The following is a 62,912-nucleotide window of genomic DNA, read 5'->3' on the forward strand; positions in this document are numbered from 1 at the left end:
GAAGGGCATCACAGTCACTCCCACCAAGAAGTCAGCACAGGCCAGGGAGGCGATCAAAAGGTTGGTTGGAGAGTGCAGCTGCTTGAAATGAAGAATCGAAATCATCACAAAGAGGTTTCCAAATATAGTCAGCCAAGATCCAAAGCCAAACACTGCGTACAGAATCAGGTGGGGTCCAGTCGAGCAGGAAATTTTGACACAGGATCCATTCAGGTTCTCGAAGCAGAGCTGCGCAGCTGCAGGAGGGGGCAAATCACTGCCCATGATTCTGCGTTTTGACACCTGGAAAAGCTATTATTTTCTGTGGCCAAATACGTCATCCCAGTTTTCAAAAGACTTTAAAAAGTGGGTATTTATTATATGTCAGTAATTGCCAGTACATTCTATCTTTATTTCTTTGTAAGTACAAATCCTCATTTTCATATTTAGAAACTGAGTCATACCTTTATCTCATAAACTCTACTTCCCACTAAATAAGTAGTCAGTTTTTATCATTACATAAAATTCTGTTTGTTTAAACGTTTAAGAAAAAATCTTTCTTTTCATTAGCTGGTACATACCTAAGAAGCATCAGTCTTCCAAGAGCAGTTGTATGATGCATGTAAGAATGCCAAATTTTATTAGCTTTCTTTTCCTAGTTTTTCAGAGTTAGAATTAAACCTCAAACACTCTGTCCCCTCAGGAAAGTAGCTAAATAATTTCAAATACCCAAAGCCCTTAAGCTTAAATTCCCATAGTGCAATGTGGAGAAGAAAAGAAACTTTAAACAATGATTGTGTTTATGCTAAAAAGCTTGCGCCCTTCTAATATCCTGATGACATTTGACATTTTTGTGAAATAGAAATGGAAATAGAAATAGTCCTTTACTTTAAAATCTTTGTCTATAATTTGAAAGCCATATTGTTTATTTTTACTTATTTTTACTAAAAGAATTTTACAGAAAAGATTTTTCTGATAAATGATTTCTGGTCATTTTTCAAATCAGTTTTTTATATAACATAATTTATATTTGAAAATTTCACACTTTTTTATGTAAAAATCAGGATTATCTTTTTATTTATTAATTTATTTATTCTTTTATTTATTTATCTGTTTATTTACTCATGGTGACCTTGTTTAACAAAATCCAGTAAGTTTCAGGTGTACAATTTAGCAATAAGGCATATGTATATATATACATTGCATTGTGTGTTCACTGCCCATATTTAGATTTTTTTTATTCAGGTTACAGACATGATAATGTATTCGCACTCATAACCACCTGCACAATCAAGGTATGCAATATTTCAAACACCTCAGGAATTTTATTTGAGCTCTTTTGCTGCCAGCCTCTTCCCATATTTCCTTTCTTCTGCCCTGGGCAATCAGTGATATCCATTCTATCTCTACATAGTAATTCCCTTGATCTAAAATCTCATCTAAATAGCATCGCACACTACACACTCTTCTGTGACAAGCTGCTTCCTCTCAGCTCAGTGTCTGAGGCATTTATTAAGTATATTAGCAGTTCATTCCTTATTATTGCTGAAGTGTATTCCATTGTATTAATATACCACAATTATTTTATTCATGTACCTGTCGATAGACTTTTGGACTTGTGTTCAGTTTGGGGCTGTTATTGAAAGTGTTGGTATAAGCATTGTATACAATTCTTTGCATACACATACGTATCTACCTATTTGTTTGTTTGTTTGTTTGTTTGTTTGTTTGTTTGTTTTTGGCAAATACCTAGGAGTAGAATTCCTGGATCATATGGGAAGTGTATGTTTAACTATACAAGAAACTACAAACTGTCTTCTAAAGTAATTGCACCATTTTGTACTCCCACCAGCAATCTATAAATGTTCCAATTACTTCAAGTTCTATTCAACACTTGGCATTGCTATTTCTTTTTATTTTAACCATCTTAGATAGTGTGTAGTAGTATTTCATTTTTAATTTAGGAATGATGATGTTGAGAATCTGTTTATGTTATCATTGGTCTTTAATGTATCCACTTTGGTGAACTGTCCATGAACATTTTGCCCATTTTTAATGAATTTTAAAGTTTTCTTATTATTGAGTTGACTCTCCCCTAGAAAGATGTGTTATGAATATTGGACTCTTTCTTTTTTTGAGCATAGTTTTTGAAGAGTAGAAAGTTTAAATTTTGGTGAAGACCAACATATAAATTTGTTGTGTCACAACTATTTTTTTCTTTGCTTCTTCTAGAGTTTTTATAATTTTAGTTCTTATAGGTCCATGATTCTTTTCATATTAATTTTAAATATGTTGTGATGGAGAGATTGAAATTTTTTATTATTGGCAGAAGTAGTATTTGGAAATTCAGTAATTCCAGCAGCATTTCTTTAATAGACTATTCTTCCTCTAGTAAATGATGTTTGTTCTTCTGCCAAAAATCATTCAACCATATATGTGTGTCTCTATTTCTGGACACTATTCTAATTTATTAATATCTATATCTATAGTTAGGTCAATGCCTTATTGTCTAAACTGAAACTCCAAAGTAAGTATTAAAGCCAGGTTGTATAAGTCTTCAATTTTATAGTCCTCGAAACTGTTTTAGACATTCTATATCTTTATTTTCACATGACTTTTAGAAGCACCTTCTCAATTTCTAAAAAAAAACCTCTGTGATTTTTTATTGGTATGAAATCAAATCCATAAAATAGTTATGGGGAGAGGTACTGAAATATCTGATGGAACTGTAAGTTTGCTCATTTCACCTTTTGGTTTTGTCATTTATGATTTATGAATTTAGATGCTCTGCAATAAGCTGCATACATATTTAAGAATGCTATATTTTCTTGGTAACAGAAGGATTGGACACCTTAATAATATCCAGTCAATTAAGCCATATACATATTATAGCTCTTTGTGATTAAGAAGCCAAAGAAGAAAAATTAGACTATCTGCATTATTTTAGCAAAAAAAAAAAAAAAAAAGAGCAAATATGAATAACAGAGAAATAATATACAAAGGAAATAAATAAGAAATAAATATTAGGATAATAGAATTAAACTCAAATATATATATATATATATATATATAAGACATAAGATGTAAATAGATTGAACTTTCAAATTAACAGAATTTTTTACAATCTTATTTGTCTTTATCTATTTACTTGCATTTTATCTGTCTCTTTCAACAATGTGTGTAAGCTCCATGAGGTCAGGCACTTCCTTAAGTATCACCATGAATAAATAAACCAAGCGGTTTTTAGTGCTTTATTTCTCTCGTTTTTTGTTTTGTTTTGTTTTGTTTTGTTTTGCTGTTATTTTGTTTCAGTCAATTGAGAGGACAAATAAAATAGAAATCCATACCCCAGCATTGGGAGAATGCATGAAAATGCATTTTTAAAATAATAAAATAGTAAGTTGGCCTTGTCTAAAGAATTTGTTGAATATGGCATTAAATCATCTAACATTTGATGATTAGCAAGCCTTTTCATTCTTTGGACTCAATAACTGGGGTCTAATTCTCTATAATTGTTATCTCAGCTACTGGCTATTCCTGAGTTTGGTGTTATCCAGGAAAATGGACTTATATATTCAACCATTGAAATTCTGATGTCTCTAGTATAGGTTATTAGGTGTGCCATGCTTTCAGGTTAAACCACATTGTTTCAACCTAGAAATAAAAAATATGTAACTGGAAGCCAAGGAAATTCAGTCATTATTAAGTCAAGGGCATGTGGAAATGCATGGCCTCACTAATACAGTCTGTAATGTTGTTGATAGTAAAACCATAAGATCTTGGATTAAATATAAGAGAAGGGAATCATAGCTGTTGGTGGTAGGCAGAACAATGCCCCCTCACCCAGAATGCCTGTGTCCTAATCCCCAGAACCTATGAATATGTTACCTTACATGGCAAAGGGGACTTTGCTGATATGATCTTGAGATGAGATTATCCTGACTGTCTACATGTGCTCAATGTAATCACAAGAGTCCTTATGAGGGAAAAATGGAAGGAGGAGAGTCAATGTGGTGGAAACAGAAGCCAGAGTGATGCCACTTTCTCCTGAATATCAAAAAAAATGAATATCAGATGCACAGATTACCATGATTCCACAACAAAATAAAAGTTGTGGTTATCAAGGGGGAGGTAGATAAAGGGAAAGGGGGTCAAACATATGGTAACAGAAGGATATTTAACTTTGGGTGGTAAACATACAATGCAATATACAGATGATGTATTGTCAAATTGTACACTCAAAACCTATGTAATTTTTTTAAAGGAAAAAAGAAAGCTTATTTTCTCTACATCTGTTTGCTACAGATCACAGTTCAAACTTTTCTGTCTATGGCCATGCCACCCTGAACAAGCCCGATCCCATCTGATCTTGGAACCTAAGCAGGGTCGGGTCTGGTTAATATTTGGATGGGAGACCACCTAAGACAAGTAGGTGCTGTAGGTGTAAAAAATTTTAAAAATAAGGGATTGTAAACTGACGAGGTTCTTGCAATCTGTGAGGTCAACCAAGAGTTGCCTGGTCAAAAAAAAGAAAGAAAAAAATCTTTTCTAAGCTCTGTAATTTTATTAACCAATGTCACCCTGACAAATTTAAATAAATAGATAGATGATAGATAGATAGATAGATAGATAGATAGATAGATAGATAGATAGATAGATAGATAATAGATAGATAGATAGATATAGATAGATAAACAAACGGATGAATAAAGTGAAATAAAATCACAGTACAACCAGCATACTTCCAAACAGCATACTTCGAGTGAAAAGACTAAAAAATATATAAAATGTATTTTAAAAGACTTAAAAATATATAAAATATGTGAAACTAGTTCTCTCTAGAATGTGGAAATTAGTTTTTTTCCTCTTCTATGCTTCTTGGTATTTTCAAAATTTTCTGTAATAGATGATACTGTTTTTATAATTGAAAAAACTTATCTAAAAAACTTATAAAAATGTAAGAAGACACATTGTCTGTATTATCTCAAGTACATTAAATTACCCAGCTGTGTAAGCATTAACAAGGAGCAGCAACACACAGGTAGACAAGTCCTTCAAATTGTTCTCCTGGGGAAAGAAGCAGACTTGTGTCATAGAGGCTCATCTACACTTGTGGAGGGCAGAGGGGGCTCAAATCTCAGCTCTGCCCCTTGTTAACTCGGTGACTTAGAACAATACTCTTAACCTATCTGAACCCCATCTCTTTGCAAAAATTTTTTTGAGTATGTATTCAAGTTCAGTAAAGAGAGATATTTTTAAATAATAGTACATGTTAATGTTTATTCTGATCCTTCTTTTTAAAATGCATTTCCCTACCTTATCTACCCTTTCAGAAACTTTCCATCTTTAAAGCCTATTTCATATGCCACTTCCTCTTTTAAGTCTTTATGATCACACCAATTTATGGAACACTGCTTTAGTCACATACTACGACATTTATTTATGTGATTATCTCACCTCATCTCACAACACTGTGGGACAGGTGGAATTATTTCAGATGAGAAAACTAAGACTTATGAGAGGTAAATAACTTTCTCAAGATGACAGGAAAAAGAGGCAGTTAAATCTGAATTTGGTCACTCGTCTGACTCCGTAGCCCTTAATTTGAAATATTGATCCCTCTAGGAATAAGAGACTGCTCTCTCTCCTGAGTATCATAGCTCTTTGTTGTAACTTTACTAGGAACTGATTTTTGTTATGCCTTGCTTGTTCTTATTTATAGTTATTTCCATGCCTTGAAACTAAGAGATTTTTTAGTACAATTATAACATTTCAGGAATTTGGGATCCAAGAGGGTTTAGCTTCATACTCTGCACATAGTAGATTCTCAATAAACGGTTGAGAGGCTGAATAAAATATCACATTTGAAATATTTGAAGTTATACTACACTCCTCTGAACCTCAGCTTTGAGAAAGGTAGCTCAGGGCTACACACTTTGGACCTTCAGCAACAGATGTGAATCCCTCAAGACAATTCTGGAATTCTGTTCAGGGCCCTCATTCACAGTGGGAGTCTCCACTCTCCTAAGTTGGAAGAATTTAAAGTTATAAAGGAAAATATTTGTTTTTTAAGAAAGCTTGCCTTCTGACTTCAAATTTTTCCAGGATGACTGATGTTACACCTCATAATACACTTAGCTGAGGTCAACGTGTAGAAATAGGATGGGATCACTTTCAAAGCTGGAAGATACTTTGAGTGGGACAAAATGAGGGCAGCATGAGATGAACACTGGAATTATGTGTATATTGGTCAATTTTCTAGCATAACACATATATTTTCAATGGTTTACAACAACAAACACTTGCTTTTTGTTCATGTTACATAAGGGTCTCAGGATGACAGAAACTCTGCTCCCCACTGCATGCAAGTCACAGGTCTGCTCTTCCTGTCTTCTCATCCTGGGACCCAGGCTGAAGGAGCAGCACCTATTGAGACAATCTCAGGGCAGGGGCATAAATTCAAGAGCAGGACTGAACCATACAATTACATTTAAAGCTTCTGTTTGAACATGTATTGCATTGATCAAAGTATATCACATGACCAAGCCCAATATCAGTATGCCTGGAATGTTTGTTCCTTCCAAGAGAGTAGGAAGCCAGAGAGGCCACACTGGGAAAGGAGCATAAAATAGAAGTGACAATTGTAGAAGATAAAATCTCAGTGATATCATGTGACAGGTGCCAAGAGCCAGGACCAAGCATGGCGAATCGCTTCTCTTTAATTATCAAAGCCTTCCTCTATAGTTCCAACTCTTCAGCTATTAGAATTCCAGAGAAAAGCTATGTAAACTGTAAAACTCTGAGTGTGAGACAGAGCCTGATTCTCTCACACACTTTGTGGATCATCTCTTGATTCTTGATCCCCTCAGCAGAATGTACTTTATGGAACAGAGTATTCAGAAGTAACATAAAGAGACTCTTGCTATAGAAGTTGCCTTGCTCAAAAGCATTAGTTATGTGGATGGCATATAGATCACATTTATTCTTCTATACATATACGTATATATATAATGTACAATATATAATGTACATTCATGTACATTATATATTCACTCATGCTGCAGCTCAGGTGATCTGTGAACTGGTTTGACTAAATAGTAAGAAAACAATATAATTAAAATGGGAGGTGTTTAGAGAAAAAATAATGACCAGGTTCACACAAAACAGGAAGTTTTTAAAAGACCTAAAAGAAGATGTAAAAGCAAATACAAAAACACGAAGAAATGATTTGGCCTGTCGAGCAGTTTCCAGTGGAATGCTCTAGATGGAGATGAGTTTATGAGACTGCAGGCTATTGGTAGTTAATGGTGAGGCCTGACTTCCACAACCTTCTGTTTGCATTTGATCACAAAGTTACCATGCTCAGAAAAGTGATCTGGTGTCACATTGAAAGGAGATTCTTTAACCAAGGCACCCATGAAGTTACACAGAAAAAATACTGTATCTCTATATTCACTAATCTCTACTTGAAATTTAACAATTCCTTTCATTTTAATATAGGCAAAAATACCATTAACATTAGCACTACCTCTGATTTTTATCACCTGTAAAAATTAATATTTTTTAGCACAGTATCTTACAGGTATCATGAGATTTCATTTATGCTCATCACTATTACAAAATTACAGTAGTTATCTCAGATGTGGTTATTTAACGTTTTCATAAAGAATCACGTGTATAATTATATTGCAAACTTGGCTATTTAAAAGATATTTTGATAAATATATATCAATATAATTGTATTCCTTTATAAGTCTATTGCTGTTTTTAAAAAAATTTATCCCCTTAAAGAGTCTTCTCCTGAAACAGGGTCCACTACCAAACAGGGTCGCTACCAAAGTGCCAAAGGAGGTCATGGCAGAAAATTTAACAATACTTGCTTTAAATGTAGATAATTCTCATTCAGCAAGAGAGAGAATGAGGAAAGGTAATTATCCCATAACAGTAAGGTAGTACTATGGACATTCTACTCGTATCTCAGGAAAACATCATTGAACATAAGTTTTCATTTGTCCTATGGTCTAAACAGACTTTCTGGGTACAACGGTTTTGCTTCTTATATCCTGTTCTCATATCATAGATGATAAAGAAGCTGAGCATCAAATTCCAGGGTCAGGAGCCTGACCTGTTAACCCATCAGCTCTCGCTCGCCTTTGTGGTACCCACCACAATTGTGATTCTTGTTCTTACTCCATCTTGATTTATTGGTGATATGAACATTGTGCCGTTACACTCATGTTCTAGTGCTTCAATGATTCACTAGAAGCTGAAGTCTCTCACCTGCTTTTGATTTATTAGCTGTCCAGTTTCCTCCAGTATCTCAGAGTATATAGGTCAGGACTTTCCATTAAGAGGAGAGTAAATTACCGAATGTCTGTGTGCCTCATCCGTAACATAATGTTACTAATGTCCACCCACAGGGTCTGTGGGCAGTAAGCGAAATGTTTAGGTTCTTAGTAAATATGAGTTCCTTCCCTTTCCATCCTTTTCTTCTCTATATTCTGCAACCTCTCTTGGCTAATGCAGCCTTCTCCCACTAACAGAAAACGGCAAGATGTGAAAAAAAGTGGAATCACTGCCTGCTCCTGTGAAAGTGGCTAACACACAGGGTTCCACCTTGGAAAGTATCTGAGTGTTCTTACTTTCAGGACAGTCATCCTCAGTGGATTGAGAATAGATGTTGATTTATTTCTAGGAATCTAAGAGGGGAATGTGTTTTTTAAAGTAATGACTGACTTACACTTTGCAAATTGTATTTATTGCTATATCTAAGACAAAGTATTCCTAGTTTCATAATGTCTCAAAATTGTTATCTAGTAGGATACATTTTAATTTATAATTCATTTGTAATGTAATTATCTCATAATGCTGAAGAGCTAAATGTAAAAGAAAGAATAATTACTTCCAGTGAAAAATTAAATCTTAAAAATACATTGAAAAATATTCTTACAATATTTTTTTAAATTAGGAATAAGAATGAATTCAAGAGAAGTTATCACTCTAAGGAAAAAATGAGAAATAAACAGAATAAATACATTTCAGCCAACTTTATTGACAAAATATGACTTTACTTCTTTATTTATTGAAATTGATATATCTATGTCTGTATCTTTATCTATAATTACACCTATCTGTACATCTGTACTCCAGAGACCACAAATTAATTTACAAATAAGTTTTCCCAGTGAATAATTATTAATCTGAAAAAACTAAGCAAGAAATGTGGAAGTAGAGTGACTAGAAATCTGAGAAAAAGATTTAAGAAAGAAACAGAAGCAAGATGTACATAAAACGTGTTAGTACTTTTGCTAATAATAGCTCCTGAGAAACATTTAGTTCAATTCTGAGAAAGCATGTGTCATAGGTACTTGTTTTTCCAAAGAAAATCATATACTAGTGTTCCTGGAAAGATAATAATTCTAACTTGCGTAATTTTTTAAAAAGGAGGTAATATTAAATGGTGAGATGTCGTTCATTATCATTTTTATTTTTATTATTTTTGCATGGCAAAAGAGTCCTTATATTTTCAAGTTTGTGTTATTAAAGAAAAAAATAAAATATTCCTTCAAAAATATGATACATTCACTCAGCGATCACTGAAATAGACAGACCGGGCATACAAATCTTTTTAGTGATTGGCTGCCAAGGAGACAGGGATTCTAAACAGAACATTTTGAAAACTGATCCAGACACTTGGCCACGATTATGAAAAGTGATGTGAAATTAGGATTCAAACAATGTTTCTCCAAGTAAGGTTATAGGATATTTGAGACACTTTAGAAAGCAAACAACACAAGACTCTAATTTTCTAAATGAGCAAACTCGGTGGTGAGGGAGGGATTCAAAGATTGCTGAATTGTCCCAGCAGGTTCTTCCAGGTGGCAGAACCAAGACGAGAAATCAGAAGTCCTCAGTGCTCTTTATCCTTCGCCTCTGTAACTTCGTTGTCTCAAGAAAGTAATGAATGAGGTACTGAATGTTTTCAGAATTTTAACTTATCCAATAAATATTTAAATGATTTTACTCTCTCTTTTTCCTACATCTTACTATAGAAACATTGAATGAGGGGGTGCTATATTTCATTCCAAATTAAAAAGTTGTTTTTTCTCCAGCACTTAAACCAGGCTGCCCTGGAAGTATGCGCATAAACCCATGACACCACACAGCCCACTGCTAGGGCACTACTCATCCTTCCTGCAAAGGCCTCCCGCTTTCCTGAATTCCATTAAAGGAGTTATTCTTGGTACAAATCAATAGTGGGTGTCCGAGGTGAGAAGATCTCCCGACTCAAAATGAGTTTCAGTGCCTTCCTGAACCACCGGTAAGAAAAGACATAAATGATTGGGTTACAGGCTGAGTTGAAATAAGCAAACCAGATAAAGATGTCAAAGACCAGGGGTGGCGTGACAAAATTAAGGAGGCTGTCCACCAGTGTGTCGATGGTGAAGGGAAGCCAGCACAAGAGGTATATGCCCACAGCGATACCCAGGGTCTTGGCTGCTTTTCTTTCACGCTTGGCAGTCCCAGCCAGGTTTTTGCTGAGGGAGTTGATCTGCTGGGCCTGCCTGGAAGCAACCATGAAGATCTTTACATACAAGCCGATCATAATGAAGCAGGGGAAAAAAAACACGGGGAAGTTTATCCAGCCCCAAAATTTATTGAACAGCAGCTGGCAACTGCCCACACAAGGCATCTCTTCCAGCCACTGGCTGAGCCCTCTCTCTATTACATCTGTGTAAATAAAGAAGGCAGTATAACCTGCTGGCATCCCCCATCCTGCCAAGATGAACCTGAAAGCCACTTTAACTGTGAACTTGGAGGGATAGAGCAGAGGCTCACAGATGGCACAGTGGCGGTCAATGGAAATGAAACAGAGATGGAAGATGGAGATGAGGCAGAAGAGGGTGTCCAAGTAAGTGTGCAGGCGGCAGAGGAAGTCTCCAAAAAACCAGCAGCTCTCCACTGAGCGAACAGTGCTGAGTGGCAGCACCAGCAGACCCAGAAGCATGTCGGCCAGTGCCAGAGAAAGCAGCAAGAAGTTAGTGGGAGTGTGAAGTCCTCTGAAGTAGGAAACAGAGAACACCACAAACAAATTTCCTAGGACTATAATAATTATTCCTACTGCGCAGACGAGGTAGATGGTCACCTGAATACCCAAGGAATGGACAGTCCTGGGGCAAGACCCATTCACCTGGTAGCAGAACGCCAGGGGGTATTCTTCAGCACCTTGGTTGAGGAGGGCACTCATTTATGGTTTGTACTCTTCCTCTCTCTGAGAACTGGTCACCTGTTCTTACAAAAAAAAAAAAAAAAAAAAAAAAAGTCTGCTAAACAATTAGAAAGTGATATCTAGGGAGGAAATAAAGGGCAATTTGGAAACTAGTACAATTTCTCTAGGTACTAAATCAAATGCACCCTGAAAATCAAATGCAGCATGAGATTCAAGGACTCATAAGAGTTACTTCTGTTAGCCCTGGTTCGTCTGAAATTAGTGTAGATGTTATCTATAAAGAAAGAAAAGAAAGATATAGACTAAATGTTTTCCTAAAGAAAAAATTAGCTATTTCACAGCAGGTATTTTACAATTATTGAGAGTGCTGTCTCTTCCATTTTGATAAATTACCTATTTTTAAATGTTAAGTGAAATTTAAAGTTATGAGTCTGAAACAAGTGAAAAATTAATTCTTGTTAATAAATTATTACTTGGGTAAAGAGTAATTTCTGGCTCCTTTCTTCAAGAATTAAATAAATTGACAATAAAATCAACAGATTAAGCCTTTTAATTACATGTCAGCTCTTCCAAAGAAAAGAATCACCATACAAATAAGTGAGGGAATAAAATTATTCTGTTTCAGTTTTGCCTGCTGCTTAATTTCTAAAGATAATACACAGTGTTTACACATCTTGGGAGAATTATCTGATATAAAAAAGTATTTTATCTATCTTAACACTAGTCTGCAAAGTTTAAAGCAATTTAAAATCAATTGAATTCAGTTTTCAAGCTACTTACAGAGGTAGGGATCAGAATCACTAATGGGAAGAAGTTCTTTTTGGAGCCGGTAGACATAAGCATACAGAATCTGCTTCCATCCAGAAAGATGACAGATGTGCAATCAGTTAATGATTTTATACTCCAAATAGAAACTACTCCTCCATGTGATGTGTTATGCAAATGAGCACTGAATAAATACCAAGGGACCTAGTTTGCACTGTTCACAAGTCTCAGTAGTTTAAGATTCCTTCTCAATACAAAATCATCATTTATCCTGCCAATTAAGTAGAGATGAAAATTAAAGACACAGGATTTATACCATCTTTTGTTTAATTTTTTTTAGTGCAGTCCTTATATCCCTTCTGCTTTAGGACTACTTGTACACATTTCTCTCAACAAGAAAAATAATTGAGAATAATCGATTTGTGACCCCCACACTGAATTCATCATGATGTCTTCTTTAAGCTCTGCATTTTGTGCTGCTTAAAGAAGCCATAGTAGATGAAACAGTTCACCTGGACACAGAAGTGAGATTCTTGTACTGCTACTACCTAAATCATCGCTTACCCTCTTCCTCCCTCTGTCTCTCCATTGATGAGTACCTACAGTTAGACTCATATATCTGTCCCTCACAGGTGTGTTATCAAGGAAAATAGCATGCTCAGTAATATTCTGATCTCTCTGTTTCTTGGCGTTTAAGAAGATGGAATGTCTCTTGGTGAAATCATTTGCAATATAAGTCAAGCTGATGTTGTAAAAATGATAGAATTCTAAGGACAACACTAGATTACATCAGCCAGCAGGGCCTATAGAAGGCGGCACAGGTAAACAAATGAAAAAGTTGGCATGCACTTCCTGCTTCACAAACCCCCAGCTAAACTCAGTGGTGATAGTTTAAAACTTGTCTTGTGCCAAGTCCATGTACATGAAAACAGCTCTTTTACTCCAGAGGAAGAATCCTGCACTACCAGATATCATGACACTCTTAGTTTACACGTCATAATCCACATGCAATCAGCCAGAAAGCCTATGGCTCTAAATCTAATCCGACCGAGAATTCGTGAAAAATAGAGACAAATGTCTTACAACAGGAATAAGCCTTGAAGAGGGAAACTCACAAACATTTTTGTCTCTGGGATATATATAACAAACTTAAAATTCAATATACTTCAGTAGCTGGATGTGAATCTTTTACTAAACTTGTTGACACATTTCTTGGGCCTAAAATATGAGCAATCTTCTCTAAATCCCAAACCAGGCTAAATTTCCTCCTCCATACTCCCTTAGCTTCCTGCACTGTAATTGAATGGCTATGGTCTTTCCTATTAGGCCATAAGCCCCTTGAAGCCAGAACTTGAGTTTTATTCATCTCTGAACTATAAGCACTCAGAACAGCACTTGGCATATAACAGATGTTTAATAAACGTTGAACTTAGTAGCTTTGAATATAGAGAGCAAGGTGTCCTTGGCAGTCCAACCTCCTGAAATAAAGACTATCTTGGTCAATCTGGATAAGACCTAGAAAGAAGAGCAGTATATTAGGAATCATAGTGATTCATTTTTCCTTGGACTGGCCTGGAAAGAGCATGTGGAGCTGTTATGAGAAACAATTGATTTAATTTTCACAGAAACTGTTTTAAATTATAAAAACTCTTTGTTAAGGTAAGAAATGATTATGGCTGCAGCAGAAGCTTCCACTTGCTCCTTCTTTTCTCCTTTATTTAGCTCTGCTCTTAATGAGCAAAAAATAATGATGATTTACAGAAAGGACCAACCCATAGCCCCAGACCTCAGTTCCTTGATATTAATTCACACATTTTTATGTCATTTTGAGGATCAAATGAGAAAGTGAGTATGTGCTAAATGACTAACTTCCTTTCTTATTCAGTCTTTCAGATTTAGTAGTCCAAATGTCTCTGTTGAATTCCCCCCAAAAAGGAAAGGGCTCATCATTGAAAGCAAGTTGTAAAACCATCCTGAGATAACAGTAATTTACTGAAACATTTCAAGACCTAAATATGCTATATTCATATAACCAAATTAGAAGTATTGACCTTGAGAAGCTATAAATATTCAACAGAATACATGGATCAAGAGGCTACTGGGAATTCCCAATTGAATAGAGATGTTATTAAAGGTGTTTTGGAGTAATGAGTAGTCTCCCAAAGCAAAGGTAGATTAAAAAAGAAAAAAGGTTCATAAAAGAATTTGTGATTTATGTACATGAACATTAGAAACCTTAAGATTAGGTGTCCTAAATAGAAGTGTGATGTCATTGGCTAGGTTGTAGAATGGGGAGAGGCAGGGGGTGGAGGGGTTGGTTAACTAAGTATTCTACTGTTATTATAAGAATTACTACAAAAATAAAATACACTTAACATTAAATCTATAGTAATGGTAATAAATTTTTTCTTTGCAACCTATAAGTATTTTAAGGTAATTATTGTGAAAAGCAACCTTACTTCCTGCAAAAATTGTCAAACATTGATGAAAAAATTGCTCTAACCACATATTAACAGATTCAAAGTTTGTATGCTATATTGGGCTAGAAGAGTCCTTCTATTGAAGATCTCGTTTTAAAAATTTCCCAATCTGTAAATACATAGGATAGTGAACAGTATGTCTACATGACCAAACCTTTCTGTAAAGCACTTGGACTATTGACATATTAGGAAAAGGAAGGGAATACCTAATTTTTATACTCAGGAAGTTTATTGTATGAGCATAAAAGCTTTATTCTAAATATTGCAAACATTTCTGAGTTGGTGAGTCGTTTTACACTATGTACTTCTGCTGGCCTTGTCCCAGAGTTTCCTAGCACAACACTGTGCATGTATGACCAAAATCCATTACTCTGTTCAATTTTCTTTTTTCCTCCATCTTTACTCTGAAAAAAAAAAAAAAGAGAGAGAGGCTCCCACTGTCCAATATCCTTTGTTTTATAATTGTTTATTTCTGTGAATGTAAGTAACTTTCTCCTATTTTCCTCAAAGATTCTATGTTTTAGTTATCCTGTGAATGTGTTCAGAGATTTTTATGGAAAAGGCACTATGCTAAGCATTGTGGGATACCAAGCTGAGCAATATAAGGACATAGTCTCACACACAAGAAGCTTATAGTCTAGATAAGGAATGAACACACTTGTGCACACTCAACCCTAGTACAAAGCAGAAGTCAAAAGAGACATATTTGCAGTGGTAGGGTGGGCATAAAAGAAAATGCTGGGTGTGTTGAGCTTGAGATACTTCACTGATAATAAAGTGAGGAACTTGAATTTTGTGGAAATGATAGGGCTGAAGATAAATATATTTGAGAGAAATATATAGGTAATTAGTAATTAAAGCTATAGGATTAGATGAGATTAGAACAGGGTTTCTCAAATATGGCACTACTAAAGTTTGGGCCAGATAATTATTTGTTGTGGGTGACTGTTCTGTTCACTATAGGATATTTAGCAACATCCCTTACCTCTGCCCTATGAGTGTTGTAGCAACCAAAAATGTTGAGGACCACTGGATTAGAGAGACAAAGAGATGATATGAAGGATGGAAAGATTATAAAGAATAAAATGTAGTGAAATAAATTCATAAGTAGGAGAAGAAAGAGTGAGACAAAAGGACACACATAAGACAATGAATATTATCTTTATACTCCAGGGGAGGGAAAGAGCTTCAGTCTGTAAATGAAGCTCAGTCTTGGTAAATAATTAGTGGGTGCACACACATGCACAAAGAGATGGACACACTACCTGTGTGTATACACACAAGCCACAAGTATATAGAGATAAAAAGTATATATTGAGAAAAGAAAGAATATATTTCTAAACTCTTTCATTATCCATTCTTCCCATTTAATAAGACAATCCAAGTTTATCAAAATATTGCAAACCTCACATCAACTCTTTTTGAAAGAGGTTTAACTCAGAACCAATAAAATTGTAAGTAAATACAACTGCCTGCTTCCTTCTCCCCTTCTGTCATTCACATACTCCACAATTCAGGCTCCCAGTGTTCTCAAACTTTCTCTTCATTCTCCTTAGATGTAATAATAATCTCAAGAAAGATTTAGATAAACTCTACATGGCTGTCAATGAATGTGATGACCAACTGTGTCTTTTCTTCTTATGTTTACAAGAAAAAAAGTAAAAGATCCCTTTTTGATTTAAGCCAAAAGAATGCAATTTCAAATCTCTAATTTTAGATATTCAGGAATCAGCAAGCCTTGGAAGAGAGTTTCTTCTTATTGGAAGTGCCTTCCCCAGAACCCTAGAAATTAACCACTATGGTAGCTATGGTATACTCAGAAGGCTAGATCGAGTGCTTCTACTTAGGTCTCTATTACACCAACTGGAAGAATCTCTTTATCTAGTCTACATTTGGGTGGAAAGAGCATCCAAGATTCCCTACCATGAAAGAATCTTAGAGAATAGAGAGCATTGCCTAAGTATGTGCAGGAAATAAGCTTACAGTAGAAGAGTCAGGGTGGAAGATCCTTCCTGTGACAATCATCCTCACTGCCTTGCGAAACCATGGATAGAACATACCATATATAATGGGATTGAAAGTAGAATTGAAATAACCCAGCCAGAGGAAGATATTGTACAAATCTTCAGGAGTTGTAAAGTTAATAAAAGGGTCTGTGATGGTCAAGACAAAAAAAGGCAGCCAGCACAATACAAACACTCCCATGACTATGCTTAAAGTCTTGGTGGCTTTGTTTTCTTTTTTGGATGATGTCTTCATTTTGCTCTTTGACCCAACCCGTTTCATCATAGGACCTGTGCCAATTTGCTTAGTGTGCTTCCTGGCTACTGTAAAAATGTGTAAGTAAATCCCCACCATTGTTGTCCCGGGAAGAAAGAAAGCTATAAGGGAGGCCAGCACTCCCCAAAGCTTGTTAAATATCAACACACACAAGCCTGTACAGTCAATGGCTGCAACAAAATCTTCTGCACCAATTATGTTTAATTCTGAGAACACCAGGCCAAAGGCGAAAAAAATTGGAATAGACCAACTGATGAACAGGAAGACCTCTATGACAGGGATGGTAATTTTTGTAACATAATGCAAAGGGTCACAAACAGCATAGTAACGGTCCACTGAGATGAAACAGAGGTGAAAAATTGAAGTGGTACAAAGCATGATGTCACAGCAGCTGTGGACTTTACAAAAGAGATCTCCAAAGTACCAGCAGGATTCGATGGACCTGATCATACTGAAGGGCATGACCACACAGCTCAGCAGAAAGTCAGTGGTGGCCATGGAGAGGATCAGGAAGTTGGTCGGGGAGTGGAGTTGCTTGAAGTGGGTGATAGAAATGATCACAACCAGATTGCCCACCATGGTCATCACTATAGCACCAATCATGACAATGTACATGGCAGAGGCACTCAGCATAGACCTCACATTTCTAGGGCATGAATTGTTAACCAAAGCAAAGCAAAACTGTATTTCTGTGAGATTCCAAAGGTCAGATGAATTCATCCTCTTTGTCCTGTAGGTACTATGACTCTTTTGCAGAAGTGCTGTGCTCTTATCCTTTCTATGGGAAAAGGGGAAAAATAATAAAAATCATTGGCAGAGCAATTTTTCAGAGTGGCCCAGCTAGCTGTATTTCCTATTCCAAGTTGAGCTCTCTACTAACTTGGAACACTGCTCCCCAAATTTGAATGTGCATACGAATCACTGATACCTTTTTAAGACACAAATTCTGAAGAAGGTACAGAGGGTGGGGTTGAGAATTGGGATTTCTCACCAGCTCTCAGGAGATGCCAGTGATGTTAGTCTAAGGACCACCCCTTTGCTAGAGAGGAACTAATGACAACTGAATAAATATTGCCACCCAACTTCTAAGCAACCCAGTTAAAACCACCTAAGTGATTCAGGCAAACGTGTGTTCTGATTACACAAATGTATAGCCCTCAATCAGGATTTTAAATCTAAAGGCAGATTAAGATTTTTCCCTGTCCCACTTATATTAACCAATTTGCTGGATAAAAGCCCCTCGAGAATTATCTAGACCTGTGGAACTATTATTTAATGTTTAGCTTAAATAAGAATTATAATCTAAAGATTGTGTTTCTTTCTTTTTCTTTTTAAAAAATTTTTTCTTGTAAATATTTACAAATGCTTTGGTTCTTGCCACTTAATACATACTATTTAATTAAGGAAGTATTTATCCATACAATGTAAACAATATAATTTTTAGAATTTAGGGGAAAATATCTCAAATGATAGATTCTGTAAATCCCTTGGGGTATCTCTTTTCATTTAGCAGGTACATTCATGAATTCAAATTCAGGCTTAAGTCATCTTGTCCACAGATTTCAAGCCTCAGACTGGGAACAAATTTGAGATGCAGGTGTGCTCATTGTTTAAGCTGCCACTTTATAAAATTATGCTGTTGCTCTTAAAATGTGAAATTAATGGGAATGACTCACCCAGGTTTGATTTGTTTTTCCAGTACCAGAAGTAGATGCATAGCTCTGATGACCAATGACAAACATTAGTGAGATCTAAAGCCAGGTTTGAGAAGTGGACTTTGTCCTGAGAATAAATTAAAATTCACTGGTCCATTGAGAAAATGAACCTACAAGCATGTCCTAACAGGTTTACTTGGAAAAAACATTAATAAGAAATATCTTTGAAAATAATATTTAAAATATTTGCTACTATAGCTCAATAATTTTTTCCAATGTGTGTTATTTGAAATCTTAAAATTATAGCACATTTTATTTGCTCTGGATATATTAAATTAATTTTCAGATTAGCATTTTTCTTCAGATATATTTTAATTGTACCAATCAAACATTATGCAATTGAGTCGAACTTGAGAACTAAAACAAAAAGAAGTAAAACGTAAGAAGGACAAAGGCTTATTTAACTTTTTTACAAACTGTAGACTATAAATTTTGGAACACACAGCATAAATTATTTAATTACTTATTTTAGTTTCTAAGTTCTACGATATTAAATATAATAAAATCTTAAATATCTGATTACTTTAATAAATTAAATTTATTCTGTTTTTATCTTCTTTACTTAAATTTTTTTCTTTTGTTCTTCTTTTCAAAGTTCTCTTTAAAATTAGCTGTAAAGATAACTAACAATTACCACAAAATTACTTAGACATTTGTTACTTGTATATACATAGACAAACCATTCCTTATACAAAATAGTACAATCTTCAATATTTCATAGTATAATTTTTGGAGTTGTAAATTTCATTTTCGAAAACCTAATTCTTGAAAGCATTGACATAACTTCATCTCCTAGGTTTGTAAGGGCAATTTTACTTGTTGTATTTTATTTTTTATTTATTTTTTATTTTTTTGGAAAACATAATATGAACCAGCTAGACAGTTATAGTATTACCTCATGTTTCTGATGCATGGTTATATATATCAGGAAAATATTTAAACCTTTAAATGTTAGATTAAGACAAAAAGAATAAGACTCACATTTACTTTAAAAATTATTACATGAGTGAATTATTAAAGTGATGTTGAAGGTAATAATACTTTTAAGCTCCTATCTTAAGTTTTTGGCCAAAAATTTTAAAAACAAATAAGAAAATGCAAATATGACTACTGGTCCTCTGCTCTGTTAACAAAAGAAGATTGTCATGAAAGTAAATGCAGTTAGGGGATTGTTGTGATTTAAAAACTGGACAGAATGAGATTTTTTTTTTTGAAGATTAATTTCCACAAAAGGTACAGTAATTTTTAATAAAATAAAGTTAAACCCTCTATGACATCTCACTTTTATCATGAGAAATTATTATTGTTGTTATACTTTTTTTTTACCATTAACATTGCAACAAAGAACCAAATTAATAACAACATTACAAATATTTCACTTAATGAAAGCACAGATTGTTTTTGCCAGGAGATAAATAGAATCGTTTGCTAACAATTCTGGAGAAGAGCAAGAATTATTGCCTTGTATTTTAGTTCAAATTTAGCTCTTTAAAGGAAAACATTTCAGAATAAGGAAACAGAAGCAAAGACTCTCAAATAATGATTTTGAAAATGTAAGTTCCTCAGAATTTCAAAGAAAAAATGAAAATGGAATCAGGTAATAAATTTTTCTCAAGTATTAGATATCTAAAATTCTACTAATGTGTATATATTGCTCTCAAATAAGAAGAAAAATATTAAACAAATTCAATAATGCATTTTAAAGAAAGTGGAAAAGTTAGGAGAGAACACATCATACCTGCTTTATCAGGCATGATTTTTCTTCTCTTACTAGTAACATAGCTCAAACATTCCACTCTGAGACTATTTCTCTGAAAATAATGATTTTATCTCACACATACAATAGTTTCTCAGGTAAGGGAGATTATTTGTGAATTAGATTTAAGAAAAATCTTCTATAGGTGTTCCTCACATTGCCTCTTTAGAATTTCAGTAATTTTTTAAAATGATACAGGTTTATTTTTATAGAGAAGTGTTTTAAGATTGGTTCCTTTCAATATGCAAAAAAAAAAAAAAAGGATAAATCTTTTTTATTTTTTTCCTCTCTTACTATATTATTTTTTGGTTTAACAGAATTTGTTTAGCTGATTAGGTATTTCAGAGCTGAAACCATTGAAAAGTGACTTATCTGTTGTGCTAAAGTTTCTTACCATGCAAATGAGCATTATGCTCCACTATTTTCTTTCCTGCTGATTTCTCCCCAGAAAACACACTTAGATCCAAGCCCTTATAGGTAGGCTCCTGGCAAGCTGTGCTGACATCAGTATTTAACCTTAAAATATGCCTCCTGAGGCTGTATTACTTGTGTCCTGCTTTTGACAGGTGTGTTCTTTAACAACCTTCAGTGTGCTGCCAGCAAAGAGGCCACAGCAATCACCAGAGAATTGGCTCTGGGAGGATGAATCAGTTATATGCTATCACCCTTATGATTTCAAAGGAATAACGTGGACTAGCCTCATAAATGGCTGAAGTGGAAAAGAATGAAAATATGGAAGGAAGAAAGGAAGCATGGAAATGAGAGAGGGAGGAATTTAGAAAGGGAAGGAGAGTGGGAGGGAGGGAAGGAGGGAGGAAGGGAGAAGATTTAGTTAAATCCAATAAATGTTCACTCCCCTTATTACTAAATGCTAGATATTTTCAAACTGTGAACTCTTTCATCTTTAGTGAAAATTTGACACATTTATATCTTTTTTGTTTGGCTACCATGCACAATCAGTAATATTCACTCACACTATGGTTCATTGTCTATAATTTTTCAAATAAAGATCTTAGCTCAAACAAAAAGCATTAAAAACTGTGTTTCAAGCCAGCCAAGTTGAAAGGGAAAACTTGCATCATCATGTGCCAGGGAAAAATAGCATGATGATTCCAGGAGCAGATCCTGAAGCAAAGAAGTCAAAGGGGATGGTGCCAGAAACAAGGAACGTGAGGCTTTAGCAGTCATTTTCTCTTTTATTAGAAGTTTGTTAGCCTCAGTTCATTTTAAAATTTTATTTCAAAAAGAGGCAACTTCAAATTCCTAGTAGTGTTTGGAAGCCTCAAAATATCACTCGAAACAGGCGTCCCATTCACTTTTGCAAATCTCAGACCTATTACTATCCAATTCAGTTTGAAGAAAATTAAGTTTGGGGATTTCAAAAGTTCCCCACAATGGCCATTGGTGTTCTAAGTTACTTTTGGTCAAATTGGTCCATTCAGTTAAGAATGAACATAAGGAGGGACTGTGGTCTTTAAACATAAATTTGGGGTCTATCCCCAAAACTATTCCTTGAGTATAAATCCCCACTTGACCTTGTTGGAATCTGAGTCTAATCTCTCTCCTATTGCAAAAAGTCCATTGTAGAACCTCCCTTAAATAAAGTCTGCTTTATCATCTTTAACAAATGTCATGAATAATTTTTTCTAACACATACCACATGAAACTTGTAGAGTAGAGAAATATTTCAAAAGTGGAGAAACAAATGAGACTTTCAAAAGCAGAAACTGAGAAGAAGCCAAAAGTGATAGAAGGATCACTGGATATGAAATGGGGCAAATCAATTTTAATGTTCTCATCTGTGAAGAAAGAGGTGTGATTAGGTGGCATCTATGGTCTTGTGAGACTTAGGAAGAAGGAGCCTGGCAGCGCTCCTCATGTCCTAATGTCTCCACCTGACACAGCCTAAAGTGTTTACCTCAAGGCCAGCAGTGAGATTGGATCAGTAAATATCCTTTGGTAAACATGAAAACATTTAAATTATAAATTTATCAAGCACATTTGCTTTCCTACTAACAACTACAGGGAATAAAATTGTAGTGGTAGTCCTTACAGAAACATATTTCTTTTTAAGACACCAGTTAAGCCTGGGTAATTTTCCATAGTTGAATCTAAGACACAATGATGTCAGGGCTTATGGAGAGGACTTGGAAGAGAGACAGGAAAAAGCCAAAATTAAAATTTCCTATTTAATCCTGACCTTAGATTCAGAAACATTCTACCCTCATTCTGCTCCACCTTTCCTCCCTCCCACAAATTAATCCCCAATATGAGGGGATGTGGATATGATTTTTACATATAATCACGTGTGTCCAAATCTATCAAATAAAAGAAAGGTTCTGTTTGTTTCACAGAACTTTTACTGGAATAATTTTTCAATGAAAGTTAATGATATGACTTAAATCATAGGCATTGTGGTGTGGATGAAATTTATTTGGTAGGACCTTCAGTAACTTACAGAGAATGTGGTTAAAACAAGTACAAGGCGGGGCCTTGTGATCGCTAGCCTATGGCGTAGACACACTACACAGATTAGGCAGCTAGAGAAGGAGGAAACAGGAAGCCATTTCAAATATAAACCACAAAGTGAAAAATTACAAGGATAAACTCAAATTGTGCATGATAATTTGTAATCAACTGCTTCTCCTATGTGCAGCTCTTTTTAGTGAGTTTTGGGGTGTCAGAAAATAACTGAATAATTTATATAATGATTGTTAATAATTCTCCCAAACCACATGCTAAGGTGGACTGGTAATTGATAGTAAAGATCAGTCTCATGTCACACATTTTCCATAGATTCACAGGTCACAATGATGTTCCCTTTTCTGAATTCCTAGAGTGAAATCAGAGAGGAATCAAAACCATTAGCACTTTATTTTCTTTATTCTTATATTGTCTCATGTGTATAAGCTGAGCCCGACCTATTCTGAATTATGTTTTATATTTCCTTTGTAAATTTTTCTTACCAGTCAGAGTTGAGTGTTGATTGGATACCATTAATAAGTGGTTAATTGATTGGTTGATCAAAGATACTAAATGTAGCTCTTGTAGCACTTATCTAGATTACTGAAATTTAATAGAATAATATTTGTAGGAATCTGGGGATGTAAAGTATGTGCTTCAGGTCAAAATAACAACACTCTCGTTTTCAATATTCTGTTCACTTTTGAAATGGCTTTTTTATTAATGTGCTTCAGGAAACAGATTTGTAGTTTCTGAATGGGAGCTAAATATTTTTCCTGACACTATATACTTGAGAGCTTTCCGAAACCATGGATAAAAAAAACCATGAATGAGGGGGTTGCAAGTGGAGTTGAAGTACCCAAGCCACACTAAAAGATCAAGCACTATTATGGGAGTGGAATAGTCTAAATATGGGTCGATCAAAACAGCAAGAAAACAAGGCAACCAGCAAGCTAGAAACACCCCCATTACTATACCCAGGGTTTTAGCTGCTTTCCTGTCTTTTTTCTTAGATAGGTTCTTTTTCACTTCTCCTTTTGCGTTTTCAGACATATTGCTAATAATTCGAGCATGTCGCTTGGAAACGATAAAAATTTTGCCATAAATACCAACCATGATGGAGCCAGGAGTAAAGAAACATGTAGTGAACAATATTGTCCCCCAAAATTTGTTAAAAGTAAGTGCACAGAAATTGAAACAAGCAACAAGAATCTCATAGCTCTGCATACCAGAAACATTGGCCTCAGATAGAACCAACCCGAAAGAAAAAAGAGCGGGAGCCGACCAGCAAAATGCTAGCAGTCGCTTTATCATAGAGGTGGTCATTGTGGTTGAGTAGTGTAGAGGGTAACACACAGCATAAAATCGATCAATAGCAATGGAACAGAGGTGGAAAATGGAGGTCAGGCTCAGCATCATGTCAAAGCTTGCATGGAATTTACAAAAGCCATCCCCAAAATACCAACAGCTCTCCACTGATCGCACCATGCTGTATGGCATAATGACAAAACCCAGCAGAAAGTCCGTGGTTGCCATGGAGAGAATGAGAAAATTTGTGGGAGAGTGAAGCTGTTTGAAATGTGATATGGAAATCATGATAACCAAGTTTCCAAAGACAGTGATAACCATGGCGCCAGTCATAATTGAATACATTATCATCCGGACATGAAAAGGACGATTGGTGAGAGGACAGGATTTATTTCCAAATTCTGGACAACTGGATAGGTCTTCAGGAATATAAGTTAGATCCATGGTGCTTTATCTCTTCAAATTCCTAAGAAGATGAATTGGTGTTTCTTCTCTTAAAATGATTCCAGTAAATTTCAGCTCCTAATACGAGTACAACAAAGTTCAAAGTCACTTGTTATTTCAATTATAACTTATTTAATATTTAAAATTATATCAATTGTGCCTGCCTTCTGAACTATTTGCTACATTCAAAAATGAAAAATCTCCACTGCTTACCTTCCCTATTCTAGTTTATTCTATTTCATCTATTGCCATATATTCATTCAACATGAGTTCATGGGTTTATTTATCAACTAGTCAATTCCCAGTAATGTAGCAGAAGCTTTTCAAGAGTTTATTTCTTGTATCTGAGTTATCTAATATAGTCAAATTCATAAAAGCAGAGAATACAATAGTGGTTATCAGGGGCTGGGGGGTGGGGAAATTTTGTTTAATTGGTATACAATTTCAGTTATGCTAGATGGTAAGTTTTAGAGATCTGCTCTACAACATGGTGCCTATAATTAATCATATGGTATTGTGCACTTCAAAATTTATTAAGAGGGTAGATCTCATGTTAAGTATTCTAACCATTAAAAAAAAACATAAAGGGACATGAGAATTCTTTGGAAAGTATTGGATGTATCTATCGCTTTGATCATGATGATGTTCTCACAGGTGTCTTCATATGTCCAAATTGTGTAGTTCTTTGTCTGACAATCACAGCTCAATAAAGTTGTTTATTTTTTTAAAAAAAAAATTATGGTTGACTTTCACCTTGATCAATCACTTCCCTAGAAACTCCTTTGAACCGCAACAAACTAATATCTTTTTCACCATAAAAATACTTAATACATGAAAGCTAAGTAAAACACAATATTTTTCTTTATGCATTCTTTCAATTATTGAAAATCTTCATTTGCAAAAAGACTACACATGGCTCAAGAGTTATAAATGGCACATCGTTATTGAAATTCACGGAAAGCCATGTACCTATGCACTGAACCATACACCGAGGTTGATGTTTCATAGCTTCTCTACTCTGCTTCCTTTCCTTTCCTCTGTCTTCCTCTCCTGTCTTATCCTCTTTATTCTTCTTCCTTATATTTCTTGAGTCTTCTCACTTATCTGAGATTCTAACTAGTGGAGCCCTGTTACATATTCTATGCCCAAGTGACCCATAGGATCACAAATTTCACACTCACAGACTCAGACCAATCAAATCTCATGTGACTCCTGTTGGCCACAGGCATGTCTTTTTGATATACCGTCATGAGGAAAAGAATTCTATCTTGTCCACCACAGGATTCTCAGTACCTTAGTTAGGGCTTACAGCAGGCACTAAATACATATTTTTGGATAAATAAATATATAAACAAATAGTAAATTATGTTCATTAAAAAAAATCTGCATTTTTCCAATAAAAGCAACTGATTCAATATGCTTGAAATTTTGCTACAAATGAATGAACTAGTTCCAGCAGCAAAGTTCATAAAAATATCTTTCGATATTAAACTCCTTCTGATGCTGCTATAAAACAATCCTCTCAGAGTAGCATTTAAACAAACATTGCTGAAAAATTTGCTCTAAACGTACTTTACTGATCCTTTAGGCTAGTGAAAAGAGAACTAAAGATACTGAATCCAGATAAAGCTATGAAAGTAACACAGTGAAAGCTGTATTTGGGAGTAGATGGCAGTTGTGACATAAGAGTCCCCTCAGTATTTTATGGATGTGTTAAGATGGGGTTATAGGCTCTTTTCAGTCACTTATGCGACCTTTAGTGCTTTACCTACCACTAACAGGAGTTGAGGATTTTCTTCCAAGTAAAATTCACGTACTCTCCAAAATGAGAGAAAATACTGTGTTGGAGAGCGCAGACCTACAATTAAACTTGTACAGTATTTAAGTGCATGACGGTGTGTGCAGTTAAAGTATATTATAACCCAGGAAATTCTCTGCCACACCTCAATTGTCCATATGATCTTAATGATCACAGCCACAACATTGAAACAACCTCACACGGGTGTTGCATACAAGCAATTGCTTGATTCTTTTTTTTTAGGATTGAGAGGATTCTATGAGGTGTTTCAACATGAGATCAAAATTTCCATTTTACACACTTATGTTTACATAAAGGAAATCATATACTTGCAGAACTGGAAAAGACCTCAATTGGAATATTTACAAAGATTTATTACATGATGCAGTTTTTAGCCCCCTGGCTATCTTACATTCTACAGTATGGCTTTGAAATCAGGCAGATCTGTATTTGATTATTGGTTCCACAACTTATTAACCACATTATTTTGGATGGTATTCCTGAGTCTCAGTTTCTCCTCTATAAAATATTTTACATGTTTCATTTAAAGATCAAAGATAATGAAGAGCCTATAACCCCACCTTAACACATCCGCAAAATACTGAGGGGACTGTTGTGCCACAACTGCCACCCACTCTCAAATACAGCTTTTATTGTGTTACTTTCATAGCTTTATCTGGATTCAATATCTTTAGTTCTCTTTTCACTAGCCTAAAAGATCAGCAAAGTATGTCTGAAGCAAATATTTCAGCAACGTTTGTTTAAATGCTACTCTAAGGGGGTTACTAGGCACCTACCCAGTAAGCACTCAATGAAGCTCATATTAACCAGGTTTTAAAACTAACAATAATCTTTTGGAAAACTATGTTCTGATTTCTAAATGACTAATTTTCAAGTAAATTATTATTTCATAACTTCCTTATAAGTTTCAAAGTTGTCTATGAAGATATATAAGGTCATTAGCATATTCCTACTTTCCTCCCTGCTTTTCCTCATAAGAATTATGACATTTCCTTCAATTTTATCATTTTTTGAGTCTTCCATGCAACCTATTATGTTGAACCACATAGCCTCTATGACAGTGCCATTTTTGTAAGTCAAAGTGTTCAAATATTAACCATTTGGGAACTTTTCCTTTTCTCCTCAAGTTTCAATTTCAAGTTAGCTGATAAAAAAGTTTATCTCCAGTCACATACTTTAGTAGTCAGATTTTTAATGAAAGATTATGTCATGGAGTTAAAGCTTATTAAATAGAAACTTCAAGGCACTGAACACATTCATTTCAGTAGGAGGATGAGGTGGCCCGACAACAAACTCTAGGTACAAAATCTAATTGTCATTAGCCTTAAAATAGGAATGGCATATAAGATACAATAGAAAATAAAAACTTACGATCCATGGTTCTAATAGGAAGCAAATATTTTCATATGCTATCTACCAGGTACCAACCAACTGACAAGAATGTCACCACTTTTATAAAACATGTTTCTCTCTTCAAAAACTGAACTATTCAAGTAAAAAACTTAAAATTGCCATTGCCACCTATGTATTTATATTTGTACATATGCAGGTACAGATATATAAATTAATCCAAATTATTATTTTTCTCATTTTTATTTTTTGAAAAAACATTAGGTAAAAAAGATCAACAAAGTAAGAAATGAGCAGTTAATGTTATTATTCTTTAATATACTGATTCAGATTAAATGTAATAAGAAACAAATTTTACAGTTTTCTAAATTTGAGCACAAGTTTGCTTAATGTCCATAAATAATGTACTTTTTCTGTCTCTTCTTAAATTCTGGTCACCCTTGTTTTCTGAAATTTAAGGCTGAAGTCTAAAGTATTTCGGTGGGTAACTGCTTAAGGGAAACACATAAAATTTCAAACTAGCTTCTCTGATCACTTTTTAATGCCTGCTCATGGTGTACCATGTAGGAGGAAGAGTTTCTTACCGAAATCAATTTAAAGACATGGAACTAACATTAACAGTAATTATTCCATCATTGCTCTTGCCACATGGTCAGAAGATAATATCCAATTATATATATTTATTAAAAATTGATCCTAAACTGTAAAGTTTCAAATATAAATTCTATTTTTAGAGCTCCAAAATCATTCTTACCCTAAAAGCAAATTCCATTCAAAAAAGAAGACTTGTGTTAATTTTTATTAAACTTGTTAAATAGAAACAACGGGATGTCAGTATAATTTCATGAGTGATTTCAAAATTTAGACTAGTATCTTATATAAATGCATAAGTAGTTTATGTAGTATAATAGAAAAGTAAAGTTTTGAAATTTATAAAAATTTATTATATTAGATCTTTTCTGGTTAATTCTATAATATCAAATATAGGCAATAATGAATATTTAAAGACTATGAAAACCATTTTAGAGATGAAAATAAGTTGACCGTATTCAGATGTATCACTGAAAACTAAGAAAAACAGAAAAAAAAAAGATTTCTTCTATAAATCTACTTAATAACTATCTATCGTAGCTTATACATTGTGACATCAAAAAGTAAAAATAGTATGTGGAAAACTTTTAATGTAAATGACAGACTTATTTCAAAAAGCTCACAGTACACAATAGCCTTATAAAGCCGCATGGCTGTTGGCAGTGAGCGGAGATGAAATATTGAAAATGTTGTCTTCTTAAAAGCAGCCAGGAGAAAGTGACAGTGAATACACTCACAGAACAGGCAGAGCAGCCTTCATTTCAGAGAACAGGAGCAGAAAGAAAAGTGAAAATTAAAATCGAAGCAAAACATCTTCGTTGTAATTAGCTATAAACTATAGCATTATTTGAAAACTAGTAGAAGAGAAGAATCTTCACTAAAACTAAATATCAAAGAATATGTTAGAAGTAGAAGGCCCAAGAGGAATTGATCTAAATAAATCTTTTATCAAGACCGTGAGTACTTGTTTTTGGTGGCTACAAGGAAAAGGGCCTGGGAAAACACACCTTGGCTAGAATATCAGAGCACAGTCTTGCATATTACAAATGTATGTTTCAGCATTTGTTTTGCCTGAAAACGCTGGTAGTAGCCTTTTCACCCTTCAGTCACCCTTCACTAATAGTCCTGCCACATTTGGCTACAGTGGTCTCTACATTGCCCTGCAAATTCCCATTCCGTGGTGGTGCCAACTCTTTTCCTCCACCTGATTGCCAGTCCTTTTATCCCTGATCACTTCAAATTTTGGTTTAAATATCTTTTCTTTCCAGAAACCTGTTTTGACTCTCCCAGTTGGAGTGAATGTCATAATATTATAGACTGCTAAGGTGGCCAAAGATCTTAGAGGCAAGTGTTTCCACTTCCTCATCTTACAGCTGACTTTGATTTCAAATATCTTTGTTCTCTTCTTCTGGCACAGAACTCTAAAAAAACTGCCTTATCTTAACTGTGAATTTCTCAAGAAATTTACAGCTAGTGAGATAACATGCCACTAACCATCTAACCCTTGAAATGTTTAACACAAAGCTGTGTACATGTCAGGAAACAGTAACAGCTTGTTGAATTAAATGAAAAAGAAACACCAACACATTATGAAACCTAGTTAATATGTATCCTGTCTCATGGTATAAAAGACATCTGGTTTGAGAAAGATAAAAATATTAGGAAAACAGTAAATGCTTCTTAGAAAGTAACTAATAAACCTACTTTCAAAACAAATAGCATTCCAAATGAAACCCAGGTAACAATAGAAATTCTGGATGTCTTAAAGTTTCTAAATTACTTGAAAGGCATATTTCCATTGTATTCTCTCACTGTTCCATGTATATTAAATAACAAGACCTTGAGGTAGCAATTGCTACTAAATGCTAGAACCAACATTATAATCCAGGTCTTTTGGCTCCTGTTCCAGTAAACCTCCCACCACCCCTTACCATCTCTAATAAAGGCAATGATTCATTTCTGATCAATTCAGGCAACAAAAAAAGTCTATAGCTTCATCTGCTTATAGTTTCTCCCATCTTGTCCTTTCTAATCAAACTTTGATTCATACATCAGCCATATCATCATCTCCTGGGAACATTTTTGAAAACGAAAAATCTCTGACCCACCCCAAAATGTACTTCTTAGCAAGATACCTATATTATTTGTATGCCCATTGAATTTGAGAAGAAGAGTTCTTGGAAATAGAGAAACTTCATTTTTAGCTTGGGCATCTTTTTATTTGAAATGAGTAAATAACTTGAAGAACAAGGAGAAACTGAATATCTTCAGTAAATGCTACTTGAAAGAGAGAAAAAATGCCAAAAAAAAAAAAAATTAAATATGTAGTGTCTGGCAGTGAACTAAATAGTATATAACAAGATTTTTAATTAAGACATAATATCAGAGGAACGCATTTAAGATTATCGAAATTCATGAGTACCTTTCATTTATAAAATCATGTGTTTCATAGTCCTTATATTTTTGGAAAAATATTTTTTATATTGGCACTACAAGTACATTTATAAATTGCCAAACAAATTTTGATGGAAAATTTAAAAACTTTCTTTCAGTTAAATATTATAATAATTATTTTCCAGTTAAGGAAAAAAAAAAAACCTTCTCTATTGCAACCTATTTGTAACAATTTCTGGTTCTCTTTAAAATTTAATTGTCACTGTGCAATTATTTCAAAGCAGAGAATAAATCGACAATTAAAAAAATAATACGTTTCCACTTATTTTTATTGATTCATTACCTTTCCTCTCCTGAAAAGCTAGTTGTGAATCACTGTGTCTTTTCTGGTGTCTTTGCAGGCAAGGGGTCAGGAAATTCTAAAAAGTTTAGTGTTGAAGATTAAGATATCAGGTTCATATGAGTTTGCTTCTGCTCCCAAGAGAACTGTAGTGAAGAATTCAGATCCAAGAACTCCAAGGGAGGAACTAGCAGCAGAACCCCAGTGGAATTGTTCTTCTAATTTTCCTTCCTGGGGGGATATTGAAATATTCTATGTATTTTTAATGTCCCAGATAGTTCTTGTTTTATTTGTTTGTTTGTTTGGTTGGTTGTTTTTGTTTGTTTGTTTGTTTTTGTTTGTCTTTTTTTTTTTTTAATCAAAGGAAGAATAATTTCATAGTCACTTGGGTTTCAAGCTAGGAAGATAGATACTGAAACTTCTATAAGAAACTTCTATCAATTAGAAATACATTAACTTGTGCAGTTTGAATTAAATGTTGGCTGATATCCAAATGAGGAATAATTGCTGGAATCATAAAAGATTTCTGTTTATATTTTGATTCCCGTACATAATGAGAACATTTTGGGGTGAGAGGGAAGTATTTATTTTTGCTTTAGTGATTTGCACTAGTTTAACTAAAACCCTTGGTAAGTAAAAGAGGGCGAGGGGAAACTGAAAGTGTCACAAATTTTGAAAAAGCGAGTTCAGTAAACAATACAGGGCGAGAAGTCAAGGGATCTGGGTTCTAGACCTGCTTCAATAATTAATTGTACAATCTAGTACAAATCACTAATTTCCCCAGGTTCTTTTTTCTCATCTACAACTTTCTGTAAAATTCGGGGTGTGGAAGGGAGATATTACTTCACTAACACTGGGAAATGAAAGCAGTATGAATGATGGAAGGTAGAAAGCACATAGGAGATTTTATGACTCTTTCGCTAGCACACTGAGTAGGATGACCACACTATGAAACTAAAAAGTGCCATAAAAAGGTCCAGAGAAAATTATGCTCCAGTGAAAGGGGAATAACTGAGCAGAATTACAGAGGGGCTATTTGAATGACGTTGTAAAGTATAAATAGAATTCTAATAGAGAGAAGTATCATAAGAAACTTTATGGCCCACATAGGCCTGCCAAATTTTTATTTTATCTGTAAGCACCAGCATAAACAATAACCACCATCACATATATCATCATTCTGTGAAAAGGACAGTCATAAATTCCTTTCCAACAAATGTCAATAGGCAAGCGTACACCAAGCTATTTAGTTTTATTTTCTATTGTCATTTGTTAGCGAATTGAAAGGTAAATATAATATTAATTCAAAATAATTCTACTTCACAGTAAGGTTAAAATCTATTTTACTCATTTTTTTAGCAATTGATGTTTTAAAATAATGTTCTTTCTGTGTGCATGCATGTTTAAATACCAGAACATAATCATTTCATTAAGAAGAATTACAAAACAAAACAAAACAAAACAAAACAAAACAAAACAAAACAACCTTGTTAGTATCTAACGCCCACGTTAGGGTCTCATAAAACACTTGGTTTTAATTTCTCAGTTCTTGTAAAATCACTTTTCCATTTATTTTGTACTCATAGTCTCTTTTACCATTTCAAAGAAGCTCCACTATTTCACCTTTACCCTATAGGCAAGCAAGGATGGAAGGGCTATAGAAGGTCCAGATATATGTGCAGACCCATTTTTGGTTAGCTAGGCAAGACTAACACTTAAGTTGACAAGAGAAAAGTCACTATTCAATTGCAATCTGTGCAATGAACTAAGGTCATAGCAAATATGTGGGCAATTATGTAAACTTTTCCACAAAGAGAAAAAATTGTTAATTTGTTCACTGAGATATTGAAATTGAAGAAATTAAACCAAAAATATTTTGGTGAAACAGTTAAACTTGCATATATGAAAACACATGCACAAACATATACATATATATATGACTCAAATTAAAAATTCATAAGGTAATATTTACTCTCAATGCAAGTGATATATTTTAGATTATCTATTTTCTTTTATTCTAATTTGTTTTTCATTAAAAATTTTGTTTGCAGTCAGTGGTATACTGGAATCATTTATGCCCACTTGCAAGAATAGGTTAACTTTTCAAAGATTTTGAGAGCCAGCTGACATTACATTCACAGCTTAAAATCAGTTAAATGAAGATTAATATATACATATATATGAACATTTATCAAGAAAATCATCAAATAATACAAATTAGAACTTTTTTTTTCTTTTCAGAGCCAGATGTTAAGCCTTTACCAGTACACCACTGGTTGATGACCACCAAATCAATTTCACAAGTTATTAATGGGTCTCAACTTACAGTTAAAAAGACACTGGATAACAAATACAGCATTAAGTTTCCACTATCCAGAGGTCTCTCCATCCTATAATTAGTTTCCTTTGCTTCCTTCTCTCATTATTCTATTATTCAAACACATATGTATAAATATTAAGCAAAAAGGAATGATGGATTCAAAACACAACTTTTGGGTATATATATATATATATATATATATGTATATATATATATATACTTCACATATATTAAAAGTCAGGATACCAATTAGCAATACAAAATGTGGATGAGCCTGAGGAAGAAAAGAAGACATTGACTAGAATTCTTCTGCTAATAAAATAGAAATTGCTAACTGCTATGATTAAAATGATATGAATGAGAACATTATAATTAAGATGACATAAACGAGAACATGGGTTGAATCTGTGTCCACGATTACACAGTTCCATTCCTCTTTCATTTAAAAAACATTTAATCTCACAAAATCTAGCAAACACTTAACTCTCAGCTAATAAGACTGATTCCTAGTAGAATACGGATTTTTTTGAAATTATCATTTCCATATTTATTTACCTATAATTTTTAATTGTTGATATGTTTCAAAATGCATCTGGTCAGACACAAAGGAAGAAAAAATAAATAGGTATATCATACAAAGTATGTGTGGTGGTGAGACCCTCAGCTTATATTTTAATCCCTTCCAAATAGCATACACGTTTTTGTGCGTCCTCTTCATCCCATTCCTGGCTTTTCTTCATCTCTCTTCACCTTTTTAACATTCTCTTTTCTCTTCCTGAAAGTTGTGGGCATATGAAGTATTCTGAAATGGAGGGATTTTTAATTCAAAGAGAAGACTCTTTTTTTCCCTTCAAGTCTTATAAACTAAGACCTTTCCATGGTAGCCAAAATCACACACACACACACACACACACACACACACACACACACACACATACACACACGCGCACACAAGTTGAGCAACTTCATCTTATGAAGTTCAGTACTTTTTCTTCAATTTTCTCATACAGAATAAGTCTATTCAGTTTCTTTTTGAGTAAACAAATTTGTATTATGGAAGTGCGAGCTGAAAATTTTACCTAGAAAAATATACTTAAGTGCTCTGCGAAACCAGGGGTAGAAGAAACCATATATTAAAGGATTACATGTGGAATTAAAATAGCCAAACCATGTCAAAGCATCAAACAAAACTATAGGAGTAGAGAAGTTCAAAAAGGGATCCAACAAAATCGTAAAGAAACAGGGAAACCAACATAATAAGAAAACACCCATTACTATTCCTAAAGTTTTGGCTGCTTTTTTGTCTTTCCTCATTTGATTATTTTGATTTTCTGGTAAGTTATTGATTGCACGAGAATGTTTTTTGGATACTGCAAAAATTTTCCCATAAATCCCCACCATCACAGACCCAGGAGTGAAGAAACCTGCCATAAATAAGGTGGTCCCCCATAGCTTGTTGAACATCACTGGGCAAGAACTAGAGCAAGCGACTAAGATGTCATAACCCTCTATTCCATCAGCATAGGCCTCGGAGAAGACCACTCCAAATGCAAATGCTCCGGGGACTGACCAGCAAAGAAGTAGTAACCGTTTAATGACCGGAATCGTCATTTTGGTGGAATAACGTAAAGGGTAACAGACAGCATAAAATCTATCAATAGCCACGGAGCAAAGATGGAAAATGGACGTTATGCTAAGCATTAAGTCAAAGCTATAGTGAATCTTGCAAAATGTAAGCCCAAAATACCAGCAATTCTCCACCGATCTGATCATGCTATATGGCATGATGGTAAATCCCAGGAGGAAATCAGTAACCGCCATGGAGAGAATGAGGAAGTTGGTTGGTGTGTGGAGCTGCTTGAAGTAGGAAATGGATATTATCATGGTAAGGTTGCCAAACACCGTGATGAATATGGCCCCTGCCATAAATGAATATATGGCGGCTCGGATACCCAGCGGTCTTTCACTTTCTGAGCAAGATCCATTTTCATATTCAGAGCAATTGAATGTTTCCTTCAGAAAAAGCAGAAACACATGGAATTTTGTAAGATAGATAAAATATTGTTTTACATAGTTTTTATAGGAAACTCAAGAAAGACATGGTGGACTCAAGGAAGATACTTTATGCTGAAATATTAGTTATGATCTTTCTCACTTATCTTAATCTTTATTTGCAACTTCATAGAATTCTAACCATAGTTTAAATGATCGTTATTTCTTTATATTTTTCTTAATTCAAATTATACCACCAATATTTAGTAAGCTCTTAATTTATTCCAGGACCTGAGATTAAAAAGAAAGAGGAGGAGAAGAAACAGGTTTACTGCTGAACTTGTAATAATTGATCCTCTTTGTGTGCATAGGAAGAAATACATATATATTAGATGATACATTTATTTCTTTAAATAAGTTAGGAACACATATCAGATTTGATTTGATCGGAGTCTATTGCCTTGTGGGACTAAGAAGTTATTATTTAAAAAATAGTTTTATTCATCTATTCTATTATTTTCACCATGCTTCAATGTTTTTCATGCTAAGGTTATTTGAAAGAGAAGAAATCATTGAAGAATGTCTAATGATCCAGCAGAATTGTCCTCTTCAATTAATCATGAAGCCTTGCTAAGCATCTCACCAGCAAGGATAGCTAAATCAGAGGTGGGCAAAGTCCAAAGTTGGGCCATGCCCACCTCTTTGTGAAGAGCAGGTGTTTAGCGAGCTTTGGAAAACAAGGCATCTCCACTACGACAAAAACAAATAGCTCATGCTGTGTTGACCTAGTATCATTTTACTTATAAAATCAGTGTGCTACCATTTGAATATATATTTGGAATGTAATATGTTTATAAATGTTGGTACATTTCTATTTTAATGTACACTAAGGAGAAAAAGCACTATCTAAATACAAAGCATTTCTATTAATATTGCAGAAAGGCTTTAGCCATCAATGACTTCACGCATGTCATATCTGACCAATTACTAATAGATAAACCAATAAGTTCTCAGCCTCTGTGATGTAAGAGCACCATCACACATTACTGTTTATTGAATGCTTACAGTACAAGAGATACAATGAAAAGAACAAAAAAGCATGAACTAGTCCCTGGCTGCAGAGAGTCTATAAAACAGTTGAAGAGAAAAAACATGTGAAAGTTAACTAGTTCTGCACCACTGATAAGAAAGCAATAGATGTGATTAATTGACCAAAGAGAGGTCTCAACAAAATCTAAAATTAAAGATCGAAACTAGACAAGAGAATTTCAGGCTGGAGCAGACAAGAATGTTCCAGTGAGGGTGGGACTTTTGATTTAGCTCTCAGTGGATGTGTGGGATTTGAACAGAAGAGAAAGAAGCCTATTCCAAGCAAAAGGAAGGCTGAAGAAAAAACATAACGTTGTTAGGAGACCTCTAAAACCATTCTCACAGTCTCTGAAAATGACAGAGAAATTAGGGGCTGAGGAAAAGGTAGTGTGGGGGAAAGAAGGGTTTCTAATTTCCTTGTTGTCCCTCAAGTGGGTGTTTTTAGCCAGCATAGAGTTGGAGGAACTTTCCTACTTGTTTCTCAAATTTAAGGAGTGATTTTAAAAAGAAAAAATAAATAAATAAAGGAATTAAATTAGCAACAGAAGAATGAATACAGATTTGAAATTAAAAGCTTTTCCCAGCTCATTTAAGTGTTGAGTCCCAGGCAATTTCACTCCTTATCCTTTCTGCTCTGGGGTCGCATTCCCACCTGTGCAGAATCAATGATCTAATAGTGAGGAGGGACATATTTCAGCAATGGAACTAAAGTTGGAGACAGGGGCATATGGGTAATTATAACTACATAATGTGTTTGAGGTCTCTACCAACTAATGTCCTAACTGCTGTTTATAGAAACGACAGACTTATCCCTGAAAAACGCTTTTTTTAAAAACATTTTTATCCAAAAATTTCTAAAATGTATACAGCTGATTCTCAAACTTTACTCATTTTTAGCAGCTACCACAGGGATTTCTAATATGTATATAGCATTTATCTCCTGTTTCTTCTAACATCTTCCCAGGAAAAAAGGAGAAAAGAGGAGAAAGGTAGGTAGACAAGGAATATTCCCCCATCTTGTTACCAAGTTTTTCAACTGCTTGTTATTCCTTGTTAGCCACCTGCTGACCAGTTAAGCATGATCACAGAAGAAAATACTGGGAGAAAATGCAGTTTTATGAAATAGAAAGGAAGGTTTGAATCACATTGAAGGTACTCATTGAGAAGCATGAGATAGCCAAAGAAAATATTGTTGGTTTATTTTAAATCACTTTATTTCTTGGAAAACTAAGAGAAATGTCAAATAATTTCATTTTAATGAAAATGGCATAAACACACAATATTCTTGTGCTAAAAACAACACCACAACACACATTTTAAGATTTAGTTGCAAAATTCTTTTTGTTCCTGGCTTAGGGATTGATGTTATTAATCACCTTACCATCCCTCTTTTGGAGAAGTCTTACTCAATTCTTCTAAGCATCAAATTATAAGGTATGGAGCTTGCTTCCCTTTCCTTTTAACATTCAGGAACTTGAATTAACCAATCAACTCTAGGCGCTATAATAAAATTCTTTGAAGCACATAATACGATGCTTACATTGCTAATGTGTATTTGTATTCCCCATACACTCGTCATAAAGGGAAGGAGCACTTTAGATGACTATCTGGTGAGCTCATCAAATAGTACTTTTAAGCACATTGCATTCATCATTATCCATGGTGTATTTGGCATGTTTCTTGCATGTGACATCTATCATCAGTCTAAACCTTCAATGGTCATATCTTTCACACCTTTCAGATTGATCGTCTGTGAAAGCTAAATGCATAAAACAATATTTTTAAGACTATACTCGTCAAGTGTCATTTATTTTTCTATTTTTTAAACCTGTCAATAGAAGCACATACAGATACCAGAATTGCAACATAATTAAATGGCAAGTTTGGGCTTTTCTTCATTACTGTTATGTTTATACGAAAAGCACAAAAATTAAAGATTTGGAACATAAAGAATTGCTTGCCTATTTATCTTAACTTTTCTGATTTTTCTAATGTATTCTCATTTCTTTTTACCTTATCATTAAATTTGCTAAAGATTCATATAAAGATTCATACTAAAGATTCATCTGCTTTGGCAACCACATTTTAAACTTTTAAGAGACATTATGAAGTCTTTCTCCCTGCCAATCATTCTTTCTGCTTTCCTTGAATTGTTTTCCCTTACCAAAGCTATTGATTGCTTTCAGTTGTCCAATTTCCATCAAATATTAAATATGAATGAATTTTAATATATGAAATAATGCATATTAACAGCCTGAGCACAATGTCTGACATTTAAAGAGCTCTAGCAAAGGTGACTTTCCTCTCCTCCTTCTTTCTTTCTTCCTTGTTAATATAAACACCACATTCAATAACATATTTAACCAAAACAATTTCTCCTAAGAAAGCAATGGCAGGGGGCTGTATGTAAAAATCCCAGGTAACGCCCTCAACTCTCTGCTTCACTTGAGTGAACACTAAGTGATAAAGAATGTACTCAGCCACTAATAAAGAGGTAACCCTTTCTAGAACTGTAAATCTTCTTCCCAGAACATGTTCCACTGCCAAAAGGTAGCACACTATCCTGTTCGCATATTTTAAAAGGCTCTGTATTTTATTACAAATTCGTATTAAGTTCTGAAACTATAAGCTACCACATTCCTACACATTCTCTCTACACATGACCAAAACACCACCAAAAATAAAAATAAAAAAAATCAATGAACCAGCAATGCTATGGCATCATTAGGATGACATTTTACTTCTTTAAGCAAACCTGAAGGAAGAAAAAACACAGATTTGTCCTAATCCCTTCTCCCCATACCTGTTGCATTGTAGAAGGTGCCATTGTTAAACTCCTTACTGAAGGAACTTTATTTCTTTGTTTCTTTCTAACTACTGTGAATGCTTATATGGAAGTAGAAAACCTGAACTATGTGATTTTGTGCTGCTCAAGAACTTAACAATTAGTCTCAAGGGAATTGTGTCTGAAAAGTTAAAACAAAAGCAAAAATAAATCCTACCTTTCTAAAGTTTAACAGCTTAATGAGCCTAAACCCCTCCATCCTCTCAGGTGTCTCTGCTTACCTAAGTTTTCATCACCTGCAACACCGAGAGCTCTAAGTCTGCTATTATATAACTAACTATAAAGCACATCTGAACCATTGAGTCATCGGTGGCCCTAAGGAACCCGATCCCAAGTACACATGGATGGGATTAGTAATTCAGGTAGAAAAACAGATATATGCCTTCCATCTTTTTAGGAAAATCTGAGACTTTCACAATATATATTTTGTCTCACATTTAGTCACTGAGAAGAGGCCTTACCATCCATTGTTTTTTTCTTTTTTCCTTCATATAAATGTGACTAAAAGTATAAATCTCATCAACCTTCTTCGACCTGGAATAATGGGGCATAATTATTATCTCTTTAAGGAACTCGCATAATAGTACCAAAATCTTCTCAGATGCTATTGGCTTAAATCTATTCATAAATTAGAGTCTACATTTTTGAACAATGTTCTTTTAAAATGTGAAAGTTCATTTTGCAGGGATGGGATAGTTTGTGAGGCAACACACCCAAGATGTGGATGAAATATAATACTGATTACTAGAAGACATCAAGGTCCTACTTGAATTATAATTAGTCTATTCTGTGTGATCTCGGCTTGGCTCAGGGCTGCTGCTTGGGCATGCAATTTGTTCAGTCAACTGGAACTTGAACTCCAAAGAGCCCATGATTAGTTTAATGCTTTGCAGTCACCCTCTTGAAATTCTTAATAATTTTTTTTTTAACAAAGAACTCTGTATTTTCATTCTGCAATGGTCATCACAAATTATGTGGCTGATCCTCATGCAATCTTTCTCAGGAGCTCTTTTTGAAGATAAGAAAGAGTAACTTAAAAAAATCTCTTTTCATTTCAGAACACATTCATATCTACATTAGGATATAATGAGAAAATGTATGTGAAAGTATTTTAAAAGAAAGCTTTATGAATATTAGCATTGTTGTTTGCCAAGAAGTAGAACTTAATTTTTTTTTTTTTACTAGCAGAAGATTTACTATTCAAAAATTGTTAAAAACTGTCTCTTCTTGGGGAGACAGTAAGTTATTTTGGATAAACCTTCTTAGTTCTGTAAAGAATTACTTAAGCATTCTCTTTTAATCATGTAAGTAAGAGTCAAGTAGCAAGGGCAGTCAGAACTTAAACTGTTGTTTTTTTAAGAGGTAAGGAGGCAGCCTGGAGTAAAAGCAATGAATCTTGTGTTCTTTCCTTTTGGCGTTTACTGCTATTAGACCACATCTAATAATCTAAAATATACATTTTGGCCCAGCTGGCAAGCAAGAACACAAAGGCTTTATTGATTGAGACTGACCATGAGGAAGAGTAGAAGGAGGATTCATGGTGCAGAGTTAAAACCAAATCCTAGAAATGATGTATGGCTGAGCCTTGAAAATCCTTCTGAAACAGCCTCTCTAAACCAGAGGGCAAGATTTAAAAGAGCTCTCTGGTGAATGTAAGTATAAATGCGCAGCAGTCTATTCCTCTTCCTTCAAGCCCTGAGAAATTGTGGCTTTCTCTAATAGTTGCATAGCTCCACATCATTGAGGATGGAATGACATTGTTTTCCAACTGGGTGGCCACCTTTTTTTAAGAGTGACACCTTGTGGCAGCTTAGAACTAAATTTTTAGATTCAGTTCTCAGAGAATATGAAAAACTCAAAGAGATATGGGAAAACTGGCTAATTAATTTAAATAATACAAAGACATATGACTTTATTTTGTACCTCAAGCTGGAGAAAAGGGATCTATAACTAACACAAGTGGTCACATTTTTAATGGGACTCGTATGTACAGAAATTAAATTAGCCACAGTTATGCTACCAGTGACTTGCTTGTTTCTTTGTTTGTAACATAACACCCATCACTATGAACTAGGTCGACTAGTTTACGTGCATCTATATGCTACTTTCTGCCCATTATCTCAGGTAGCTATTGCCTTGAATTTTGTTTCTTTTGTATTTTTAATAATTTTATCATGTATATTTGTATAATTAAATTGTTGGATATAATTGTTTTTAGAACTCTGTAAATGGTTATTATGCAATTCATTATCTTTTGAAGTTAGTTTTGTTCTTATTTTTCTACTCAACTTTATACCATATGTAACTATAGTTCATTAATTTTCACTGTCCTATAATAATCTGCTTTTATCTTATCAATGACTATTTGAATTATTTCTAGTTCTTTTGCTATTATGGAGAATGTTATTTCGAATATTCTGATGCAAGTCTGGTGTATAAATTCAAGAGATTTTCTTGGAGATATATATAATTGCAGAATCAACAATATGAATATTCAACTTCACAAGATAAGAAAAACATTGTATTTCAAAATGGCTGTGCTAATTTGCATTCTCACAATCAATATTCAGAAATTCTATTGACCTACATCCAACTCATGGTCAGGGTTTAATTTTTGACAATTAAATGAGTGAAAAGTGGTATTTTATTGCAGTCTTGAGTTTCATTTTCCTGATTACCTAGGAGGTAGAGCATTTATTCATATTTATTATCCTAAATTGTTTCTCCTGTGAAATAGTGTCCATTTTTTTTTTGCACACTTTCTTTTTCTTTTTGATTTATAGAATTATTTTTATATTCTTAATAATACCTCTTATATATATAGCAAATATATTCTCCCAGTGAATACTCTGCCTTTTCTTTATCTTTAGATATTTTTTGATAAACAGTTCTTCTATATCAATGAATTTATCAATTATTTATGTTTCTTCTAACTGTATTTTAAAATTTCTTCCCTACTTAAAAGTCAGAAAAATATCCTCATATTTTCTACTGAAAAGTTAAAGTTTTATTTTTAACATGTAAGTTTTTACTTCATCTGAAATTGTGTATGGTATAAAGTAAGGATATACTTTATTTTTTATATATAAACCATAAATCATATATATAGATATACACATATATATATACACACACACTCATATGCAGACACACATTTATGTATATGTGAACATGTGTATGATCTGGTCTGCATGATCTGGCTTCTGGCTACTATTTGACCTCATCTTCTACAACTCTCCTTCTTAAAAAGAAAATATCAGATTTGATGGAAAAAAATCCAACTCTATGCTGTTTTAAAGAGATACATCTAAAACATAAGAATACAGAAATTTGGAAAATAAAAAAGATAGAAAAACATTCCAAACAAATAGAAACAAAGGAAAATTTGTGTCATATCAATATCAGACAATAAATATGTTAAAACAAAAAGTGTTAGTAGTAAAAAAGATAAGTTCCGCTTACCAAGATGATAAAACTACATTTAATAGCAGTCTTCAAATCTATAATAAAAAATGACCAAACTACAAGGGAAAACAGACAAACTCCACAATCCTTGTGGTAAATTTTAACACACATCTATCAATAATTTAGAGAATAACTAAATATCAGTAAGATTCTAAAAAAGCTAGATCTAATGAAAATATGTAGACTTCTGTATGAAACACCTGCTGAGCGCAGTTTTCTCAGGCATACACAAAATAGTTGCAAAAATTGATGAAATATTGGGATACAAATTCAGATCTCAACTAATTTCAAAGGACTGAAATCACATATATCATGTTCTCTGAGCACAACACAATTAAGATAGAAATAAATAACAAAATGATAATTAGAAAAACTCCCTGTCTTCAGATATTAAAAGATATAGTTTAAATAACTTAATGACCAAAGAAGGAATCCAATATTGAAATTAGAATTCACTTTGAACTGGAAAAATGAAAATGAATGAAGGCTTGAAAGAGTTAGCTAAAGCAGAACTTAAAGGGATAATTTTTCTCTTACTTGCTCATATTACAAAAAAAGAAAGCATGAAAAATAACTACATAACCATATAAATTAAGAAGTTAGAAAAAACAGTGGAATATCAAAAAAAGAGAAAAAAGCAGAAGGAAAGAAATAATAAAAATAAGAGCAGTAATTGATACAGAAAACCAACATACAATAGAAAGGATGAACAAAGCCTAATTTTTTTTAAGAAAGAGAGAGAAAATAAATAATATTAAGACAATATTAGAAACAAAATAAGTATATAAATGTGTAATATTCAGCAAATATTAAATAGATAAGACATTATGAACAACTTTATGCCAATAAATTTGAAAATCTGTGTGTGAAACAGACAAATTCTAGAAAAACATGATTTATAAAAACTGACTCAAAATAAACAGTGAACAGTCTATTCTACAGTGCGTGTTTCTATAACACAAATTAGTTTATACCCAATTGGCACATAGCAGGGTGATGTCAGTATAATTCAGATATGTTGAATCTTTTGTGATTTTTCCCCCAACACATTAATGTTTTAAAGTGATTATGGCAAATGTTCTCACAATTGAAGAAAAAGCTTTAGCAATATACAGAGACCTTAAGAATCTTTCTAAAATACAAGTAGTGCTGCTTTAGTGTTTTAAAAATGACTGCAATTTCCACAGCATTAAACTATCTGGTGAGGCTAAGAGTAAAGATAAAACATTGCAAAAGCATGTCCTTCTGTGTTAATTTTTTGACTAATGATCAATAAATAGCATTCCTTAAGTTAGATATTTTTATTTTTTATTTTTGTATACTGATCTTTATTGGAAGCAAAGGTACTCATGGATCTACAATTTGAAGGAGCAAGCATTGAGCCCCTGGCAAAGAAGCTGACTCACTGACTGTGAAGCTGAGTGCAAATTCCAGCAAAAATTTACTCTACTAATGTCTTCATTAAGATTATTATTGTTTTCGTTAGGGTTCTCATTAAAGAGCCACATAGTACTTGAGGAATCTGCCATGAATCTGATTTTTCTCATTTACTCTGTTATTCATAGTGCAAAAATTTAAGAACATTGGCTTTTCAGATGCCCACACATTATGTGAAAACAGAAACACCTGTGACTAAATAGTCTGTGACCATTAAAATGAATTAATATTTTCAAATGTTCACATAAAGAAAATTGCATATCCAGATGGTTTTCATGGCAAATTCTACTGAATGTTCAAGAACCAAATAATGTTCATCATCTTACATAAATTGTTCAGGACACAGGAAATGGTAAATTAGCCAGATGATTTTATGAGATTAACATAAACTTCATACAAATCCTGACAAGGATCTACAAGATAGGAAAATTAAAGTTTATTCTTACTCATAAACATAGATGTAACAGTCTATAGATTTCTGAGTTATTTTTTAGAAAGATTAATTATGCCTATGATTGCTGACCCTGATCTGTAAGCATGGTTTGACATTTAGACATTATGACATCACTTGACATAATTCACCACATTATCAGATTAAGAGAGACTATCTCAATAAGCAATAGTAAAATGCAAACTTATTCATCATTAAAAAAAAAAACTCATCAAATTAGGGAGGAAAGCAATTTTCTTAAGAGTACATACAAAAATAAAAATTTTCAGCAGACATTTTATTTAATGATGAAACATTAGAAGTATTCTCTTGAAGACACGTAATAAGTCTAAAGAATCTTCTAAAAACACTTCAGTGTTCTTTTGCTGGAAATTTTGGCCAGTGCAGAAAGGCAGGAAGGAAATGTACACAGATTAGAAAAAAACAAGGATTAGGGAAAAAAAATATTAACAAATGATATGAATGTCTCCATAAAATACCAAAATATACACTTATATCTTTAGAATTAATAAAAGAGATTAACAAGGTTGCTATTTTTAAAAATCAGATATTGCTTTTCTATCAATAAGAAAGGATTAGAAATTATAACTTTTAAAAAGTTTATTTTTACAACATAATCAAACAATATGTAAAGTAACTTTAAATAAATTTGTAAGTTGTTTATGGGAAAAGTTTAAAATTGTGTTAGAAGACATAAATGAAGATGTAAATAAATGAAGAAATATACCACACTCAGGAATTGGTGAAGGTGTCAATTTTCCTCCGATGACCTACAGATTTAATGCACTATCAAAATCTCAAACGTTTTCTGTATGTGAGTGTTTTGATAAGTTGTCTCAAAAATTTACAAGAAATTATAAAAGACAATAAACTATAAAACCTAAACTGCAGATGAAGAAAAATAAAAAATGAGAGGAGGACAAAATGCGGAAATATAAGGCAAAGGAAATATTTTTACCTGATTTAAAGACAATATAAATTACAATAATTAAGACAATCTGCTATTGGTATAAGGATAAATAAATACATCAATGGAGACTTTAATGAGCCTACAAACATATATTTTTAAAATATATATGGAAACAATGTATTGTATTGCCAACAACAGATTAATGGAGATTTAAACTTTCCAATAAATAGTACTAAGACAGTCATATAGAAAGAATAAATGAAATTAAATATTCTCTCACATCATATACAACAATCAATTCCAGAATTAAGATGAATTAAAACCTAAATATAAGAAGAAAATCTCTAAAATTCTTAGAAGACAATATAGTAAATTTTTTCTGATCTCATAGTGGGGAAGGATTACTGAAGTTACAAAAAAACACAAAACATGAAGACAATTGATAAATTTGACTACATGAGTATGAAGAACTTGTGTTTAGCAAAAGTCATCCTAAGAAACTTAAAAAATAACCTACTGGAGGAAGATATTTTCACACATTATTGACAAAAAATTTGTATCAGAAATATGCAAAGAACTTCAATATGTTGTTTTTCCTAAACTAAGTATAGGCTGTAAGGATGCTCATTGTGATATTTATACCTAATCTTATATCTTACATATATTTTAATAAATATTCTACTCAATTTTTATTAAAAACTATTTTTTTGTAAAGACAGATTATCATAATGCACCATGTTATAGGTAATAATAGAACTATGTCTGAATTGCTTTTAGAGAGCAGAGAAGAAAGCATCACATGAACCTGAGCAGGGCAGGCTTCAGAAGAGTCATGCTTATGGTAAGGCTTCAAGAATGAGTAAGTCGACAATTTGATGAAGGGTATTCTGAATGCAGGAATCGAATGTTCTGAAAAAAAAATAGAGTTTTCAGGAAATTTAGATAACTTGGTATGGTTGAAATATAATATGTTTATAAGAGACAGGGAGAAGAAACAGGTAGACAAGTAGGAAGGACAGATCCAGATTGTCTTTTATGCTGGTCAAGGACTTTGGACATTATGGTGTAAATAACACAAAAAGCACTACAAAACCATATAAGAATGTTCAACAGCAGAAGATATTAGGACTAGGGTTCAAATTTGGGTTTTAGGTAATTTGTGGCTATTGTGCTGAGAATGGGCAAGAGTGGCCAAGACAAAATGAATGAAACCAGTTGTGAAATTTATCCAAAGTTCATGGATGGGAAAGCTAAGACCTAAATTAAGATGCATTGCCCACATTTGACTGGTGGGAGGGAGTAAGGAGAAGGAGTCAAGGATTACTCCCAGACTTCCAACTTGAGCAATTCCAAGGATAGAGGACCATTCAATAGGGAACATAGGAAAAGAAGGTTGGATAATGGAATAATTTAGTTTAGTTTGGCACACACAGAATTTGGGGTGCCTAATGAAGAAGAGATGCCCAATTGACTGACAAAAACACTGGTGGATTTTATGTGACTTGGTCTACCAGAAAAGAAATTAGAATAAAGCAATAAGAGCATAGTCACAAAAATGACCTTCAGGGTTTACTGTATCAGTTATATACAGAAAGAGTGACATATAATGCTATAAATCTGAGCTCAAAATTGATAGCCAGGGATATATTTTTTAATTCTATCTCTGCAACTTCGAACCAAGTTGATAATGGCTAAGTAAATTGTAAATAATAATATAATAACTTTAATTTATTGACCATGTGCTATAAATTATCTACTGTACATTTTGCAAATGCTTGACAAATAATCTCGTTTCATTTCCAAAAGCCTCATTTCATTTCCATGAAAATTCCAGAAGGATATAATACATGTTGGTCTCATTGACATCTGTATCTTTAACATCTAGCTAACACAATGATGGCATATAACAGGTGCTCAATAAATAGTTATATGAGTAAATAAATTATTTAATAAATAAATCAATACAACAACCCTGTAAGTTACACATTACTTATAATGCAAATGAGAAAACTAAAATTTAAAGTTTAGTCAATAACTTCTGCTGTTGAACATTGCTAAACAGCTAATAATCAGCAATGTTTGAATATAAACTCAGGTCAACATATTTCCAGGTACATTTCAATCAATGATTCTGGTTTCTTTTATTCATGATCTTTTTTGATCACAGTAACAGGACTGATGAAGAGAATTCGGATGACTCAATTACTCATTAATTAATTACATTAATCTTCCACTTTTGCTTTTTTACATAGAACTAGCCCTTTCATCTAGCTGTACATATTTAAATTTAGATTTGTGATAGTATGATCTACATATAATGTTTTGCTGTGTTTTATTTTATTGTAATATGAACCATGGAAGGAAAAGCAATGAATAGTCTATGTGTTTTTCCTTATTTCCCAAACTTTTATTTTTCTGTGCTTAGGAGAATCTACAGACAAAATTAAAACCTTTAGCCATTTAAAAATAAAGTTATCAACACATTTCAAGCATATGATATCACCGTTTGTAAACTCTTGTGTTTGTTAAAAGTAAAATCTTGTGAGAATTGCTAATAACAGTAATTAAATGTGTTGATTGGGTATTTATCAATGCTCACTGCTCTTCATTTACAGTTTGAGATTTTGAAGCTACAATTGGATTCCACAGTCCACAGAGACAAGTATAAGTAGCATTTCTCTCACTTTGCTCTTATTTGCCAAACTTCCGAGTAAATAGAGACCAGAGGGCATCATTAACACATCATCTGTTCTGGCTCGGTCATGCTAGAAAATCATTTCACACTGTAAGTCATTGGGGAGATAATTGTACTTAGTGAGGAAAGAAAAACATTTATCACAGAACTTTATTTGAGAAACCAAATGTTTGGGGAATTCTCAGACTATTAAGCAAAAGCAAAGTATAAACCTGAGAAAGAAAACTTTAGCTGATGCAAGAGAGGCAAGACATATTCAATATATGTACATATTCATAAAGAACACAAATTTATTGCCAAAATTAAACCCATATAGGTACATCTGCTTCAACTTGGCCGAAGATAAAAGTACAAATTCCATAGTTCTCCCATGGTTGGCCTCACTTCTTAAAATAGGAAAGGGTAGATTTTGCAGCCAGACACACTTGGGCTCAAATCTGTCTCTAACTTCTATTGCTTTATCTTCTTGGATACCTTATATTTCTTATTCATTTATTCCTTAGAAAACATGCATAGAGTGACTTCTCTGTGCCAGGTGTGGTACTAAGCATAGGGTATAATGATGAATAAAGCACGATGCCTAACTACGGTAATTCATAGTGCAGTAGAGGCAGCGGGCATTTTAATATAAACAGTAAGTGCATCGATAGAAATGCATAGGATATTTTGGGAGTTCAGAGAAAGATGCCTACCTAGCCCGAGGAGATTATAGATTATTTCCTGGAGAGATAACCCAAAAGAGGAGTTTTTTCAAATAAGTAAATGTCAGCTAGTTAAGGGGAGGTAGAGTGGGAGAGGAGGCCATTTCAGGCACTAGGGGGCTGCAGGACCAAAGGCATAAAGGAGAGAAAGCACAGGAGCTACAATGAGAGCTAGTATTTTAACCCAGGCTCATCCGGTTCCAAAGTCTGAGGATGTGCCTCAGTGCTTTGGGATTCTGCTCTATACTAAAGTGCTTGGGGCTTACACAAAGTGTTCATCCAAAGTCATTAGCTAGGTAGATAAGTTATTTTGCAGATAGATATCAATATTATGTATGATATGTAAATATATAGTTATTTTATATGTATATATACACACATTTAATGTGTTATAAAAATTCCCACAGTCTTTCAAACATATTATATGCCAAACACTGACACTCTGCAGACTAACAATGTGAAAATGTGTCACCAGGTTAATTGCCTTCAGTGTAGACTTTGGAATAAATCTTTGGCTATATTTTTTTTGCATAATTGTAATTGTAAAACAATATGTAATGTTTGCCTATGTCAGCTTTTCTGAGTCAGCACCACCTTAGCACATAACAATAAAATAATAGGAAATAATGCTAATAATGTCTGTTCGCTGAGTGTTTTTACGTGCAAGGCCCCATGCTAGACCTTACGTCTCACCTAATAATTAACAGTCCAATGAGGTAGGTGATACCATTCTTCTCATTTTGTGGGTAAACTAAGGCTTAGAGGTTTTAAGTAATTTTGTTCAAATAATAGCTGATAAATACTGGAGCCGGAGTTTAAACTCATGGCATCTGATTCCCAAGCTTGCCTCTTCATCACAGATCATCTTCTTGAAATAAGGGCTGAGTATCCACGTTATTTATTTATAGTTATATCATAACTTTCCAGTGGCAGCCAGGGTTGAAAAACATTACTTTAATACATCACATAGTGAAACTGTTGACCGGTAAACAAATTTTAGAGTTTATCATCTCTATTATTGCTTACCTGACATATTTATGAAGAGAAAAGTTTGCCATTGAGAAAACATTGAGAGTGGCTTAACATTAAGCCTCTAAGTCACTTTAATTGATAAATATGCTGATAACTTTTAGTTTGTCTGAGTCAATGATTTTTTTCTCCTAGGAAAAATTAAAGACAGGAACAAATTAGATATTAAGGCTGATATGAATTCACAATAGACCAGCCCCACTCATTCTAATCGAGTTAGAATATTGGAGCAGCATAAATTCACTGGTAACTTAAAGACTTGGGAAAGGGGTTTTAGGATGTGGAAGAAAAGGTCAAGACCTGTCAAAGACAAATTTATTTTCTTACATTATCTAGATTATTTGAGTGCAGCATTCAAAATATTTCTGAATAATTGTTTTGTTGGTACACTTTATCATTTGCTAAATTTAAAAACGCAAATCATTCTTTGTATATCTTTACACATTTAAGTTCAAGTTTAAGTTCTTATTGACTACGTACAACTAAACAGAAACTATGACTCAAGAGAATCCAAAATGAGCTGGCATTTATATGGTTCGCCCTACTTGGCAAGTATTTATGATCTTCCAAAGATTGGATTATTGGCTTCGAAAACCAAGTTTTAAATCAGGATGGAACTTTCTAGTTCCATGATCTCAAGATGGCATTATTTTTATTAACAATAAATCAGTACCAATAAACTTCTTTGCTAGTGTGTTTATTTTCATTTTTTCCTGAGTAGAAATGTACACGAATACTACTCTTTGAAAAGAGAGTGGAGAATGAGGCTGTTTTGGTTGGAAATTGTCTGGACTTGCAGAAGGAGTATCATGTTGTTGCAATTACTTTCTTGATGTTTACAACAATATAGTATATCAAGCTAAGGCTCTTTCTGTAGATGCAACCAAAAATTATTCTCAAAGGGAATTTATGAGAAGATTGTCTTTCCTCATAGAATCCATTAGAGACTGGATAACTTAGTTTGGAAATGGGCAGACAGTTAGCAAGCTCTGGAGTCTGGGAAGCAAGAATGACAACAATACCAAGAGCAGTGTGGTCGTGATTTTACCACGTGGATAGAATGGAAACGCGCATGTTTTTATTGTTTTCTGCTAACCATTCTGCTAAAGATCATTGTCTTTGCTCCTCTGTTAAAGATTCAAATTCTAGAGAAAGACTTTCTGAACATTGTAGCTTGCTTTATCCACCCATCTGTTTAGTTGAGGGGAAGGGCAGGGGACCAATCTTCTTATTACAGTTCCAATAGACTATAGCTAGTTGAAATGGAAAATTTCTCAAAAGCTAATTAGATTCCAGGTAGAAAATGGTCTTTGGACAACCAAAAAAACAAAATACCTTCTGCGGTGAATGGAAGCTAGAGTAAAGCAGGCAATATGGCCAAACAAAGTTTCGCTGAGAAGTTAGACTATAAGTTATCTCTTATTATGAGTATTAAAAACAGAGGCTACAAAGAAAGATAGATATAGGGGTTTTAGTGCTGAGTTAAAAAAAAAGGTAGAATTATCTGAATTATGATCTTGTTCCAAGAAAAGTGTGGAATCAGTATTAAAAGCTAAACAGTAATTTAAAATAAATGTAAAGCAGGATGAGCCCTATCACTATTATTGCTTATACTTTTGCCATCAGTATTACTCCCGAAATTCTGACTAATGAAGTACAGCAAAAATATATATAAACAAGAAGCACAACTGTGGAAGAGGAGATAAAACAGCATTGTTTGAAGATAATACGATTATGTATAGTGAAAACCCAATTGAAAAGCTAAAATAAAATTTTACTACATACCAGCACTAATGGTCGCAGAGAAAATATAATGGCTTAAAAGAAGATTTAGTCACAATAGGCAAAAAATGCACATAAAAGTGCAAAACATCTAGGAATAATCTTAAGAGGAATGTGTGGAAGGAAATGAAGAACAGCACAGAAACTTGCTGTAAGGTACAGAGAACTGTCTAAATGCTTTTGTTCCCTTTTTAAAATTTGACAGAATGTTCTCACAGGTGAAAAAAGTCAAGAAAGTTTTTGAAATTGGGAGTGATTAGGGGCAACTTGTCTTACTCTATTCTAAATGAAAAAGATAACTCAGAGTATTTTTTAAGTAGACTAGAACAAAAATCTAGTCAGATCAATGAAATAAAATATGTAGCCCCAAAATAGACTGTAACAGATGGAAGGATTTAACAGATCTTCAGAAGATCATCAGGTTTTTGAACAGAAATTTACATGCAGGAAATGTGCATCTTAGTTTCATTTTAAATTAGCTGCGTTGCCCTAACTTACTCATGAGCCTAAGTCACTACTATTAAATAACTAAATCCAAACCCCTGGTGCTCCTCAATGTGAAACAGGTTTCAGGAAGTCTGTATGAGAAACAGCTCAATTATAAATCTATGCTTATAATTTAGAATGTTTGCCCATTTCCTTTTAAGAGATCTTATTTGAAACCATTGTTTGACTGTTTGTTTCTCTTTTTTTCTTTCTTTCTGAATATGTCATTCTAATAGGCATTTAATGGTTATTCCGATTATACCTCTTGTTATCCTTAAGATTTAGCTGCATTGATGGATGATTGCCTCTCTTTCAATATAGCCTAGAACCCAACAAGTGAACTTGTTTTTACTTCATACAGTTTATATTTTGAGTCCTACCATACCTTGCATAACCTTTAAATATGGTGGGATCCTTCAAGACATTTTTATGAGCTGAAGTAGAAGGTAACAGGCAGAAACTTGATTTAATTTCTTTTTTTTTTAAATAATTAAAAGCACCTAAGTGGTCAACAATAGGGAAGTGGTTAAAAAATATCTTTGTACATCCATACAATGTACTGTTATATAGTCACCAAAAAAAAATGTTTTTTTTTAAAGAATTTTAAACATTACAGTTCTTTCAGGAGGTGAGAAGTAAATTATATCTTTATTTTTTATTTCTATACAGTGTTTGATTTTTATTTTTCCTTTATTTTCTAAATTTCCTACAGTATGGGAATCAGCAAAACTTATTGTAAAAAGATGAAAATCAAGATTTTAAGAACTGGAATATATATTAATAAGGATTCATGATAAATAACAAATTATACATAAATAACTATTTAATAAATAACATTTAATGTATATTTTTAGTTGGTTTTATAAAAAGACAAATAGACTCAAACAAATGAATGACAAAGTCACTCTAACTTGCATTTTCAAATGAAGCCCCATATTTCCTACCATTGAACAACTGAGTAAGGTCCCATTGTTAATTTAATGGCAGTTCATGTAAAAGCAGAAAAGGAATTTTTTTAAATATAGGACCTTAAATTCTAGACTTTCAAAACTTGATATGTATATTAAGAATGGCAAAGATCATATCTACTACATCCCAAACAGAAACAAGATACAAGCATCACATCTCATTATACATTCTTTGACTCAAATAATTGATAAAAGACCCTGCAGTTTGTACATGTGGTTGGTGATGTTGTGCTCATAAATATGATCATCATTTGTTTTGCAAGACAGTAAAGTATTATAATGCTATTAACTTGATTCTAAAAATAATTTACTCCTAGATGAATCTTTTTGGAAAATTTTTCCAAATAGAATCATTTTCAGTGCCCTTCTGAACCATGGATAAAAAAATGCATAAACCATTGGATTAAAAGTAGAGTTCAAGTAGCCAAACCACATCAATGCATCATTCAAGGTGGGTGGAATAGTATAGTCCAGAAAAGGATCCATGACTGTACAGACAAAGAAAGGGCACCAGCATATTAGGAAAACTCCCATTACAATTCCTAAAGTCTTTGTTGCTTTCCTGTCTTTGCTTCGTGAAATTCTGTTTTTCTCTTCTAATCCAATTTGAAGTTTTGGATTTGAATCATTAATTGATCTTGCCTGCCCTTTAGCAATAAAATATATTCTATAATAAACACACAACATAATAGATCCGGGTATATAAAAAGAAGTCAAAAAGGTCAGTATCCCAGATGTTTTGCTGAAGAAGACAGAGCAACCCCCTATGCAGTGAGTGTGTTTGTAAAGCATCTGCTCAGTTCCTTTGATGTTTAGCTCCAGAAAGATAATTCCAAATGCAAAAAGAGCAGGAATACTCCAGCTAATGAAGATCATCACAAAAATAACCAAGATACTGATCTTGGCTTTGTATCTCAGTGGGTCACACACAGCATAGTAGCGGTCAATGGAAATGAAGGACAAGTGGAAAATGGATGCTGAGCTCAGCGTAATGTCAGTACCAGTGTGAATTTTACAGAAGACTTCTCCAAAATACCAGCAGCGGTCAACAGATCTCACCATGCTATACGGCATGACCAGGCATCCCAGCAGAAAGTCCACAGTGGCCATGGATTGAATGAGCCAATTAGTTGGGGTATGAAGTTCCTTGAAGTGTGATATGGAAATAATAACTATCAGATTGCCAAACAGTGTGGTCAGAATTATGATCATCATCAAACTGTATAGAGAAGCACGGACATCATTTGACCAGTTCCTTGTCACACAGGAAATATTAATTATATTGTGGCAAAAGGACATGTTTTTTGAGGGCTGTCCACCACTTAATTCTTCCTTTGTGTGTTGAGGAATCTTTCTTTGAAATCCATAATTGGGTTAGAGTCCTTTCTTTTATTTCCATATGCCTATCCCAGAAACCTGGGGCGGGGGGGGGGGGGAGAGTGAATCATTGGCAATTTGATTCCTTTTACTTCTAACACATTTACCTATTACTTCTGGTTGAAAATAATTATTTTGGGAAAAGCTGTTACTTCTAAGTTTAGTTCAATGGTTCAGTTCAACAATTTTTTAACATCTACATGATGTCAGACACTGTGCTAGAAATGAAAAGCTAAAATTATTAGGTTGAAATAAATAAAACTGAACTTTTATAGGTTAGAGAGTATCAAATGATAAAATTTTTATATGCTTTAATCACTAGAAACAGTTTTTGCACAAAGGAAAGTTTTGTGAAAGAGACTTACATTCTAAAGAGTAGATACCAATTGCCAGAAAGTATGGAATTGAAATATCTTAGTGAAAAAAAAAAAGTAAAATATTTGAAATGTGCCACTAATGGTTGCTTATGCACTTAATCATATATATCTTATTTTATAATGGATTGTAATGGAAAGAAACTTACATGTTTACTTCCAGTTTGCCAAGCAATTCTACATGTATAGTGTGCATTAGTTTTTTTAACATTTTTATATCTATAATATCAACATCACTCTTTATAAGGAAGACATGACAATTTTACTGGCAAGAAATTGAAGCTTAATTTGTAAAACATTGAAGCTGGAATATGACCTGATGTCTCAAATACTAATACCGTTTCTTTTTCACTAATCTAATTTTTTTCCACTGCAGAAAGGATCGACTCAGCTAAATTATTTTTTAAGAACATTAAGCTTTGAACTTTCATATAAGAATGTAAGCTGTCTTGAATAATGGCAACTACTTGTGGTTCAAATTCTTAAGGATTTTAAATATGCAGACCAACATGTATGGTAAGAAGTAATGTGACATGCAGAAAAGCAGAAAAGAGCACTGAGATGAGAACCACATCATAGTGGTTAAACATATAATTTACAAATTGATTCTCCCAGATTAATCTGGTACCCACCTGGCACTGTACATAGTTATAACAATATTTTTGACTATATTTCCTATGCTGTACTTCACATCCCTGTGACTATTTGGAATTACCAATTTGTACTTCTTAATCCATTCATTTTTTCAGCCATCCTCCACCCCCTTCTCAAAATCTGGCCATCATTAGTTTGTTCTCTGTATCGGTGAGTCTGTTTTCATTTTGTTTGTTCATTTATTTTTTTCCTTAGATTCCATACATAAGTGAAATCATATGGTATTTGTCTTTCTCTGTCTGACTTATTTCACTTAACGTCCAGGTTGTCAAAAATGATAAGGTTTCATTTTTTATGGCTAAATATTCCATTGTACATATGGACCACCTCTTCTTTAACCAATTGTTTATTGATGGGCACTCAGGTTGCTTCCATATTTCAGCGAATGTAAATAGTGCTGTAGTGAACATAGGGGTGCATGTATCTTTTCAAATTAGTGTTTTGGTTTTCTTTGAGTTAATACCCAGAATTGGAATTGCTGGATCATAATGTAGTTCTATTTTTAATTTTTTGAGGAACCTCTATACTGTTTTCCATAGTGGCATAGTGGCTGTCCCAATTTGCAATTCTACCATGAGGGTTCCCTTTTCTCTACATCCTTGCCAACACTTGTTGACTTATTGATGATAGCCGTTCTGACAGGTATGATTTCAACTTGCATTTCTCTGATGATTAGTGACACTGAGCAGCTTTTCATGTCTATTGGCCATATGTATGTCTTCTTTGGAGAAATGCCTATTCGGGTCCTTCACTCATTTTTTAATTTTTTTTTTTTTTTTTTTTTTTTTTTTGGTGTTGAATTGTATGAGGTCTTCACAAATTTTGGATATTAACCCCTTATCAGATGTTTCATTGGCAAATATCTTTTCCCATTCATTAGGTTGTCTTTTCATTTTGTTGATTGTTTCCTTTGCTGTGCAGAAAAATTTTAATTTGATGTAGTCCTATTTGTTTATCTTTTGTTTCCCTTGCCCAAGGAGGTATATCAGGAAAAAAAGAAGAAGAAGAAGAAGAAGAAAAAACATTACTAAGAGCAATGTCAGAGAGTTTGCTACTTCCGTTGTCTTCTAGTTTATGGTTTTGAGTCTTATTCTTAAGTCTTTAATCCATCTTGAGTTTACTCTTGTATGTGGTATAACAAGGTGGTCCCGGCTTTATTTTTTTGAATGTATCTTTCCAGTTTTCCCAACAGCATTTATTGAAGAAACTGTTTTTACCTCATTGTGTATTCTCGCCTTCTTTGTCATAGATTAAATGATCATATAGGAGTGGATTATATTCCTGGTCTCTCTAGTCTGTTCCATTGAGCTATGTGTCTGTTTTTATGCCATTACCATGTTATTTTGATTACTACAGCTTTGATATACTAAGTAGCATAATACTTCCATCTTTGTTCTTCCTTCTCAAGATTGCCATGGCTATTTGGGGTCTTTTATGGTTCCATAAAATTTAAGGGGAATCACAATTTATAAAACAGATAAAAGTAAAATTTCTTAAAACAAATATGCCAACTTCTACTAGGCCTCCTTCTAATGCATCTCTGAAAAACCCTAAGGGACCCAGTTTAAAAATGCCCATGGGACCCAGTTTAAAAATGCTCTTTTTCTTTCTATTTGATTCTGTAATTCTCAGTTAAATTTGGAATTTGCAATATATTTTGCAATATACATGGTACATATGTATATGAGAGAGAGAGAGAGAGAGAGAGAGAGAGAGAGAGAGAGAGAGAGAGAGAGAGAGAAAGAGAGAGGAGGAGGAGGAGGAGGAAGAGGAGGAGGAAGAGAGAAAGAGTTTGGAAGAAGAATGTAAATTTTTGGCAATCAATAAACAATCTATCACTATGTTGCGAAAATGCTAGAAAATAGCAACAAGTCTTAGAATTCCAGGAGTTTGCCTTCCTTTTTATCTCTTCCACTACCTTTAGGCTGACAATTTAAATCAAAATCACATAGAAATATAAATTTATCCAAAACAAGAAATGGAAGAATAGAATATTAGGTACTAAAATGCATATTTTAATACATTCGAAACGCCTCTCCCCCAACCCCTTTCTGCCTTCTATTCCCAGGTAGAAATAGATTCCTACTAAATAAATCTGTAAGATTTATTTTAATAGATATCCAGGCCTGTTTCATAACAAAACACAGAGTACACTAAAACTAGGTTATTTGAACTAAGCAATATTTAAATTATAATTAAAATTTTACTAAAAGAATGATGAGTTTTTTTACTATGCACTTGACTGAGATGAATAAAAGCAACAATAGTGTATCTAAGTTAAGATTTAGTTTAAATCAAAAAGGATGATGATAATAGGATACAATGCAAATTTTGTTAATTAAAGATTTTTGAAATGAAAAAATAAATTTTAAGAAAATACTTAACATTAACCTGTAACTTAAATTCTCTACTGTCACTAACCTCCAATTATAATCAGCGTTGGTGAGGGGTGACAAGTTAATTTTCTTGACTGGATCACATGATGCATAACTAATCATTTAATTTTATAAGCAGGATTCGGCCTGGTTAGTACTTGGATGGGAGACTACCTAGGAAGACCAGGTACTGTAGGCATAGAAAATAAAAAATAAAGGATTATAAATTGACAAGGTCCTTGCAATCTGTGAGGTCAACCAAGGAAGGGTTGCCTCGTCAAATAAATAAATAAATAAATAATTTGATTTTAGAAAGTTTCTGCGGCAGCATTTTTTAAAGTTTAAAATGCCTGTGTTGTTTGACCCAGCAAAAGTTTACTGCAATCGTTCTTGTAACAACAAAGGCAAAAAATAAAAGTCTATTGATGTATGTATATCAGTAAATATGCATGTTTAGAAAGATGTTAAATTAAATGAATTCATTCTTTCCTTATAGAGACAGAAAGATCTCTATGTTATCTTGTCAACTAAAGAAAAAAATTTGCGGAGTGTTTTGAAATATCATGTATAGTGCACACACACACACACGCATGCGCGCACACACACACACGTTTATATAATCACAGAATATAGGCATCGAATGGCATACTTCAAATTCTCAATATCATTTACTCAGACATAGTGAGATTGAAACCAAAAAATAAATAAACAAAAAGGAGGGAAAATATCAGATTTTAGCAATAATTTTTCTTGCTTGGTGGTGAAATAACAAGTGAGTTCTACTTTCTTCTCTATAATTTCTACATATTCCAAGTTTTCTACTATGAGAATATTTTATTTTTATAACTAGAAAAGATATTCAATAAAATTAAATGTATTGCCTAAAAATGTTTCAAATGGAGTTTTAAAAAAACTATTAGTGAATAATTATTAATACATTTATATTATTTGTGCTTCTTTCATTTGTATAATTCTTTACATGAGTTATTTATCTATTTTACCTTCATATAAATCAAACTTTTGCTAAATTTCTGAACTGAACCGATATTCTGTTTTGTTCTACCCTATAAACTTGGGAACAAAATTAGAAATGAACTTGATAATAATTATATTCTAAAAATATGATTGCAGCTCTGTAACTTATCCAGTATTCTTCATTAAAATACTAATAGTATTTTTGAAACATGTATTTTAAAAGAGAGAAAGGGGCTGGGGAAACATAATTTTCAAATGTTTTAGTAATGATTCTTGAGACAGAACATCACTGGAAACAAATTGTTTCCATCCTAGAGAAACAGGAAACATGGCAAAAATCATTTGTTTGCTTACACATCAACACAGATTGATAGATAAGAGAGGAAAACAATCTCCAGCAATATTATGATCAATAGATTATACTCGAAAGTGTTTCTGCTATGAAGACATGCATAAGATAATATGTGTCAGATTTAGGTAATTATAACTGAAAGATTCTTAAGTTAATTGATCTACTGTATGGCATGTATACACACACACCACACATATATGTGCAAACACACATACACACATACACACACACACATACACACTAAAGTATGAAGTCATTTTGCAATGTGCCAGGATTTTTCCTACCAAATAATATTTGTGCAAATAAGATTTTAGTTCTATAGTTTAGTATATAGTAACAATGAGATATATTTTAATTTAAAAACATGTAAAAAAAACTCTATAAAAGTCTCTTTTTATTATATCAAAACTAGTTAAGTGGATTTCCTTATTTATGTCCAAGAAAAGGAGATAAAAAATCATGTTTTAACTTTTCAAATTTTCTAGCTTTCCACAGGGTGAATTTTTCATAAAAGCGACCTATTTTAAAAACAGATATAAAAAAAGCTACATTTAAAAATATACTTTTTAACTTTACTTACTAAAGCAGGTATTAAGTAACTAAATTACATAAACCTTGTTAATCTTCACATTAAATAATCTTAAAATTAATGCATGAATAAATAGCAAATCATTGATAAGTCTTATTCTTTCGAGCATTCTCCCTGTAAAAGATTGCCTAGACCTGCAGGCTGGTCTCTACAAGCTGATGCATGTGGCCGTTCTGTATATTTAGACCTACCTTCTCAGGTAAGAGTGACCAGAGAGAGCAGATGAGCAGACACGGGAAACACTGCCTTTGGGAGGAGATGTTACAGCTGCTGCGGGCTAGAGCCACTGCTACGCTACGATAGGCCACAGTTAACAGAGACAGGGTGACGCAAACATTAAAATTTGAAAAAGATAAACTGATAATTAATGTTTCTGAAACAAGGTAATAGTTTATTATCAAGGAATACAACTGAGAGGTGCTTTTATTCTAAACCAGTATCAGGAAGCTAGCACTGAGCAAGCTAAATAGAGAAGGTAAATATTATCATTACTCTAAAAATAATCCAAGCATGAGTCACCAGTAACCACAGTCATGGGTAGCAGCATATAAATGAAAGCACATATCCTTTGAAACTGCCTTAATTGTTGATTGATTTGAAAGAAAAATATTCCTGTATTAGACATCTGTACAATGGAAATAAGGTGGGGAAAAAAGTCGTTTTCAAAACGGATGATTTATACCACCAAAGGAATATTTCTAAAAATAGAAATTAAACTCAATAACATCCTATAGTTAGAAAATACTTTAAAGCAGTGGCTTACAAACTTTTTTAAACCACAATAAGAAGAAATGCATCTTAAATCCTTACTCAAACATGTGTAGGTATACATCCACAGCAGAAACAAATGTTTTCATTAAAAAATACCCTTACCACATTCAATTCACTCTAATTATTTTCTATTTTATTTTCTTAAGTTATCGTGATTTATACCTCAATAATGTTACTTAATCACAATAAGAAAAACACTGCTTTAGAGGCTATAGGATTGCACATATTTAGCTCAACAATTTTTTAATGTGGAATATGCTAAGGTTTAACACACTCCTAAACTTAGAAACTCAATAAATAGTAGTTATGGAAGCCAATAATAGTATGGAGGTTAAAAGGTGAAATGGTACTTCGAAAACTGTGTTCAGTTCAGAGTTCTGAGGACAGACCAGTTGTTAGTAGGTCTCATTAATCTCCCAAAACTCCTTTTAGAGAATAGGTTGACTGATAAATAAAATCATCTTGATGCTACAACTCTGAATAGTTTCATGAATATTACAGGAAAGAGCTTTAGAAGATTGTCTATATATCTATTCTTTGGCTATCACAAATAGAAAAATAAAATATCATGAGACATTCGGTTTATACATTTCAGGAAGGATATTTTCTCTTTCTGAACCCACCCTACACCTTGAATGATCTTACTGAACTTGAATCTCTGGCCCAGATATTATATTTACATGGACCTATAGAGGGCAGCATCCTGCAAATTTTTGTGAGATGTGGGTATTTTATATTGGGTCCCTCCTCCTTCCTCCCAAGGGCCCTGGAGTGACCTAGTATGAAGTAACCTCACAACCTCATCCTTCTCACTATTTTTCCCCATGGGATGGGGTTGAGGGCAAGTTAACTAGGGCAACAATTTGTAATAGTGGATCTCCCACAGTGTGCTTCTCAGAACCTTCATTGCATCTTAGGAAATCTTGGAGACAGAATTTGAACATGCTGCTCATATGGGCACAGCCTAAGAATAAACAGAAATAATAGGGAGAAAAGAGAGGACAAAGAGGAGAGATGAAGGAGGAAAGAAGAAAGAATAGAAAGAGGAGGAAAAAAAGATAGACTGAGGAGGGAGGGAGTAGGTAGACAGGGTAAAGGAGGTTACAGAAAGAAATCTAACTATGGGAGGTGAACACAGTGTGTGTGTATACATATTTATTTATTTATTTATTTATTTATTTATTTATTTATTTATTTATATGACTTACTGTCTTACTGTTAAAGTGTACAGCTGAAACATTGGATTTCATTAACCAATGTCACCATAAAAAATAAGTAAATAAATTTTTAAAAAATAGAAACAAAGAGAGAGAGAGAGAGAACGAGGAGTAGGAAATATTTTATTGAACTTGTACTCATTGCTGGGCTAAATGCATCACATAAAATCTCTAGTTTATTTGCATAAAAACTCTAAATAATGAATACTATGTTTATCATTGCCTTATAAAGAAAGGGATATTTAGATAAGTTAAGTTACTACTGAGAGGCAACACTGGAATTCGATTCCAGATTTGTCCAAGTCCAGAGTTTCAAGCTCCTAAAAACTATCAAGAATTTGGGGAAAAAAGTTCAAATGAAGAGTTTGCCTTCCTTATAGCTGATTTTTCCCTCTCCTGTAGACCCTCAAAACAGCTGAATAGGAAAAACCGAAATAACTACATTAATGAAAACTTTACTTAAACAATTCTATTTTTAGCAGAGGGATCTTATTAATTACAAGCTAAACTGATGAGATAATAACATATTAACAGTAATTTTAAAACATTTAAAAACTATCATCGTGTTAGTCGCTACAATTATTATAGTATATTTTTATCAACAATCTCTGAAGATAACTTTTATGTATTTATTGCAGTTTAAATTAGGGAAATTTTTCAAGCTATCAGATTTTATCTTCTTGCTACAATGCTTTTATAATCCATCTCTACAGCTATAACTGGATATATACAATGGCAGACTTTCTGTTAATTTTTAGCCATTTCGTGATAGTAAATAAACCTTCAGATAATGGTCCTTGATAGAGCAAGATGAAACTTTATCACAGAGAGAGGAAAAAAATTAGGTAGTTCACAAGCAATTTCAGTTAAATCGACATGATAGTCTGTTAAACCGGTATTTTGTGAGACCCATATTTTTATAATTCAGTTCAAAGTTCATTCAATCAACATGTCTACAAAGCACATTGCCCAAACAGTAACTTTTTATCTGATACTCTACCACCATACCAGCAGGTGGGCCTTATTTGCTTTGGCAGAAATTCAAAGTTTCTAGAAGGCTTCGATGGCTCAAAAGCTATTAACACTGTTAATAGCTCTTGCTGTATTTCAGTAGCTGAACCACCATGTGGAACTGATCTCAAAA

At 33.5% G+C, this 62,912-nt stretch overlaps 5 protein-coding genes and 1 pseudogene across 5 annotated transcripts; 1 reads left to right on the forward strand and 5 right to left on the reverse strand.

The window, feature by feature from the left end:
* The first annotated feature begins 4,304 nt into the window (after nt 1–4,304).
* LOC118605322 lies at nt 4,305–4,423 on the forward strand (annotated as a pseudogene).
* Nucleotides 4,424–10,140: 5,717 nt separating this feature from the next.
* Nucleotides 10,141–11,262, reverse strand: TAAR5 (trace amine associated receptor 5). Its single transcript, XM_016124611.2, has one exon. It carries the CDS (start codon nt 11,225–11,227, stop codon nt 10,214–10,216), a length of 1,014 nt encoding a protein of 337 aa, XP_015980097.2. The 5' UTR covers nt 11,228–11,262; the 3' UTR covers nt 10,141–10,213.
* A 5,148-nt stretch (nt 11,263–16,410) lies between these two features.
* Nucleotides 16,411–17,532, reverse strand: LOC107499936 (trace amine-associated receptor 4). Its single transcript, XM_016124608.2, has one exon. It carries the CDS (start codon nt 17,452–17,454, stop codon nt 16,411–16,413), a length of 1,044 nt encoding a protein of 347 aa, XP_015980094.2. The 5' UTR covers nt 17,455–17,532.
* Nucleotides 17,533–23,371: 5,839 nt separating this feature from the next.
* LOC107499943 (trace amine-associated receptor 3) lies at nt 23,372–24,438 on the reverse strand. The gene has a single exon (XM_016124615.2). The coding sequence runs from the start codon at nt 24,418–24,420 to the stop codon at nt 23,389–23,391; it is 1,032 nt and encodes a 343-aa protein (XP_015980101.1). The 5' UTR covers nt 24,421–24,438; the 3' UTR covers nt 23,372–23,388.
* Nucleotides 24,439–34,251: 9,813 nt separating this feature from the next.
* Nucleotides 34,252–40,699, reverse strand: LOC107499939 (trace amine-associated receptor 2). Its single transcript, XM_016124610.2, has 3 exons — nt 40,672–40,699; nt 39,801–39,904; nt 34,252–35,247 (listed from the first exon to the last, which is right to left on the reverse strand). The coding sequence occupies exons 1-3, from the start codon at nt 40,697–40,699 to the stop codon at nt 34,252–34,254; spliced, it is 1,128 nt and encodes a 375-aa protein (XP_015980096.2).
* A 12,670-nt stretch (nt 40,700–53,369) lies between these two features.
* TAAR1 (trace amine associated receptor 1) lies at nt 53,370–54,435 on the reverse strand. Its single transcript, XM_016124613.2, has one exon. It carries the CDS (start codon nt 54,381–54,383, stop codon nt 53,370–53,372), a length of 1,014 nt encoding a protein of 337 aa, XP_015980099.2. The 5' UTR covers nt 54,384–54,435.
* Nucleotides 54,436–62,912: the final 8,477 nt, after the last annotated feature.

This window comes from Rousettus aegyptiacus, unplaced genomic scaffold, assembly GCF_014176215.1.
Source record: "Rousettus aegyptiacus isolate mRouAeg1 unplaced genomic scaffold, mRouAeg1.p scaffold_m13_p_1, whole genome shotgun sequence".
Taxonomy (NCBI): Eukaryota; Metazoa; Chordata; class Mammalia; order Chiroptera; family Pteropodidae; genus Rousettus; species Rousettus aegyptiacus.

Excerpts from the sequence above, each read along its gene's own strand:
- TAAR5 (XM_016124611.2), bottom strand. The coding sequence starts at position 11,227 with ATGAGTGCCCTCCTCAACCAAGGTGCTGAAGAATACCCCCTGGCGTTC.
- LOC107499936 (XM_016124608.2), bottom strand. The coding sequence starts at position 17,454 with ATGAATTCATCTGACCTTTGGAATCTCACAGAAATACAGTTTTGCTTT.
- LOC107499943 (XM_016124615.2), bottom strand. The coding sequence starts at position 24,420 with ATGGATCTAACTTATATTCCTGAAGACCTATCCAGTTGTCCAGAATTT.
- LOC107499939 (XM_016124610.2), bottom strand. The coding sequence starts at position 40,699 with ATGAATCCTCCTTCTACTCTTCCTCATG. Across the intron at positions 39,905-40,671 it reads TCCTTCTACTCTTCCTCATG|TAATCAGTATTATATTTCAT; the intron begins GTCAGTCTCAAT and ends GATGTCTTCTAG. Across the intron at positions 35,248-39,800 it reads AAAGAACATTGTTCAAAAAT|GAAACATTCAATTGCTCTGA; the intron begins GTAGACTCTAAT and ends CTTTTTCTGAAG.
- TAAR1 (XM_016124613.2), bottom strand. The coding sequence starts at position 54,383 with ATGTCCTTTTGCCACAATATAATTAATATTTCCTGTGTGACAAGGAAC.